The 72089-nt window shown below is 34.9% G+C and overlaps 1 pseudogene; it reads left to right on the top strand.

Moving 5' to 3' along the window:
- The first annotated feature begins 21697 nt into the window (after window positions 1-21697).
- LOC106990063 (dysbindin-like) lies at window positions 21698-69681 on the top strand (annotated as a pseudogene).
- The last annotated feature ends 2408 nt before the right edge of the window (window positions 69682-72089 follow it).

The following is a 72089-nucleotide window of genomic DNA, read 5'->3' as shown; positions in this document are numbered from 1 at the left end:
GTAGTTAAGAGTCTAAGCTGAGCTCCAGTAGAGGGAAAGATCAATGTGTTGAGGACACCTCAGGAAGTCTGCAAAGGCCAATGCAGAGAATAAGAATGCTATGGATATTTCATGGGGATATATATAAAAATAGTAAGTAGAGCATAGGAATGGTTGATGACTATGCCAAAGTGGCATGGATTTTTATACTAGTTAAATTATTAAGTCCCTGCAGTATATGTGAAGCCTTGACCAAACACAACTAATTGGAGAGGTAACCAGTTTATTAATCTAGATACAAAGTCCTGCCTGGAGGCCTCTCATCAATTGGGAAAGAAAAGAAATCACACTGAGTGATTTTGTTCAGAACTCAAAGCAACTAAACATTACAATAGTTATCAATGAACATGTTAACTTAATTCTTTAAGCAAATAAACTTTTTACTCTTATTTTTATAAGAATAAACTTCATATGTACATCTTGGAGTGAACATAAAAATAATCACTGGAAATAGTATAAGTTCTACCAATACCAATATTAAAGTTTTATATTATTTTCCTCTGTTTCCTTATAAGGAAAGAGATACAGAAAATAATTTTCATCTCTAATTTAGAGTAGTTTTGATCAACTAACATCCATTAGAGTGTATCACTTTTTAGAAATAATACTAATATATTTTTTAATCAATCATAAATGCACTGCAGTTGTATGTGACAAAAAAATTGCAAAGTACAAAGTAGTTGCATGTGTTTAGAATTAAGTGGATATATAACATAAATATTATAAAGGATATTAAATGAGGTATATATATAATATATATAAAGACAAAGCTATCTATTTCTAACATATTGTTACAACTGCAAGAAAGAAGAAAATATTATGCATTAACTTCTAAATGGATTGATATATCAGGACAGATAAGGATTTATAATATTATGTTAACCTTTCCTTATTATATTTGATTATGTTCTGTCCAGGGGGTGAAAAATATTTTAGTAATAATATTTTGTGAGGTTTTTTTTTTATTGCAGTTTTGTTTTGTCTTATTATTTCTTATGTTGCTTTCTCTGGCAGACAGAAATGCCAATGAAGCCACTGGGGCTGATGACTTTTCATAACTACAAGTCATGGTTCATTACAGGTAGGTTATTATGATAGCAGAAAACAAGGACTTTCCAAGAATAGTTAATTGCACTTTAAAACTGCTTGTAGTACGTCAGTGCAATGGAACTGCAAAAATCAAATGGTAGTTTGAAACAGTTGCTTGGTCCCCAGGCAGAGAAACATTTTTAAACACCTGTGGTATAAGAAATATTCTCATCCAAATTATGAGAAATATACCTTTCACTTATAACTTCAGTGTTTGGTGTGAAAGTTTGTTAAAGCATTGAGAGTGCTCTGTGGACAAATGGGGAATAGGCAAAGGGATCTAGTACAAATTAATGAAGGTGGAAATTTGTAAAGATCAGAGTCAGTAATGGAAGACTTGACTGTGGGCACATCACAATTGTCAGCACTTGTTCTAACTTTCCGGCATATAAATGCAGTATAAACCCAATACTCCTTATAAAGGTCATCCATGAGAATTCTGTAGTTCAGTTCTGTCATCAGCTCTTACTTATAAGATTAAAGTTTCTGCATGAATAGCTTAAACATAGAAAATTATATGATTTATCATTATGTCCCTGTATCACTTATCACTCCTTCCTCATAGTGATTACTTGATGATGATGATTAATGATAAAGCTAATCACAATGGTTGCATTTATTTGATCATATATTGAGTGGCAGAAATTTTGAAAACATTATTTTATATAATTCCAAGAATACACATCTTAAGCGGATACTGTTATCTTCTTTTTGTAGACGAGAATAGTGAGGCACAGATAAGTTGAGGAGCATAGCCAAAGTCAAATAATTATCATGTTGAAATTACCATATTTAAAAAGAAACTGTCTCTAAACCCAAGCACTTTAGGCAGGTGGATGAATGAATGCTATGAGTTAAGCCTCCTGTAAGTGCAGGGTGAGGGGTGTGCACATTTCCACACATACTCAAAATGTTACAATTTAATACTTAGTAAATGTCCATAAGAAGGAGAGGGATTAATTTATGCACTTAGTGGAAAAGTATTAGTTCTTTTCCAGGTATTTTCACACTGCAATATTTTGATGTGTTCATCTCCACTTGATCACTTATGGCTTTTATATTGAATTCCAGAACACACAGTAGTCCATTCCACACAGACTCTATCAGAGTATGTAAGTAACTATTTATGTAGCCCATCAAGTAACTATCAAGGGAAAAGATTAAGATATCATCACATGAACTCTTGTTCATCTTGTCTCTTCTGGTCTACACCTGGTCAATTGGAAATAGGCCATGTACCCATTCTCCCCTCATCTTGGAAGTAATTTATATTTTAGTTTGCTCTGATAATTTCCTGGAAAAAAATTGAAAACAGTGATTGTTTCAATTATTATTTTTTTTAAATTCTGTTTCTTTATTTTGAGAGAGAGCGCGTGCACACAAGTGGGGGAGGGGCAGAGAGAGGGGGAGAGAGAGAGAAAGAATCTCAAGCAGGCATCAAGCTGTCAGCACAGGGCCTGATGTGGGGTTCGAAATCACAAACTATGAGATCATGACCTGAGCTGAAACTGAGTCAGATGCCGAACCAACTGAGCCACCCAGGCACCCCTGTTTTAATTTTATTTTAAAGGAATTTGGCTTTAATTTTAGTTTTAAGTAGAGATGAATATCACAATGAATCCTTTGCTAGTCCAGGCTATTCCACATATTTATCTTTAATCACCTATATCATTTTAGAAATATCATTATCCAGACCATCTTAGAAATAATTCTATCGACTCCTTTCCAAGGTAACATCTAAAAGAAGATTAGTGCTACTCAGACTCAACATTATCAAGTTATGGCACAGTTGATATTTGGATGCCAAACAGTCCAGCTTGGGTGAGATTATTTTTTTCCCTAAAAGAGAAATATACTCTTCGATTGTAGAAATATACTCTTTGGTTCAGGGATTATACCCTCTCTGAGGCCAGTTTCTTAAATGTAGGAGGGTAAGGCTTGGTCATATTAATTGAACTGTTTTACCAATGAAACTAGGGGATTGAAAACATTTTAATAAGGATGGCTGGGATTTATTGAAAACACCAGGGAAGACAGGGAAATGAGGGAAAAAAGGAGAAAGTGAAAAAACACACAACATTTAACTTACTAGTTGCATTTCACTGCTATTGTCTATTCCAGGCCCTTGATTCCTCTTTTCTCTTCATAGTTAGGCCTTTAAACTAATCTAAATATATTTCCAACTGAGGACACAGTATGAGAGAAAATACTTGGAAAAAGAAATAGAGCATTTTCTAGTTGCTAAAGTTACATATTAAAACATATGAAATGTAAACACAATGAATTAGAATTTTACAAAATAATGTAAATGTTTCAACATGTATCCTGGAAGATTATTTAAAGTTTTTTTACATTTTAATATGTAACTAATAATTTCCATAAGAGTCATAATCATCTATGCATATTAAATTCAGTATTAAACTAAATATATGTGTTAAGTTTAAGAATACACAGAGTCTCCATCCTCTAAATAACACCAGAAAATGATGTAGTTAAATAATTAAAGGAGTGTATTTCTGCTGCTGAAGATCTCAGAATAAGACTGGAAGAAAGTGTCAGCTTCATTAAACTGGGATTATTTTTTATAATATACTCTTCCCATTTGCTTTCAAATTTACAGATGAACTTTCAGAAACCTCTAAAAGACATATACCATCATAATCAAACTTATAGAAAACATTAGATCACAACACAAACTAAGTTTATTGCAATATAATTAAAAATTTGGTGATGGAAAAAGAAACATAAATTTGTAAGTAGTATTTAACATAATCAGTATGTAGTGAGAAGTAGTTATTTTATCACTTATAGCTGTAGAGGAATTTAAAGAGGAAATATATCTTAAGTGATAATTTGCTGAGCTAAGGAGCTGTGAGAATGACCCTGGTTTACAAGATATTTCTCTGTTCAATTTTAATTTACTTTTACTTTTCTTCATACATAAAATGAAGCTATGATGAATTCAGTATTTGAAAGGATTTTTAGCTCTCAACAACATTGGTTCGTAACCCTCCCTGGAGCCTCCTTGTAATCTGAAACTGTCCCCTGTACTCAGAAGGCAGAAACCAAAGAAACCAAAGAAAGAAGTAAGCCACTCCAATTTGGTAAGTGGCACTTTTAATGAGCAAAGGAAATTACACAGGAGGCTGGTCTTGGGCAGCAGCAAGACGAATGGATCCCCGCTCCTGCCTACCAAATCTTAAAAGTTATGAAGAGAACTTAACTGGGCTCAGTCATGTATACCATGCAGGTTCTCAGGATTATGTTCCTGGAGCAGCCCCTGGGAGTGGAAAAGATCAGCAGAACCCATATTCCAAGGACAGGGGAGAGGGTGAGGAGCCTCTGAGTGCCTGGGTCCAGTTGGCAGGTCAATTGGTGGTCATGTCTTTTCCATGACATTCCCCAACAAGCAAACCCTAAATTCTAATAAAGTATTTCTCTTTCCAAATTTCCCTGTATGCTCCAACACAATTACGTTATTGTTCCTATGTAGTTTATTTTAAACATTTCCTTAATAGTAGTTTCAATGTTTAATAATCACTGTTTTGTTAGTAAAAACATCTTTGACTCTTTTTTTTTTTTTGCCAACCCACAAAACTTTTGTTTCCTTGCTTTCTCCTGTCTTTCCCTAATGTGAGTAAATTGGAACTCAAGTTTTCTATTGCTCTGATTTAAAACTATGGTGTCATCTTTGATACATCTCTCTCTCTCTCTCTCACTTTCTCTCTCTCTGTTTCTCTTTCTCTCTCACTCACTCACTTATGCAACCTTTTGAGGCTTTCTTTGAAATATAGCCAAAATGCAACTGCCTCTTAAAATCACATTTGCTTCCATGCTAGTCCCTTATAATCTTTTTTTCTTCTACTTATTAGCCCTTAAAATGCAACCTTCCATTTTCAGTTAAAAATGTAAAGAACTTGAAAATCATCACTGTTTTTAAGTTTATTTACTTATTTATTTAATTAAAAAATTTCTAAATGTTTATTTATTTTTGAGAGAGACAGAGACAGAGTGTGAACAGCGGTGGGGCAGAGAGAAGGGAGACACAGAATCTGAAGCAGGCCCCAGGCTCTGAACGGCCAGGACAGAGCCCGATGTGGGGCTCAAACTCACAATCCATGAGATCATGACCTCAGCTGAAGTTGGATGCTTAACTGACTGAGCCACCCAGGAGCCTCCTTATTATTGATTTTTGAGAGAGAAAGATGTAATTAAAATAATAGGTAACATGTGAAAATAAATGTATAAGAAAGACTAAAACTTAAGAATCAAAAGGAACAACTAGAAATAAAAAATGTTGTAACATATGTGAAGAGTTCCTTCAGTGCAGTCATCAGTAGACTCAAGGCAGCCAAAGTAAGAATCAGTGACCTTAAAGACAGATCAAGAGAAATGTTACAAACTGAAATGAAAAGAGAAAATATATATTTTTACAAAAAACTATGTGATAATTTTTAACAGTAAATATACACATACTTGGAATACCAGAAGGAAAAATATAGAGAATAGAGCAAAAGAAAAATGTCAAGAAGAACACTATAGTTTATCATAAGAGAAATAAAGATGCAAATTAAAATACACTAGTAGGAAACTATGAAACTAAAAATAAACTAGAGTGAAATATTTGATGTTAAAAAAATCCGAAAGTTCTATGTTCAGAGAAATTATCCTTTAAATGTGAAAGATAAATGAAGAGCTTTTCAGACAAACAAAAAATTATCATCAAGGAATTTGTCACCAGCAGACTTTCTCTGAAAAAAATGGTTAAAGAAGTTCTTGGGGAGAATAAAAATGATATGCATCAGAAACTCAGATCTACAAAAAGAAAAAAAAAAGAATCAGAGAAGGAATAATTGAAGATAAAATTAAATATTTTAACTATTTTATTCATAATTACCTAATATGTAAATATTCGAAGTAACAATAATAGCAACGTGATGACAGCATATGGCAAAATAAGATGAATCACAGCAATGCCACAAGGAATAGCAGGAAATGGGAGTATTCTCTCATATGATACATGCACTAAATATGAAATGGTATAAGGTTATGTGAAGGTGGATTTAGATTAAAAACATATTATAAATTTAAGGAAACCATTAAAGAAAAAAATTTTAAGGAATACTGTGCTGAGAAAGGAGAAAGAATGGAATCATAGAAATGCACAATTAAAACAAGAGGAAGCAGAAAAATAAAAGAAAAAAGAAACAAAATGCAATAGATAGAATAATAGCCACACATGTAGCAAATATTAATCTAACCATATTGATAGTCAGTTTTAAGGTTAATAGTCTAGATACAATTAAAAGATGAAGTTTCCGATTGGATTAGAAAAACAAACCCACCCAACTCAAATTGTTATTTATAAAAAAACAACTTTAACTTTTTAAAAAAATTTAATTCCAGTGCAACTAACATATAGGGTAATATTAGTTTCAGGGGTACAATATAGTGATTCAGCAGTTCCATATATTACTCAGTGCTCATCAAGGTAAGTGTACTCTTTTCTTCTTTCAATTTTTTAATGTTTATTTTTGAGACATAGAGTGAAAGCGGGGAGGGGCAGAGAGAGAGGGAGACACAGAATCTGAAGGAGGCTCCAGGCTCTGAGCTGTCAGCATAGAGCTGGACTCAGGGTTCGAACCCACGGACTGTGAGATCAGCACAGAGCCGGACGCGGGGCTTGAACCCACAGACCGTGAGATCATGACCTGAGCTGAAGTCAGATGCTCAATCGACCAAGCCGCCCAGGTGCCCCAAGGTGAGTGTACTATTAATACCCTTTACCTATTTCACCCATCCCTCCACCCACTTCCCCTCTGATAACCATCTGTTTATTCTCTAGAGGTAAGTGTTTTTTGGGAAGAAAAACTTTATCAACTGTAAGATAGTTTTTTTTTTCTAATGTTTACTTATTTTTGAGAGAGAGAAAGAGAAAGACAGCACAAGCAGGGGAGGGGCAGAGGGAGGGAGACACAGAATCTGAAGCAGGCTCCAGGCTCTGAGCTGTCAGCACAGAGCCCAACACAAGGCTAGAACCCACGAACCTCAAGATCATGATCTGAGCCAAAGTTGGACACTTAACCTACTGAGCCACCCAGGCACCCCCAACTCTAAGATAGTTTAAAACTGACATGATAGGAAAATATATTCCATGGTAACGCTAAGTGAAAAAAGTTAGCTTTAGGAGGCTACATAATCCATGATTCCATTTATATGACATTCTGGAAAAGGGAAAACTAAACATATGAGAAATTTATCAGGTTTTCCAGGGGTGAGTGGGGAGGAAGTGTTGATTGGATGAAGCTCAGGGAATTTTTAGGGGATGAAACTCTCCTGTATAATTCTGTAATGAGACACATATTATCCTATGTTTTTGTCAAAACTCATAGAATTTTGTTGAACGGAGAGGGAACATAGTGTATGAAAATATTTAAGAAATCATTTAGTAGACCAGGAGGTCTCAGAATATGCTTAATGTGACAAAAGAAATTAACTTTATTATAAATGTATGAAACAATCTCACTGAAGAGAATGGGAAGAACTATTGCTGGTCCAAATGCTATTGGGAGTGAGTCGGAACCTTAAGAATAAAGGCAAAGTAACTGTGTACAACACTGTACTCTAGTTAATAAAGTTGTTTCCTATCAGTTAATATCTGAAACCACTGTACGTGTATACTGGAATTGAACAGTTAAGTACATGAAGATGGATGATTGCAGCCAGCTTTTTTATAGTTGGAGTAGGAGGTTACAGATGAGCAAAGAGAGTAGGCCACACTATTCTATGTGGTAATAGTTTGGCTTGAAAACATCAGTATGAACTTATATTACCCTAATACAAATACATATGGGTACATATAGAACTATTCATGGATATACATATATTGTACCTTACCCCGCTGAGAGGGCCTAGAAGCATTGACACCCAGTAGCTGGGAACTCACCTATCTTCCAGATCTAAGCTTCTAATACTTCTCTCCAATTAAATATCTATATCTAAATGTCTATATCTATATCTAATCTATCTTATCTTCTCACAATATTTCAAAAGCATCCTATCTTTTTCAGAATTAAAGCAAATCTTACCACTGCTGACAAGCCCTAGCTCTCTACTATCTGGAGGATCTACCAACTGATTCCATACTGGCCTATTGGTTGTTCCTTAGATATGCTTAGTATATTACTGCTTCAAGGCCCTTCCATTTGCTTTTCATTCTTATTTGAAAACTACCCTAAGAACTGCCAGATATCACTTATCAGAGAGATACTTCTTGTGTTCCTGATACAAAATAGACCTCATTGTTATTCCCATAATTTTACTTTATTTCTTTTCCTAATACTTATTTCCACCTGCTATGTATGTATGTATGTGTATGCATATGTGTTTGTGTGTGTTTAATATCTGTCTCTCCCACCAGCACATGTAATTCATGAGAGAATTCTTTTCTCTGTGTGCACTACTTTGACTCTAGGGTCTAGAGCGGTTCTTGTATAAGATAATGCTTAGGAATAGTTGTTGAGGGGCGTCTGGGTGGCTCAGTTGGATGAGCATCCGACTTCAGCTCAGGTCATGATCTCACAGTTTGTGAGTTTGAGCCCCACGTCAGGGTCTAACAGCTCAGAATCTAGAGCCTGCTTCAGATTCTGCGTCTCCTCCTCTCTCTGCCCTTCCCATGCTCGTGCTCTGTCTCTCTCTATCTCTCAATAATAAATAAACATTAAAAAAACTTTTTTTAAAAAAGAATAGTTGTTGAATTGGGACGCCTTGGTGGCTCAGTCGGTTAAGCATCCAACTCTTGATTCTGATTCAGGTCATGATCTCACAGTTTGAGTTTGAGCCCCACATCTGGCTCTGTGCTCATAGCTGCAGAGCCTGCTGGGGATTCTCTGTCTCCCTCTCTCTCTCTCTCTCTCTGCCCCTCCCCTGCTTGCTCTCTATCTCACCCACCAACATGGGCGTTAAAGGTAACAGAAGTAAATATGTAAATGAAATAGTACTCGAAAGTAACAACCAAATATGTACAACAAAATATATAGAATGTATATAGTTATTTCAATTCATAAAAGTATAGACTATAAAGAATCCCATTTATATATACGCAGGCTAGAAATTAAAAAGAAAAGCTAATTTTATTAGTTTTACCTTTCGTCTCATACTAACCCACTACTAAGCTTTTTCAACTTTGTCATGACATGATCCATAAAGCACTCACCATTTAAAAAAAAAGTAGGGGGGGAGGGGAAGGTGGGTGATGGGTATTGAGAAGGGCACCTTTTGGGATGAGCACTGGGTGTTGTATGGAAACCAATTTGACAATAAATTTCATATATTGGAAAAAAATAAAATAAAATACATTGAGACAAAAAAATTAAAAAAAAAGTGGGGAGGGGGACACCTGAGTGGCTCAGTCGGTTGAGCCTCCGACTTTGGCTCAGGTCATGATCTCACAGTTCATGGGTTCGAGCCCTGCATCAGGCTCTGTGCTGACTGCTTGCTCAGAGCCTGGAGCCTGCTGCAGATTCTGTGTCTCCTTCTCTCTCTGCCCCTCCCCCGCTCACGCTTTGTCTCACTCTGTTTCTCAAAAATAAATAAATGTAAAAAAAAAAAAATTTAAAAAAGGATCATATATTTCCTTCTTCAATATACACAACTACAAAGGGATTTTTCTGATATTTAAAGAGATTTCTGACAGAAATGCTAGCACTGACATACAAAGTATATAATTTCAGATTCTACTGTGATTTATACTGACTTTCATCCAACTTTATTTTGATCTATATTTAAAATGTTAGAAATGAAATTCAATGATTTTCCTCAGATACGAAGTTTATTAACTATCTTCAAACTCGGGGTAAGTTATTTCGTGGACGTAAATGCTGCTAGCCACAATCTTTTTGAATTATTATGACCTGTGACCAGGAACTACATCATGGCTAATACAGCCAAAGTGAACTTAAAAGTAAAAGCATGATTAAAGAAATTAAAGATACTGTTATGTATTCACATTTTATATTGAATAAGGACCCATAATATGCTAGTTAAAAGATTTGTTTACTGTTAATATTAGAGTTCAGTTTATCATGGTATTCAAACCCCACTGATAACAGGAGTTTGCTAAAACTCATGTTCTATCCAGAAGACCACTAATCCTCCAGGTAGCATTGTAAATCTTTCTTTAAGGTTTGTATTATCAAATTAAAAATATTTTACCAGTTTTTCTTCTAGCATGTATTACTTCAGTTGAGTAATAAAACTACTGTTTTCCATTTAACTACTACAAATTATATCTCATTCCAGGCATGATTTGAACTGCTAGTTCATAGAAAGAATTCTCAAGTGCTATTTGGAGGAATACTTAAATTCCAGAGTAATAATTTGTTGCCTTGCCATTTAGTGTCCAGAGAAAATTATTCATATGGAATCTTTGAGATATATTCCTTTATAATTTTATAAAATTTAATTAATATGTATCACCTTACAAGCTGAGCTATAAAACCACCAAATGCTCATAGTTTTGACTTATCAAATTTTTTTTGTTTTTTTTGTTTGTTTTTTTTGTTTGTTTTTTTGTTTTTTAGGAAGAAGTAATTACATTTTGAAAATAACAAGTTACTTTGAGTGAATGCTCCTGATTTATCTTTGGAGACCTCACCCTCAATAATAAATTAAAAATTAATGCTATATCACCAGTTATCTAGTCTGCCCCTTCCACAGTCGCACATTTCTTTAGTGGCCCATTAAAAAACAAATTTAAAAAAATGAATCTACAACTTGCTTCACCTCTGAGAGTTGAAGAGTTTACAAAATTGTTTCTCACCATGTAGTTCTGGAAGTTCCCAAGAGATATTTACATATCCTGCAAATATGTCCTGATTTCCCCTTGTCACCTTACCCAGTCATCTAACCTTAGACAATCACTAGCTTTTACTGCAGATCACATTTTGCCAACTCATAACTGTCTCCACAAACTGATGTTTCTTTAGAAAGGCCATTGTGTCAAAGTAGCAATAAGATCAAAGATATTACCAAAGATTATGGTATAATTAGAAAAAAATTAGAAAATTAAAAACTTAAAATAAATTAGATATTTTTTAATCAAGCCATTGTATGTCCTTATTCCAGAAAACAATCCTCATTTTGCCTTCAAATCAGTGAAGGTCTAATTAAGAATTTATTTCCCACCACCACCAATCATTTCCAAAAATACAAATTAAACATAACATGACTTCAGAGGAGAATTTGGACCTCAGAAAAAAATCAACCAATCTCTGGCAAATGTCAGACATGCACAAAAATATCCACAAAAATCTCTATCCATTACCCTGTTTCAGCAATGATCTCATCATAGTCAGTCTTGTTTCCTCTGAATCCAGACTTAACTCCCAACTTCAACCACCAGCAAGGTTATTTGAACCTGATAGACACAATATGACTTCATCCATTAATATTTTAGTGTCTCTCTAAACAACAAAGAATCAATTGGAGAAATAGGACAACATACTTGATTTTGTTGGTATTTGTAATTACTGAAAAATTTTAGGCATGATTGATTGTGTTGTGATTCTTTGTGACAAGCTTTTTTACAGTATTTTTTTTTGAGTTAGGATACAAAAAAGTCCACACATTGTAATTTAGTATTGTCTGAGAACTCTTATTAATGTGAAGTCTTTGAAATGTATTTAAAACTTAGAAAATATAATTAATGAATATTTTTAATTTATAGGTTTATGTACTATATTACTTAAAATTATTTATTGAAGAAACAGTTGTTTATACTATACAATTTTCCCCAAATAAAATTTGCTTATTTCATCCAAGTGGTAAGGTTGCACATGTTATTCTGTAACGTGTATTTTTTTATTAGTTACATCTAGAGGTTTGATCCAATTAAGTGTGATTTTTTTTAAATTAATATGCCTTCCAGGAGGAGGCACAATAATGTTTGGTCATCTTTCTTTTGGTTATGTTAGTAGATATTGGTGATCATGTGACCTTGATTCATTAATCACATAAAGATTGTAATATGATCAAAAGATACTTCTCTCATTCCTATTTCACTTATAAGCTGGAATACCTCTATAAATTAGAAATTTGCACTAATCAACATTAGGGTTACCCTGAAGCATAATATTAGATAAAATGAGATAATTAATTATAATTATATAATTATAGTTATTGAATGCAATTGATACATAGCTCAGATTATAAGATAAAAAGGTGAGTAAAAGGTATTTGCACATTTATTCCTTTTTGACACAAAGTATTCTATTGCTGTCTTAGCCACTGAATCTAAGGTAGGTACTCTTAGATGTTTACATGTTAATTTTTCCTTTCCTCTTTGTCAACACATTCTGATTTCTTTTTATTAGGGGATGTGTGTGTGTGTGTGTGTGTGTGTGTGTGTGTGTGTAATGGATATTATATATGTATATATACACAGATTTTTTCCTTCACAATATAAACACATAGCCTCCCTCACCATCAATATCCTAAGCCAGAGCGATATGTTTATTACAATTGATGAGTCAACATTTGCACATCATTATCACCCCAAATCCATAGTTTGCATTAGAGTTTGCTCTTGGTATTGTACATTCAATGGGTTTTTGCCAAATGTATAATGGCATACCTCCACCATTATAGTGTCACACCAAGTTTTTTACTGTCCTAAAAATCCTCTGTGCTCCACCAATTTATTCCTTTCTCTCCCACAAACCACTGGCAATGACTGATCTTTTTTACTATCTCTATAGTTTTACTTATCCCAGAATGTCTTATATTTGGAACTTATATGATTGTTCAGATTGTCTTTTTTCAGTTAGTAATAGATATTTAAGTTTCTTCCATGTCTTTTCATGGTGTATTAGCTCATTCATTTTTTCTACTGAATAATGCTTCATTTTATGTATGTACCACAGTATATTTGTCTATTAATTTTTCATTTGTCAACCAAGAAAGACATCTTAGTTGCTTCCAAGTTTTGGCAATTATGAAGAAAGCAGGTTTTTGTACAGACATGTTTTCAACTCCTTTGGATAAATACCAAAGATCACAGTTGGCTGGATCATATGCTTAGTTTTGCAAGAAACTACCAAACTGTCTTCCCAAGTAGCTGTACATTATGTATTCCCACCAGCAATGAATGAGAGTTCCTATATCTCTACATCCTTACCAGTATTTGGTGTTTTAGGTGTTTGGGATTTTGGCCATTCTAAAAGGTGTGTAGTGGTATCTGTTTTAATTTGCAATTTCCAAATAACATCTGATATTGGTCATTCTTTCACATGCTTATTTGCTATCTGTGTGTCATCTCTTAAAGTATTCAGATATGTTGTCCATTTTTAAATTGTGTTTCTCTTATTATAGAGTTTTAAGAGTTCTTTGTATATTTGGGATAATAGTCTTTTCTCAGATATGTCTTTTGCAGATGTTTTCTCCTAGTTTATTTCTTCTCATTCTATTGACTGTGTCCTTCATGGATAAGTTTTGTTTTTGTTTTTAATGAAGTCCGGCTTATCAATTTTTTCCTTCATGAATAATACCTTTGGAGTTGTATAAAGAAAGTCATCATGAAACCACATTCATCTATCTTTTCTCCAATACTGTCTTCTTGGAGTTTTTAGTTTTGCATTTTACATTTAGTCTGTGATTCATTTTGGATTAATTGTTGTGAAAATATGTAAGATTTGTGTTGAGGTTTATTTTTGCACATGGATACAAAGCTGTTCAACACCATTTGCTGAAAAGACTATCCTTTCTCCATTGTATTCCCTTTGCTTCTTTCTCAAAAATCTGTTACCTATATTTGTGTGGGCATATTTCTGGGTTCTCTTCTGTTCTATTGATGTATTTAATTATTCTTTCACCAATAATTTGCATACTTGATAACTGGAACTTTATAGTAAATCCTGAAGTTGCATGGTGTCTGTCCTTTGACTTTATTTTTTCCTTCAACAGTTGTGTTATTGACTATTCTTAATCTTTTGCTTTTATATATAAGCTTTAGAATCAGGTTTCTACATACATAAAATAACTTGCTATGATTTCTTGCCTTACTGCATTAGGTAGGACTTCCCAAACAATGTTGAAAATGAATTGTAAGAGGGGACATTCTTGCTTTCTTCCTGATCTTAGTGGAAAATTTTTCTAATATCTTACATTAAATATAACATTATCTTTAGGGTATTTTTGTAGATGTTCTTTATCAATTTGATGAAGTTCCCCCCATTCCTCTTTTTTTTAGTTTTTATCATTAATGGGTGAATTTTATTAAATGCCTTTTCTGCATCAATATAATCATTTGATATTTCTTCTTTAATCTGTTAATGTTATGGATTATACTAATTGATTTTCAAATATTAAACCAGCTTTGAACACCTGGAATAAGTCCCACTTGGCCATCGTGTATAATTCTTCTTATATGTTGTTTGACTTCATTTGTCAATATTATATTGAGAATTTTTAAATCTATATTCATGAGAGATATAGATCTGTAACACATTCTGTTTTGAAGCAATAATGGGGCCAACTCCAAGCCATGGTGTGTGATTGGTCCAAATTAACTGTAACATTGCATAACTTATTGTCCTCTTTTGCAGATAAATGTGGTCAAGTAATTAAATTCTTGCCAGTGAGACAAAACCTGATGAGAGGAAAGGGTTTCTTTTTTGGTGATAAAGGGGATAGACGTGGTTTTCCTCAGTCCTTTATCCTTCCTACTTTCACATTCTTCATCACTGAATGTAGGTATGGTGGTTTGAAATGAAATAGCCATCTTGTGATCATGAGAAAAAGGCCCAGAGAATTATAAATATGTGTGATATTTAAGTCACTGATAAAATTCCAAAAGAAAGGATTAATTATAGATTTTGTTATATTAGCAAAATAAAGCTTTATTTTTAAGTTATTATTAGTCATCTGTTTACTTGCAATGAAAACATTTCCAATGATATGGTTTCCTAAAAATATTGGTCTATTTTATTTTCAAGGGACTAATGGTTTTGAATTATGTCTGTTTGTGTGTTTCTAAGTATGTTTTATAATAGGAGACCAAGAGGTAATAGTTTTCTATCAGTCATTATTTTAACTATTTTCTATTATTTGATAAGAATTTACTGAGTACATACTCTACATAATAATAGCACAGGTAAACAGATGACCAAAGGGTTAATGGGACTAATAAGCACAGCTGCAACTTTTGGCCCAGGCTTTTTTATTTGCCTTTAAATTTCCCTGACTCTCCTCCTCTGAGTAGGTGGATTTAAGGCTTGCTCTCCCACTTCCTTATTTGGCTGCCTCTCAAGTATACCCTTCTCTTGTTGCATACTTGATGTCTCAGTAACTGGCTTTGCTGGACATCTGGCAGACAAACTTGGGTTTGGTTACAGATTTGGCCAGCCAACCAGGAGATCTTCGCCCATGATTTGTTAGGCCCCAGCCAGTAACCAGAGACTGGTGACAAGTCCAAGCAGCTGCCTAGGCTCTTTGTTCTGGGGCCATCCTGCCCCCCCACCTCCAGCTGGGAGCTCTAGCCTCAGTGCTTAACTTAAATCTTGTGACAAGGAAAGTTTTTGGGTTTGGTTTGGACAGACATCTCTTGGTGAGTATTTCGTGTGTAATAGCACGTGAACTTATTCCTCCCATTTGGTTTGACTTAGAATTTTTCCATTCAGTTGCCTCCAAATAGAGGATTTGTGTTCTTTTCCTGCTTAAGAAAAGACTGACTAGGAAGCTGTTTAGTTCAGCGAAACACTGACTTTTAGGGAGAAACTAGAAATTGGGAAGCCATTTGCTTCAGTTACTAAAGCCCTGACTTTTGGGGAGGAACCAATGCTCACAGCGGCACTCAGGACTTCATTTGGTTGGTTTGTTGATGCAGATTTTAGTATCTTTGAATAAAACCAGCCATGTTCTAATTGAAAAATGGAAAATGAGAATTTGATCCCCACATGCACGCCTTCAGACTGTATTCTCCAAAGTTGTCAATTTTTTGCAACACTGCTTGCCCACAATATTAGACACCAGAGAAAAACGACCAGTTAATGCATCCATAAATTACAATACCATCTTGCAATTAGATTAGTGTTGTAAAATAGAGACACCTGGAAACTGTGTCTTTAAGATTTGTTTTCATTTTGTTTGTATATTTGTATGAGTGTCCATGTATGTTTGTAAATGTGAAAGATTTTCTCTACCCCTGGATGGTACTGATAAAATTAATTTGTAAAAAGGCTTTATTTAGTTGGTTTAAAGGTAAGTGCTTGTAAGAATTGCGTACTTTAAATCTCAGAAAGATAGACACTAACTCAAATGATTGACAAGTCAACACGATCTGGGAAAAATAGTTGGTATTAAAGGTAAATTAAGGTTATCTTAATTAAGATAGGCTTGTCTCAAGAATCATCAGTATTACATATAAAACTTTTATTCTGCCTATGGTTACTGAAAGTCAAGTAAGTTCATGTTATCTCTACTGCAAAGTTTGTAAGGAAAAAAAAAACCTTGAACTTTGTCTAATGCCTTATTTAGTTCCATGGGCAAGCTTTATGGGCAATCTAAGAACAGAAGCAGAGGTAAGTGATTTTAATAAGTGTAATAAAGACTACTGAAAATAAGGGAAACAATATGCAAGGAAAGAGACCAGTTGTTTAAGAGGGAAAACTTAGGACAAAATCTGAATGAATGTAAAAATGTATGTTGTAGAGGTTTGTGAGAAGGAAACATTTAGAAAAGAATTTTGGGCATAGTCAACAGTAAGATTAAGGAGAATTAGTATATAAAAAAGCTTATTAGGGACTGATCAACACATGGAGAAGAGAAGGGAGAATAAAGAAGCAAGTTTAGGCAGAAAGTTGAGAGGTGATACAATATTAACAGAACACTTAGTTGATTTTCTAAGAAGTTCTAAAAGTTGGATTGCCCTTGAGAACCATCTTAAATTGGAGCAAAGGGCTACACTTTTATAATGGTCATTGGATGTGACTACCTGGGGAAAGGAGATAGCCTTAGTAACACAGCTGTCTTTCATCAAGGCAATCCCCAATAACATCTGAGAGTTGAGAGTTTTCGTGGCCTCCCTACAGCTGGAGGCCCTTCATTCCTGTTGGAGACTCTGAACACTTCAGCATTTACCACAAGAACTCAGATCCACACAGTGCTCTGAATGTCCTAGTCCCAATAAGTATATATCAACATGGGAGTGACAGGACGAAAAAGGAGGGATTACATAAAGTGTTTAAAAAATCCATCTAGTAGAAATGAATGAGTTTTAATTCGGAAGTACATAAGTATAAGATTGCCATTTGGTTTTTCTCCTTGCTAAAATGACAGTGTTAATACTATTGGTCTAAATTGTAAACAAGTGTTTTTATTTATCTTTAATAAGTCTAAAAATCAGTCTAATCAGTCTAGAAAACGAAATCTCTGTTTTGTCGTTATAGGTCTTTGATTACTTCAGAAAGTTGAATCTTCTCAATATCAAAAAAGCTGTTTGGGGGCACCTGGGTGGCTCAGTCGATTAAGCGTCCGACTTTGGCTCAGGTCATGATCTTGTGTTTGTGAGTTTGAGCCCCGCATTGGGCTCTGTGCTGACAGCTCAGAGCCTGCGGCCTGCTTCAGATTCTGTGTCTCCCTCTTTCTCTGCCCCTCCCCTGCTCACGCTCTGTGTCCCGCTGTCTCAAAAATAAATAAAACATTAAAAAAATTTTTTTAATAAAAAGTAAATAAAAAATCTATTTTGTTAACAACTATATAACCCTCTGCATTTGCCTTTAGAATCTCTTATAGCCACCTTCTCTAAATACATAATTAAGTTTTCTAATGATCTATAATCCTATTTAGGTATGTGTTTTAAAACCTGATATTTCAGACAAAATTCTCAAAATTCAACTTATGTTTTTAATTTTTTAAGTTTATATTACTTATTTGGAGAAAGAGTGAGAGCACAAGAGGGGCAGAGAGAGGGGAGAGAGAGAGAATGTCTAGCAGGCTACACTGTCAGCACAGAGCCCAATGTGGGCTCAAACTCCCAAACCATGAGATCATGACAGCCAAATTCAAGAGTCAGTTGCTTACCCAACTGAGCCACCCAAGAACCTCTCAAAATTCGACTTCTAAATAAAGTCTTTTTGAGTAATTAGGCTTGTTGATCTGGTATATCAAATTACAAGGGAAGCATTGTCAAATAAATGATGGTAAATCTTCTTAGGTTATATTGTATGGGTGAATGTGATCACTGTTCCAGAAACTTTCCTAAAGTTTTGATATGTGCTAGTATAATCACAGAAATAATCAAATCTTCTTGTCAATTGCATTGATAAACCACGGCCCTCTTTGAGTCTTGCCATTTACAGTTATAGTTTTACTCTCATGCTCTTGCAAATGTATTTCTTCTTTAAGGAAATTCATAAAAATCTTCATAGAAAGATTTTGACAACTACAGGTCTGTGATAATTTCTAGAATTGGAAAACAGCATTCAAACAGACATGGGATTGAATGAATTGAAGAAGAGTTGTCAGTCTCAGATACTATAGAGTCCTTTTGTACATTGAAGCAAATTCTGTCAGCAATAGCAAAGGACAGAAAAAAAAGGCTTCCAAGTATGCATGTAAGTATGAAACACTGATAGATTTATCATTTTATGCTATCTAAGAGATCCAAGATGAATAAAACCTGTTTAGACTCATTGTCAACTTGTCCTATCATTTTTTATCCTGAATTTGTTAGGGCTGATTTGGCATCAGCACTCTTTGAAGGAAGCCAAAAATATGCAGGGGACAACCCAAATAAGGATCATGACTTATTCTCTGAACATGTGATTGCAATAAGAGCAGGAAGGCAAAGAACTGTTAGCAATGCCTTAGTAACTGTCCAGATTCAAATATTTATGTACTTGAAGTGGTTTCTGAAATCATTATCAGAAAGATTAAAGGTGGTTCCTGGAGAAACAATAGATCAAATTTCCCCCCAGCTATTGAGAAAGTACACTGTTATGTTCAGCAATATGTCTATCCAAGGCTATCCACAGAAGCTTCCCAGATTCCTAAAGATCTTTCCCTTCAGCTCTGGAAACAAAGCCAATGGTTAAATAGCTCACCAATCACTGCTAGGGAGCTGGATTATCTGATTTATCTAATGAAGGCAGGAGCAAGGTTAGAAATGAGAGCAAAAACAGCCAAAGATTCTAAAGATTTCAATTTTGTCAACTTTGGAAGACTGCCAAAGAGCTATACTTTCAGGTTCCTGATTTAAAAGAACTACCAACTCAATACCTCCAGGGATTACTAGAGAACATGAAAAAAAAAATACTATGACTCTCATTAAAAAAAATGCTGATTGTCTGTTTACTCTTCCAGATTTAAGGAAACTGTTTCTTGTAAGCTATGTATAACTTAAAGAAATTTGGTAACAAATACACTTTTCCTCCCTCCAGAATTCAGAAACTGAGTATTCTTATATTTTCGTGGCACTGCATTTATTTGCAGAAGTTCTATAAGAATCTGTTCTCCTTATGATAGGACACCATTGGAAATGTTGGTCATATAACCAAAGATTTGACTGGAATGTCATATTTAGGGAGATATGCATAGACTCAGATACGACCTTATAGCTTTAAGGAACTAAGGTTGGTATTATGGAGCCAATCAATGAAATCCCTTGGAAAAATCAGCCTGTTACCTTGTTTATTACATGGTTTCCAACAGCCTTGCCAGGTGAGTAAAGAGGGTCACTTCCTGGCAGATGCCAGATCCTCAGGATGTTTTGAGGACCTTGAGAAGAGAGGAATCCACCAAAATGTATAGGTATTACAGGCAAAACTCTGATGGCAAATATTTGCTTTGGCTTTTTAGCCCCAAAATGCTCTTAAAAGTAATTTGAAATTCCTTTTCAAGGAATGAAAAGTTGTAACAAAACAAATTAAACAACTATGTGGCCAATCATTATTCTTTCTGTACTTAGGCCAAGTTTGTTAAAAGTGGACTTATTTTATTTTGTTTTTATTTTTCATTATATGAAATTTATTGTCAAATTGGTTTCCATACAACACCCAGTGCTCATCCCAAAAGGTGCCCTCCTCAATACCCATCACCCACCCTCCCCTCCCTCCCACCCCCCCATCAACCTTCAGTTTGTTCTCAGTTTTTCAGAGTCTCTTATGCTTTGGCTCTCTCCTACTCTAACCTCTTTTTTATCCCCCTTTCCCTCCCCCATGGGTTTCTGTTAAGTTTCTCAGGATCCACCTAAGAGTGAAAACATATGGTATCTGTCTTTCTCTGTATGGCTTATTTCACTTAGCATCACACCCTCCAGTTCCATCCACGTTGCTACAAAGGGCCATATTTCATTCTTTCTCATTGCCACGTAGTACTCTATTGTGTATATAAACCACAATTTCTTTATCCATTCAACAGTTGATGGATTTTTAGGCTCTTTCCATAATTTGGCTATTGTTGAGAGTGCTGCTATAAACATTGGGGTACAAGTGCCCCTATGCATCAGTGCTCCTGTATCCCTTGGATAAATTCCTGGCAGTGCTATTGCTGGGTCATAGGGTAGGTCTATATTTAATTTTTTGAGGAACCTCCACACTGTTTTCCAGAGTGGCTGCACCAATTTGCATTCCCACCAACAGTGCAAGAGGGTTCCCGTTTCTCCACATCCTCGCCAGCATCTATAGTCTCCTGATTTGTTCATGTTGGCCACTCTGGCGTGAGGTGATATCTGAGTATGGTTTTGATTTGTATTTCCCTGATGAGGAGCGACGTTGAGCATCTTTTCATGTGCCTGTTGGCCATCCGGATGTCTTCTTTAGAGAAGTGTTTATTCATGTTTTCTGCCCATTTCTTCACTGGGTTATTTGATTTTCTGGGTGTGGAGTTTGGTGAGCTCTTTATAGATTTTGGATACTAGCCCTTTGTCTGATATGTCATTTGCAAATATCTTTTCCCATTCCGTTGGTTGCCTTTTAGTTTTGTTGGTTGTTTCCTTTGCTGTGTAGAAGCTTTTTATCTTCATAAGGTCCCAGTAATTCATTTTTGCTTTTAATTCCCTTGCCTTTGGGGATGTGTCGAGTAAGAGATTGCTACAGCTGAGGTCAGAGACATCTTTTCCTGCTTTCTCCTCTAGGGTTTTTGATGGTTTCCTGTCTCACATTCAGGTCCTTTATCCATTTTGAGTTTATTTTTGTGAATGGTGTGAGAAAGTGGTCTAGTTTCAACCTTCTGCATGTTGCTGAAAAGTGGACTTATTTTAAAAATTAGTCTTAATTTGACTATCTTTGGTGGAAATGAAGCTGATTTTAGAGAACCACCTTTCAATAACACACCTTTGTGTATGTTAGATCCTATTTCTTATTAACTGTCTTTGAATGTTTGCCTATAAAACTGGACTGGATCCTAAATTCTGATTTCCTCTAAGGTCTGGATATGACTATACAAACTAAGGTTTCCAATTTTCTCCCATTCTCTTTATTTATAATCATTGAGAACTAAAAGTACTATTTTTTCCTGTAGCCCTGCCACCTGAAGCTAGGCAACTTGAGGTAATATTCAGAGAAAAATTGCCACAATGGCCCTAGACAATCTTCATGCCTGCAGCTGTATGGGCTATTCAGAAAGATCACCAGATACCTACAGGTAATTGAACACGTTTATTCCAGCTGTCCTGATTTGTAGATCAGCAATTGTAACATCTGAGATGTTCATGGTAGGGAACAGTTTCAAGGACAATGAAGAGCTAGATACAGTGATGACTCAGCTCTTGTCCATTGCAGAGGACCCCAGAACAATTGGGCAGATTAAGCTGCCGAGATGGCAGCCTATACAAGACTCCAAAACTCTATAATGACTTCAGTACCAGACACAGACTTCACTAAATAGCAACTCTAGTATTCCCTGGAGGTCCTGAGATGAGCAAATAATGGGACTTAGACACCATGTTGGCACTAAAGATGGCTAGAAATATAATAAATCCTTATCCCAGAACTTTTTATGGAAGAAATAATTAACCATATTCACCAAAGAACCCATTATGGGTGAGGTGCTACTCCAGTAGATCCAGAAATATATAGAGGTCCCAAACTTCAGAGACCTGTTTTAAAAATGTGACATTTTTGCTAAAAACAATCTTAAACAGGAGCCCCAGCAGTTCTAAAGGCTATACAACTTAGAGGCATCTTTACCTGGCAGACTTTACCATGGTGCCGAAAACAGGTAATTTTCAATATTTGCTGATCTATTTTTTAACATTTTTAATCGGAGTACAGTTGACATGTAATGTTATATGAGTTTAAGTGTACAACATAGTGATTCAACATCTCTATACCTTATGCTTATGACTAGTGTAGCTACATTCTGTCACCATACAATGCTATTACAATATTATTGACTGTATTTCCCATGCTATACCTTTTATCCCCATAACTTACTCATTATACATCTGGAAGCCTCTACTTTCTACTTTCTTTCAACCATTTTTCCCATCCTCCCACTACCCCTTCCCTCTGGCAACAGTTATCTGTATATTTTTGTCTGATTCTATTTTGTCTTATGTTTTTTGTCTGTTTTGTTCACCATAAAAAAAGTATGGGATTTTGCCACTTGTGACAACATGGATGGAATTAGAGGGTATTATAGCAAGTGAAGTAAGTCAGAATGAGAAAGATAAATACCATATGATCTCACTCAGATATTTGCTGGTATTTGTGGGCACCTTTACAAGCTGAGTTGAAGCTTTTCCATACTATTCAGAGAAAACTTTAGAAGTTGTAAAATTTTTAAGCAAAATCATTTTTAGGTTTGGATTGCCTCTAACCATGCAGAGAAACAATGGAGCAGTATTTATGGCAAAAATCACACAAGTAGTGTCCAATGCCTTGAGCGTTCAATGGAAGTTACCCTTCCTGGATGCCCTCAACAATCTGGAAAAAAAAAACCAGAAAAAATGAAGTTTGGCAAAGATATGCCAAGAAACCAACTTAACTTGGGAAAAAGCCTTACTAATTACCCTGAGGTAAGGTAAGGGTAGCCTCTAGAAGTAGACTTGGTTTAAGCCCCTATGAAATGTTATATGGAAGACTTTTTTGACACTCTTTTCATGACTTGATGGGGTTCACATTAGAGAATTAGATACTATCAGGTACATTAAGTACATAAATTTACTTCATCAGGTTTATGTACCCCACAGATGTGCTTTTATACCACCTGAATCTTGGAGACTTATTAAAGACTTGGAAGAGCAAGCACCCAGAGAACCAAATCCAACTTTGTTGGACAATACTTTTATGAGGTGCTGTTAACTACCAATTCTTCAGTGAAATCATAAGGGATTTAAGCTGTGGATTCATCACACTGAAGTTACAAAGAATCCACAGGTTCCCTATACCCTGTCAGCAAGGAGAACATCCACAAGAACACTGGTTGGACCAACAAGCCTCTGAGGGACCTAGAACTATTTGGGAGAATTGATCCAAAGAAATCCATCCGTGAGTACAACAAGCTATTTAGTTGCAACAAATCTCCGCTAAGGCTCTAGATAAAACATAGTATAAGCACTATTAACCAAAGTACAAAAATCTTGTTAATTTGGAATGTTGGGATTCAACCTTGAACTAAAGAATATGTATAAATGAGTGAAGAAGGGTTCAATTCCTATAATCGTGATCTTCACCCCATTTCAGCAGGAAGTAACTAGAGAGGCCATCATCCCAATTGCCTCAAGAATGAGAAATGATGAAAAGAAAGTGGGGGTTGGAAGCCTAACCAAAGGGGTATTTGGATTAAGAAGGGCAACTGCAACTTTTTACCCAGACCTTTTTTTGTTTGCCTTCCAATTGCCCTCACTCTCCTCCTTTCTGGGATGTGGTTTTAGGCTTGCCTTGTCTTTCTCCTGTTTGGCTGCCTCTCAAATAACCCCTTTCCTTGTTGCATACTTATGCCTCAGTAATTGGCTTTTCTGGACACTGGGCAGATAAACTTGGGTTCCGTTACAAATACCTTGAACCTGGTGTAAGGAATAAGATTGTTTAATATTGTTAGTACTGATATTGTTAGTATATTTTTGAGTGACAATTTTATTTGCTTTAAAATGTCTTTTAAATGTAATAATGTTTAAAGATGACTCACAGTCATGGTTTTGAAGCTAGTCATTTCTATTTCAGTAATTAGAATGCATTTCAAAAAAATTTCAATAAACCACTGAAGCTATTTATTGAAAAATATGTATTAAGTGTCAACAGTATCCAGTATTCTACATTCTTGAGTTACTGCAACAAACAAAGCACACAAGTTCTTGCTTTTATGAAATCTATAGTATACTTAGTGGCAAGAGACAAGAACAAAGTAAAACAATCGATAGATAATTTTAAAGAGTATTGTGATCAGAAAAACATTAAGACAAAGTTTTAGAACTGGTAAAGTGAAGTTACTTAGAGTGATACAATATAAAATTACATCACAGGAGTAATTTAGAACTGTCTTTAATGTCTCAAAAGAAATCTAACATTTGAAAAGATGAATAACTTCAATAATAGTTTCAGCTTAATGAGCCTTGTCAAACTGCTTGCTCAGAAATGAAATAACTTACACTCTTACTTTAAAACTCTGATTTGGACTAAAAATTCTATGGCATTCTTTTGGATAACTTCACTAAGGTACCTGGCCATTTAGATCTCAGGATGGGGGAATCAGCAGATCTGGGTTCTAGTCCCAGCCCTATACTAACAAGCTACCTGTCTTTGGAAAATCGTACCATTCAGTTGTAGGGATTTAGTTCCTCTGAATTCAGGTTTTCTCATCTGCCTACTGAAGGGCTAAGCCTAATGATATTTAATGCCTGTTAACATCGAAGGGTTGGGCTTCATCAGCGTAAGATGTTGGGGAAAAAGTTTTTGGTGAGAAATACAGTACACGAATATCAAAGCACATTGTACAAATTTAGATACAGAGGATTGAATACTTTTTTTGCAGTTTCTTTTTTTTCCTGTATTGTATCTTTTATTTAAAAAAAAGTTTTTGATATAATTTATTGTCAAATTGGGTTACACACAACACCCAGTGTTCATCCCAACCAGTGCCCTCTCAATGCCCATCACCCATTCCCCCCTCCCATACTCCCCATCAGCCCTCATTTTTTTCTCTGTATTTAATAATCTCTTACGGTTTGTTTCCCTCTGTCTCTAACTATTTTTTCCCCTTCTCCCCCCCCATCCCCGGTCTTCTGTTAAGTTTATCAAGATCCACATATGAGTGAAAACATAGGATATCTGTCTTTCTCTGACTGACTTATTTCACTTAGCATAATATCCTCTAGTTCCATCTATGTTGCTGCAAATGGCATGATTTCATTCTTTCTCATTGTCAAGTGGTATTCTATTGTATATATAAACCACCACTTCTTTATCCATTCATCAGTTGATGGACATTTAGGCTCCTTCCATAATTTGGCTACTGTTGATAGCGCTGCTATAAACATTGGGGTACATGTGCCCCTATGCATCAGCAATCCTGTATCCCTTGAGTAAATTCCTACTAGTGCTATTGTTGTGTTGTAGGGTAGTTCTATTTCTAACTTTTTGAGGAACCTCCACACTGTTTTCCAGAGCGACTGCACCCGTTTGCATTCCCACCAATAGTGCAAGAAGGTTCCTGTTTCTCCATATGCTCGCCAGCATCTGTAGTTTCCTCAGTTATTCATTTTAGCCACTCTGACTTGTGTGAGGTAATATCTCAGTGTGGCTTTGATTTGTATTTCCTTGATGATGAGTGACGTTGAGCATCATTGCATGTGTCAGTTGGCCATCTGGATGTCTTCTTTGGAGAAGTGCCTATTCGTGTCTTCTGCCCATTTCTTCACTGGATTATTTGTTTTTTGGGTATGGAGGTTGGTGAGTTACCAGTTTTGGTAACTAGCCCTGTACCAATTTTGGATACTAGCCCTTTATCCGATATGTCATTTGCAAATATCTTTTCCCATGCCATCGGTTGCCTTTTACTTTTGTTGATTGTTCCCTTTGCAGTGCAGAAACTTTTTATCTTGATAAGGTCCCAATATTTCATTTATGCTTTTAATTCCCTTGACTTTGGAGATGTTTTGAGTAAGAAATTGCCACAGCTGAGGTCAAAGAGGTTGTTGCCTGCTTTCTCCTCTAAGGTTTTGATGGTTTTGTGTCTCACGTTTAGGTCCTTCATCCATTTTGAGTTTATATTTGTGAATGGTGTAAGAAAGTTGTCTAGTTTCATTCTTCTGCACGTTGCTGTCCAGCTCTCCCAGCACCACTTGATAAAGAGACTGTCTTTTTTCCATTGGATACTCTTTCCAGCTTTGTCAAAGATTAGTTGGCCATACATTTGTGGGTCCAATTCTGGGTTCTCTATTCTATTCCATTGGTCTATGTGTTTTTGTACCAATACCATACTGTATTGATGATTACAGCTTTGTAGTAGAGGCTAAAGTCTGGGAATGTGATACCTCCTGCTTTGGTTTTCTTCTTCACTATTACATTGGCTATTTGGGGTCTTTTTGTGGTTCCATACAAATTTTAGGATTGTTTGTTCTAGCTTTGAGAAGAATGCCAGTGCAATTTTGATTGGGGTTGCACTGAATGTGTAGATTGCTTCAGGTAGTATTGACATTTTAACAATATTTATTCTTCTAATCCATGAGCATGGAATGTTTTTCCATTTCTTTGTGTCTTCTTCAATTTCCTTCATGAGATTTCTATAGTTTTCAGCATACAGATCTTTTACATCTTTGGTTAGGTTTATTCCTAGGTATTTTATGGTGCTTGCTGCAATTGTAAATGGGATATTTCTTGCTTTCTCTTCCTGTTGCTTCATTATTGGTGTATAAAAATGCAACCAATTTCTGTGCATTGATATTGTATCCTGTTACCATGCTGAATTCATGTTATCAGTGCTAGCAGTCTTCTGGTGGAGTCTTTTGGGTTTTCTATGTAGAGTATCATGATGTCTGCGAAAAGTGAAAGTTTGACTTCTTTGCCAATTTTGATGCCTTTTATTTCATTATGTCTGATTTCTGATTCTAGGACTTCCAACACTATGTTAAACAACAGTAGTGAGAGTGGACATCACTGTCATGTTTCTGATCTCAGGGGGAAAGCTCAGTTTTTCCCCATTGAGGATGATATTAGCTATGGGCTTTTCATATGTGGCTTTTATGTTTAAGTATGTTCTTTCTATCCTACCTTGAGGATTTAATTAACAGAGGATGTTGTATTTTGTCAAATGCTTTTTCTGCATCTATTGACAGGATAATATGGTTCTTATTCTTTTTTATTAATGTGATGTAACACATTGATTGATTTGTGAATATTGAACCAGTCCTGCAGCCCAGGAATGAATCCCACTTGATCACGATGAATAATTCATTTTACATGATGTTGAATTCGATTTACTAGTATCTTGTTGAGAACTTCTGCAGCCATGTTCATCAGGGATATTGGCCTGAAATCCTCCTTTATAGTGGGGTCTCTGGTTTGGGAATCTAAGTAATGTAGGCTTCAATAGAATGAGACCGGAAGTTTTCCTTCCATTTCTATTTTTTTGGAACAGCTCGAGAAGAATAGGTATTAACTCTGCTTTAAATGTCTGGTATAATTCCCCAGGGAAGCCATCTGGTCCAGGACTCTTATTTGTTGGGAGATTTTTGATAACTGATTCAATTTCTTCACTAGTTATGGGTCTGTTCAAATTTTCTATTTCTTCCTGCTTGAGTTTTGGTAGTGTGTAGGTGTTTAGGAATTTTTCCATTTCTTTCAGGTTGTCCAGTTTTTTCGCATAGAATTTTTCATAGTGTTCTCAGATAACTGCTTGTATTATAAGGGATTGGTTGTGATAAATCCATTTTTATCGTGATCTTACCTATTGGGGTCCTCTCTGTTTTCTTTTTGAGAAGCCTGGCTAGAGGTTTATCATTTTTTTTTCAAAAAACTCTTAGTTTCATTAATCTGTTCTACTTTTTTTTGAGTCTATATTGTTTATTTCTGCTCTGATATTAATTATTTCTCTTCTGCTGGGTTTCAGTTTTTTGTTATTTTGTTCTGCTTCTAGTTCTTTTAGGTGTGCTGTTAGATTTTGTATTGGGGATTTTTCTTGTTTCTTGAGATAGGCCTGGATTACAATGTATTGTATTACATTGTATTTTCCTCTTAGGACTGCCTTTGCTGCATCCCAAAGGGTTTGTATTGTTGCATTTTCATTTTCATTTGTATCCATATATTTTTTAATTTCTTTTTTAATTTCCTGGCTGACCCATTCATTCCTTAGTAGGATGTTCTTTAACATCCATGAATTTGGAGGTTTTCCAAACATTTTCCCGTGGTTGATTTCAAGTTTCATAGCATTGTGATCTGAAAGTGTGCATGGTATGATCTCAATTCTTTTATATTTATTGAGGGTTGTTTTGTGACTCAGTATGTGATCTATCTTGGAGAATGTCTCAGGTACACTAGAGAAGAATGTATATTCTGCTGCTTTAGGATGAAAAGTTCTAAATATATCTGGTCCAGGGTATCATTCAGGGCCATTGTTTCTTTACTGATTTTCTGTCTATATGATATGTCCATTGTTGTAAGTGGAGTATTAAAGCCCCCTGCAATTACCACATTCTTACCAATAAGATTGCTTATGTTTGTGATTGTTTTATATATTTGGGTGCTCCTGAATTCAATGTATACACATTTATAATTTTTAGCTCTTTTTGATGGATAGACCCCATAACTATGATGCCCTTCTTCATCTCTTGTTACAGCCTTTAGTTAAAAGTCTAGTTCGCCTGATGTAAGTATGGCTACTCCAGCTTTCTTTTATCTATCCATTAGCATGATAGATAGTTCTCCATCCCCTCAATTTCAATCTGAAGGTGTCCTCAGGTCTAAAACGGGTCTCTTATAGACAGCAAATAGATGGTTCTTGTTTTTTAATCCATTCTTATACCTTATGTCTTTTGATTGGAGCATTTAGTCCATTTACATTCGGTGTTATTATTGAAAGATATGGGTTTAGAGCCATTGTGCTACCTGTAGGTTTCATGTTTGTAGTGATGTCTCTGATCCTTGAAACATTTCACTCACAGAGTCCCCCTTAGGATCTCTTATAGATATGGTTTAGTGGTGATTAATTCCTTAAGTTGTTTTGTTTGTTTTTTGGGAAAACCTTTATTTCTCTTTCTATTCTGGATGACAGGCTTGCTGGATAAAGGGTTTTTGGCTGCATATTTTTCCTGTTCATCACATTGAAGATCTTGCCAGTCCTTTCTGGCCTGCCAAGTTTCAGTAGATAGGTCTCCTACACTTATGTGTCTGCCCTTATATGTTAAGCCCTGTTTATCCCTAGCTATTTTCAGAATTCTCTCTTTGTTTTTGCATCTTTATCTTTGTATCTTTTGCCAGTTTCACTATGATACGTCATGCAGGAGATTGATTCAAGTTATATCTGAAGGGAGTTCTCTGTGCCTCCTGGATTTCAATGTCTGTTTCCTTCACCAGATTGGAGAAGTTCTCAGCTATGATTTGTTCAAGTACACCTTCAGCCCCTTTATCTCTCTTCTTCTTCTTCTGGAACTCCTATGGTACAGATATTTTTCCATTTCACTGAATCATTTAGTTCTCTAATCTCCCCTCATGATCCAGAATTTTTTCTTTTTCTCAGCTTCCTATTTTTCCATAATTTTATCTTCTATTTCACTTATTCTCCCCTCTGCCTTTTCAATCCTTGCTGTGACCGCCTCTGTTTTATTTTGCACCTCATTGATAGCATTTTTTAATTCATCATTACTATTTTTAGTTCCTTTATCTCTGCAGCAATAGACTCTCTGCTGTCTTCTATTCTTTTTCTCAAGCACAGCAATTATTATGACTATTATTCCAAATTCTTGTTCAGTTATATTGTTTATAACTGTTTTGAGCAATTCTTTAGCTGTCATTTCTTCCTGGAATCTTTCTTGAGGAGAATTCTTTTTCATCATTTTGGCTAGTTTTCTGTCCCTTCTGTGTTTTAAAAGCTTGTTATGTGCCCTGCACCTGCAAGCACTATTATTGTAAAGAGGGATCATACACTGTCCAGGGCCTGACCCTTCAGGAGGTTTTTGGAGAATGTTACTTGCTGTCTCTTGTGAGTTTGGTTACTTTATCTCCCTACTTGTAGTGATGTTTTGGACCCTGCACCAGGTGAGCTTTGATTTGTTTGTTGAGGTAGCCCATGTTAGCAATTCCACCTTGAGGAAGGGGGAGTTTGAGCAGCCACATTTCAGAGAACCATAAGAAATCTGGGCTGAGAGATGTGGAATCATGAGAAAATCCTAGCCAAGAACAGGGCATTGCTACAGGCAGAGAGAGGCAGAGCCCACAGCCACCAATCACCATGCCGCTTTTCCTTTTCTTTCTTTTGCAGTTTCAAGTTTTTACTTAGATTCCAGTTGATTAACATACAGTGTGATAGTTCAGAAGTAGAGTTTTGATCTTTCACTTACTTATAACACCTAGCACTCATTACAAGTGCCCTCCTTGATGCCCATCACCCATTTAACCCACCCCACTGCCCACCTTTTCTCCAGCAACCCTGTTTATTCTCTATAGTTGAGAATCTGTTTTTACAGTTTGCTTCTCTCTCCCCCTGCCCATGTTCATTGCTTAAATTCCATATACGAGTGAAATCATATGGTATTTTCTTTCTCTGACTTATGTTGCTTAGCATAATAGACTCTAGCTCCATCCATGTCATTACAAATGGCAAGATTTCATTCTTTTTGATGGCTGAGTAATAGTCCATTATATATGTGTATGTGTGTGTGTGTGTGTGTGTGTGTGTGTGTGTATATATATATATTTGATGAATGGATATAGAAGATGTGTATGTACACATACATATCCATTCATCAATGAGGCTTTGGCCCCTTTGCATAATTTGGTTATTGTTGATAATGTTGCTATAAATATTGAGGTGCATGTTCCCCTTCAAATGAGTATTTTTGTATCCTTTGTGTAAATACCGAGTAGTGCAAGTGCTGGGTTGTAGGATAGTTCTATTTTTAACTTAAAATTTTTTAAAGTTTATTTATTTTAAGAGAGAGCATATACATATGAGGGAGGGGCAGAGATGGAAAGAGAGCATCCCGAGCAGTCTCTGCACTTCCAGATGAACCCAGGGCTCAAACTCACAAAACCACAACAACATTACCTGAGCCAAAAACTGAGACAGACTTTAACCGACTGAACCACCCAGTTGCCCCTATTTTTAACTTTTTGAGGAACCTCCATACTGTTTTCCAGAGTGACTATACCAGCTTGCATTCCTACCAGCAGTGCAAAAGTGTTCCCCTTTCTCTGCATCTTCACCAACATCTATTTCCTGAGTTGTTAATTTTAGCCATTACAAGTGTGAAGTGATATCTCATTGTAGTTTTGACTTGTATTTCCCTGATGAGTGATGCTGAACATCTATTCATGTGTCTCTTAGCCATCTGGATGTCTTCTTTGGAAAAATGTCTATTCATGTCTTCTGCCCATTTCTTAACTGAATTATTTGATTTTGGTTGTTGAGTTTGGTAAGTTCTTTATAGATTTTGGATACTAACCCTTTTTTCCAATATGTCATTTTCAAATATCTTCTTACATTCCATGGGCTGCCTTTCAGTTTTGTTGATTATTTCCTTTACTGTGAAGAAGTTTTTATTTGATTCAGTCCCAATAGTTCATTTTTGCTTCTGTTTCCCTTGCCTCAGGAGATACACCTAGTAAGAAGTTGCTATGCCTGAGGTCAGAAAGCACAGGTTGCTGCCTGTGTTCTCCTCTAGGATTTTGATGGTTTCCTGTCTCACATTTAGTTCTTTCATACATTTTGAATTTATTTTTGTGTATGGTGTAAGAAAGTGGCCTAGTTTTCCCTACACCATTTGTTGAATAGACTGTGTTCTATTGGATATTTTTCCTACTTTGTCAAAGATGAGTTCACCATATAACTGTGGGTCCACTTCTGGGTTTTCCATTCTGTTCCACTGATCTACATGTCTATTTTTGTGGCAGTACCATACTGTCTTGATCACTACAATGTTGTAATATAACTTGAAAAAGGAAAGCAAAGCTGGAGGCATCACAATTTTGGACTTCAAGATTGCTTTGGCTATTTGGGGTCTTGTGTGATTCCTACAAGTTTTAGTATTGTTTGTTCTAGCTCTATGAAAAATGCTGGTGACAATTTGATAATGATTTCATTAAATGTGCAGATTGCTTTGGGTAGTATAGACATTTTAACAACATTTGTCCTTCCAATCCATGATCATGGAATGTTTTCCCATTTCTTTGTGTTGTCTTCAATTTCTGAACAAAGTCCAAGAAAATGGGCCTGGTAAGGATAAGTTGTACTTGAAACACTTTTCTGAGGTATAATCAACAGGATTTTCAGTCAGTCGGTCATAAAGAGGGAAAGGGTTGAGATAATTTTCAATTACTGAGCTTTCTACCTTGGAAAATGGAACAGTAAATGAATTTAAGAAAATTGAAATCCTACTATGCATCTTTACCAATCACAGTAGTATGAAACTAGAAATCACAAGAAAAAGCCTGGAAATAATACACACACTTGGAGGCTAAACAATGGGATACTAAACAACCAATGTGTCAACAAAGCAATCAAAGAGGAGACTAGTTCCTTTAGGTATAAGGTTACATGGTTTATTTGAGCTTTTTCTTGTTCCTTGAGGTAGGCCTGTATTACTATGTTTTTTCGCTTAGAATGGCTTTTGCTGCCTCCCAAAGATTTTGGACTGGTTTGATTTTCATTTGTCTCCATATATTTTTTTTAATTTCCTCTTTTAAATTTATTCAGGCTTGTTTTGTGGCCTAACACGTAATCTATTCTGGAGAATGTTCCATGTATACCTGAAAAGAATGTGTATAGGGGCACCTGGGTGGCTCAGTTGAGCATCTATCTGACTCTTGATTTTGGCTGAGGTCATGATTTCACGGTTCATGAGATTGAGCCCTGTGTTGAGCCCTTCACTGGTAGCATGGAGCCTCCTTGGGTAGACTATTCTCATTGGTAGGTGTATGTTTCCTACCCCCACCCCCTTCTCTACATGTTAAATTAATCATGTCCTTCCCTTGTGGCTTACAAGGTTTCTGCTGAAAAATCAGGTTTTCCCATGTAGGTCACTTTTTGCTTCTTTTTTTGTGATTTTACAATTTCTTTGTCTTTGATGTTTTAATTATGATGTGATGTGCCGTGGACCTCCTTGCATATATCTTGTTTGGAACTCTCAGTACTTCTTGGACCTTGAGGTAGGTTAGTGAAGTTTTCAGCTGTTATTTCTTCAAATCAATGTTTGTTCACTTGATGTTATCTAAGAGATGTCTTGACTTATTCTAATTTAGGCAGAATGGTTCCTCTTAAACTTGCTGCAGTGTTCTTATGTATCCTTTCTTTGGTATCTGGCAGGAGCTATGTTTTTATGTTAGTTATTCTTTTAAATTCCGGCTTTTTCCTGAATGAAGAAAATAAGAAATAAGATGACAAAAAAAATAGAAAGTACAAAAATGAAAACCACAAAGTAATCCACAAAGTAAAACCACAAAGTAAAAAAACCAAAATTTATAATTTTTAATTCATACATAATACAAAAGATAAAACAACCCATGGTTTATTTTCTATGTTCCAGTACCACAAAGGATGGTGTGGGCTTGAGAACTCTGGGCTCACAGTGTTTGCCAACTCACACTGAGCACCAGATCTGTTGATAATGGCATCTGGACCCCACTCTAGTCTAGGCTTTTAAGGTGGGGTAGTAACAGTTTCCCACCCCCTCCACTCCCTGATACCTGGAGCGTGTTCTTGTAGCACTTTGCATTGCTTGGTGTAGTTCTAGTTTTGTCTTTCTTGTGCTAGTTGCTCTTTTAAACTGTGGCTATTTTCCTATTTCCAGAGACAAAGGAATCTATGCCTGGTTGCTCAATGCTATCCCTCCCTATGACCATTCCACTGCTTTGGAGTTTCCTTTGTTACAGTGTCTCTTGTTCTCTTTTGCTATTCTATCTTTAGTTGTGTAGAAGATGTTTAATGTGCCCTCAATTCTTCTTCAGGAGGAATTATTGTATAGTTATAATGTGGTGTGTTTCATCCAGGAGGTGAGTTCAGGGCCTTCCTATGTTGCCATGTTAGACTGGAAACTGTTCAACTCCATGAATGGCTGTTCACTGAAAAACAAAAGTATCTCTAAACAAGGTTTTAAAAGATGGGAATTACTAGTTTTACTGAGCTTAGTTGCCATAGTCACTTGCTATTACATGAACAGGCTTTGTCAGAGCATTTCTCTTAATATCATTTTCACATGGAACTATACTTGTAGAAAATGTTTGATGTTAGTATGTTTTAATGATACCATTGGCCAATTACATCTGATATTGAACAGAGAAGTGATTTCTATGCAACATAAGGTTGTTTTTCTTTTGGAAATTAAATGGAGAAATATATTCTTTGTCATATGATCTATTTTGGTTTACAAACAGAATATGTATAATTATTTAAAATTTACTGTTAATACTTCAAAGTTGTACTTTTTCTCTTAAAGTCCTGTATTCCCATTTTTAATATACATTTTTATACTTAAATATTATGAATGCCTTGATGGAATAACCATACCTGCTGTGTGTGTGTGTATGCATATCTATATATCATTTTATGGAACACATACAAAGTTTGATTATAATGTAAAAAATGATACTTTGAAAATTAAGGTCAGAAGTGGTGAGATATTGGTGAAAGGGTACAAATTTCTGTTGTAAGATGAATAAGTTCTGGTGATATAATGTATAGCATGGTGATACAATAGTGTTAAGAAGAAGATCTTAAATGGCACCACTACATATGCAAAATAGGAAATTATGTGAGGTAGTGAAGGTGTTACCTGTCAAAGTTTATATATGCTTTATCAAGTGCTTAAACTTACACAATGTTGTATATCATTTACATCTCAAAAAGGAAAAAAGAAAACGTTATGGTATATGAATGAAGTCCATAACAAATACCACAAACTACCCCATTTATATGAAAGGTCCAGAATAGGGAAATTCATAGAGAATAAAAATAAAATAGTGTTGGTCTAGAGCTAGGAGGGTAGAGGGATGTGGGTAATAAGTGCTTATGTGTACAGGGTTTCCTTTTGGGGTGTTATAAGTGTTTTATAATAGTGGTGATAGTAGTGCAATTCTGAATAAACTAAAATATACTGTACATGTACTTTTTTTTATTTAAAAAAAATTTATAATGTTCATTTTTGAGACACAGGGAGACACAGAATCTGAAGCAGGCTCCGAGGCTGTCAGCACAGAGTCCGGCGCGGGGCTCAAATTCATGGACCGTGAGATCATGACGTGAGCCAGTCAGACGCTTAACCAACTGAGCCACCCAGGTGCCCCAAATATAGTGTACATTTTAAACGGTGATTTTATTGCATGTATATCCTACCACAATATAGCTATTTCTTTAAAAGGAAAATCAGTGGAAGGATAGTTTCTATATATAATAATTTAAGAAAATTAAACTTGAATTTTATTTTAATGTAACTTACACTAATCTACCCGTGGCAAAAAGAAAATAGGAAAAAGAGAATGTAACTATTTTAATTACAGTAAACGTCACAGAGTTATCAATAATAATGAGGCTTCTAAAAAAAAGAGAATACCAAATGTGTATCCAGTAAGAACATTTAGCTAAATATGGCACATGAAAATGCATTTATTCTCCCTGTTAAAATGAAGGTAATGTATTGTAATGCATATAGTTCCAAGCAAAGTGTTTGACATAAAAATCATCATTTATTCTGATAGACCTGAATTGGATTGGTAAAAGGGATCAGATAAGTGCAATGGAGAGTAGCAGTGGGCCAAAGGAAAAAATATAAGGTATTAGAAGATTCTCCATATGGACTGGCTATCCAATTCCTCTTATCCAAATTCTTCAGTTCAGCATATTCCCTTAAGCAGAAATTTTTGCAGTATATTTATTTAAAAAGCTGAACTATCCCAGACACAAAATCTTAAGCTATCTATATCAGGTCCCTTGTTCAATCACCCTAGAATAAAGCCTTACAGTGAACAAATCTTCTGATTGAAATACACTTTCCAAGGTTTTTCTTAATGACTTATTTTGAAATTTGAAAGGATGACCATGAATTTTATTCCACTTGAGGAAATTTCTAATGGAAATATCAGAAAGCACAGTAGGCAGATAAAGGTGTCTGGAGAAACACTGACAATTCAGAGCATACAAGAAAATTTAAATCAAGAAAAACAATGCAACATATTGCATGTATTACATCCATGCAGAGAAGAGCAGTATTTTTCTGAATAATATATAGTCAAAGAACAAAATACTTTAGGGCAAAAGACCAGACAGCAGGCAATGAAAGATAATTAAAGGAAACTTCAAATAGATACACACTCTGTCAAAGAAAAAATGAACATGGACAGTTGATAGAGGGACTTATCAACGAAGTCCTGAAAAGGATAGGAATTATCAGTTTGAAAGCATAATCCAAATACCTAAATTTAAAACATTTAGAGAAGTCCTAAAAACTTGGAGTAAGACACAGGATTTAGGAATACCAAGAATTACAATCATAGTATCGTTGGTCTCCCAAATACTAGTTGTTAGAATACACAGAATAATTTAAAAACATTTTTCTATCAGGGAGTGAAGGAAAAAAAACCTGTTATATTTTCTAGCAGATATATATGTAATTTATATAAATTTATTTATCAGATTATAAGAAAGATAATAAGAAAAGTATTTTCTTATAAATGATTAAGTGATTAATATTCCATTTTAGTTTTGTTGATTATTTCCTTTGCTGTGCAGAAGATTTTAATTTTTATGAAGTCCCAATAGTTTATTTTTGCTTTTTTCTCCTTCCTCAGAAGACATACCTATTAAGAAGGTGCTATGGCCGATGTCAAAGAGGTTACTGCCTGTGTTCTCCCCTACGATTTTAATGGTTTCATGTCTCATATTTAGGTCTTTAATCCATTTTGGATTTTTGTGTATGGTATAAGAAAGTCGTCCAATTTTCCCAACACTATTTGTTGAAGTGACTGTCTTTCCCACTTTGTCAAAGATTAATTGATCATATAATTGTGGGTCCTGCACAGCGAAGGAAAAAAATCAGCACAACTAAAAGGCAACCTATGGAATGGGAGAAACTATTTGGAAATGATACATCTGGTAAAGGGTTAGTGTCTAAAACATATAAAGAACTTCTACAAAACACAGCATCTAGTGAAACATAATACAAGTAAAAATGGGCTGAAGACATGAATAGACATTTTTCCAAAGAAGACCTACAGATGGCCAACAGGAACATAAAAAAATGCTCCTCGTCCTTCATAAGCAAAATACAAATCAAAACTAAATGAGATATTACCTCACACCTGTCAGAATAGCTAAAATCAACAAAAGAAACAACAGATGTGGAGAAAGGGGACTCTCTTGCACTGTTGTAGGGAATGCAAACTGGCGCAGCCACCATGGCAAATGGTGTGGAGAGTCCTTAAAAAGTTAAAAATAGAACTATCCTATGACCCATCAATTGTACTACTAGGTATTTACTGAAAGAATACAAAAATACTAATTCAAAGGGCTACATGCACCCCTATGTTTATAGCAGCAGTATCTACAATAGCCAAATTATGGAAACAGTCCAAATGTCCATCAGCTGGTGAACAAAAGATGTGGTGCTTATATGCATGGTGGAGTATTACTCATCCATAAAAAGAATGAAATCTTGCCATTTGCAAGGATATGGATGGAGCTAGAGAGTCTAATGCTATGCGAAGTTTAAGTCAGAGAAAGACATTTGCCATATGGTTTCACTCATATGTGAAATTAAAGGAACAAAGCAAATGAGTATAGGGGGAAAAAGAGAGGGTGAACCAGGAAACAGACTGTTCACTCTAGAGAACTGATGGTTACCAGAGGGGAAGTGAGTGGCATAATGGGTGAAATAGGTGATGGGGATTGAGGAGTACTCTCGTGATGAACACCGGGTGTTGTATGTAAGTATCAAATCACTAAGCTGTACAATGAAACTAATTTAACACTGTATGTTAACTGCAATTAAAAAAAAAAGGTTTAATATTCCTAGCACCTTTTCTTCATAAGCTCCTGGAAGAGTGCAACCAGACCCAAGTGAAACAGTGAGACTGAGAAACAAAATAGTAAGTCTGCCTTTTGGGCAAATAAGACAAACAAAAAGTATATGTATTTAAACTATGACAGTACTAATAGGTCAAAATAAGAATTGGTGTTTGCAGATTTATAGGTGAAACATAAAGCAGTATTATCACCAAACCTTGCAACATTGCACACAAGAAAAAAGAATCATAGTGAACTACATAGATAACACACCCATGAAATTACTGATTCACTCAGAAAGTGGGATATAACTAAGGAGTAAACAGAGACAGAAGTGTATTGTGTTGGGGTAAAAAAGCTAAATGTTCATCTCTAATTGATCAAAATAGAGATATAAAATTATCTGGAAATATCAAGGTAAGTACCAGGATAAATGGATTACACCATTAGAAATTTTACCTTGTCATAGAACTGATAACATAGAAGGATGAGATAAGATTGTTAAGACTTATACTGCTAATTGTATATCTCTAAATAATAATTACATATGTATATATAATAATTACATAATTACTATGTATATTTATATATCTATATCTATTTGCTATTTTAATAAACATAAAATTTGTATGCATTTACCTTGTTATTTCCCAGCACAGTTGCTAACATAAGAAAGCTGTTCAATTTGATGTTAGCAGCATTTTTTGGATTCAATGACTTTCTTTGGCTGATGACTTCTAGGTCCAACTGTGACTTGCTTTCTTAGCACACCTGTCAATCTTAACATTATCAATTTTGGTAGTCTATTTCTTTCTATTTCATAAGAAACTGTTAAACAGAAAAGGATATAACATTTCTCAAGTACGGTAATTGAACAATGTTAAAGAATAACTGCAGTAAAATGCTATTAATGTCAAAACAACCTTGGAAAAATATGGATTATTTCTTAAGTGACGCTCCATGCAATTTAAATAACTAAAGGAAAAAAATGTGACAATTGCTATCATTAAAAAGTGACATCATCTGAATGTTTTTGAATATACATATGTTGCTAAAATACTATTAGGTTTTATTTCATAATCATACTAGGAAAACATCAATACTAGATACAGCTTTGTATCAGGAATATTCCATTCATACTAATGATCAGAAATATAAATTAGTCTATATTTATGAAATACAGATATAAATCAATCTAGATTAAGGATTGTGATTACATTGCAAATTTTTTTCTCTGATTTGGTGTCTATTCTTTTGGCAAATAACAGGAACTTGAAGTTGTAATATAACTGGAATTGATACGCACATTTCAAAGTTAAGAACAATTTGATAATTACTGCTAAATAAACAAAATGAAAGGGACTTCAACGATTTTGCTGCAAATCATTACCAAAATCTTACATTAAAGCAAGGGATAAGTAAGTACTTATTTGTATTAGTTGAATAGAGAAGAAAATTGATCCCTTACATGTAAAGTAAATAATGAAAGAAAAAATACCTCAGAGGACACACAGAGAGAATGTATTCTATTTGTTGATGATTATAAATTTTGCCAGGTTGAGTAAACTTATCTAGTGATAAAACACAGGGGATATGATGCATTTGAGTAATGCACTTAGGTTCCTTAGTTCAGGCCTCCTGAGATTGTTTTGTAATTGGTATTTTCAAATAAGTAGTTCACTATTTTCTGCAAAGACCAAAGTGCTAAAGATTGTGTCAAAACATAGGAGGAACATACAAATATGTAGATCCTTTGGCCTTCTATAAGGAGATGATCATTAAATTTTAATGTTTCATAGGCTTTCTTTAGAATCAGTTGTCAGATACTGAATCCAAAGTAAAATCATGACATTTAAAGGAAATAAAATACTTCCAAAAGTTTAAAAATAATTTAAAAAGAGAAGAGGCAATTTTGTTGATGGAAAAGATCAACATTTTGGCACTAAAACTGAAGATTTATCCACATTAGCATCCAAAATGAAGCATTTTTCCCACTGTCCCAGTAAACAAATACCCTTGTGATATTCTACACATATAAATAGGGGTTATAAGGCTTCCACACTTCAGCCACCATAGGCACAAGGACATTAGGGCCATATCCTCTGATTAAAGATAAAAGTCTGCCAAACATTTCTTTTATAGGTGAGTATCTCAGACATTTGAATTTCCATGTAAAAGACTTCATTAGGACACTGCTTATAGACAGAGAAGATGTTGTTAAAAGATGTTAAAGTTTTGATCTGTGGACTGTTAAAGTGTCCTTCATAGAAAATTGAAAGTACTCACTGTGTTAAAAGATTGGCAATATCTCTAACTTTGCCTTAGCCCACGGGAATGACTAGAACAAGGCCTTTCCTGGGCCTCTAGAAGATTTGGAGATTGTCAAGAATTTCTGAGAATAGGAGTCCATATCTGCAAAGATACAAGAACTTGCCTGAGAAAACAAACTCCGTATATGTGAACTTGAAGAAATGGAGGTGTGGATTAGGATTTTTCAACATTCACATATACCTTTATGTAGGTAGAGAGATTGGAGAATAGAAATTTATGAGTGTGGTTATTAAGCAACTAAATGTAATAGAAAATCTGTACAGTGGGAAATTTTGAAAATGTTATTCAGTTGTAGATTTTATACATATTTTGCTGTTGTTTCCTTTGTGTAGCTGAGTTTATAAGACTTAACTTTATAAACTTGAACTAAATATATTCTAATACAACCACAATTTTGTGTGTGTGGGTAGTGAAGACAATATGAATGACAGATATTACGCAGTGATATAAAAGCTTATAATCTGCAGAATTTATAATTTTTCAATTATATTTTAGGAAATATTTAAATATGATTTATGCATTTTTCCATGTTAAATATGTTTTATGGTTATTTGTAAAGAAAATATGTGCCAGTTTACACATACAAGGACACTGGCAGAAACTACCTTGAACACTCTCCACCTAACTTGCTAATAGCATGCTTCATCCCTGTGCTCTTCTGTGGGTCCATCCCTTCTAACCAGCTCTCAGCTGTTTTCCAAAGATGGTACAGGCATCCTCCAAGCATATCAGTCCAAACTTTACTAACACCATGACCGGCTACCACAAACATGACCTTGGCAAGAGTCCATCAAAAGCCATACCACAGACATGACAGTGTACAAGCAGCCCAGAGGCAAATATGACTTTGAAGTAACCCTTTCCCTGGGGATTAGGGAAGATACCCACCTAAACCACTCTTACTGTGGCCCCAGCACTGGACAGGAAGTAGACATCTGTTCTGAGAGCAGGCCCTGCCTACAAAAAAAAAAAAAAAAAAAGATTCTCAGAGGACAACATAGGGATTATGTCCTACAGTTCTATACAATGGTAGCTTTGGCAAATGCCTTGTCTGAATCAACTCTGGCCCGAGGTTACTCTAGACTACTAGTCATTAACAATAAAGGGACTAGGGGTGCCTGAGTGGCTCAGGTGATTAAGCATCTGACTGTCGATTTCAGCCCAGGCCATGATCTCATGGTTCATGAGTGAGCCCAGCATCAGGCTCCATGCTGATGGTGTGGAGCCTGCTTGTGATTCTCTCTCTCCCTCCCTCCCCCTTCAGCAGCCCCTCTCAAAATAAATAAACTTAAAAATTGTTTTAAAAATACAGAGACTAAAACCTTCCCCACAACAGGCAACAAGCACAATTGTACATGACTGGACTAAAGACAAACAGCTCAGCCACAAAGCACACAACACACATCGGAGATAACTCTGAAGTGCCAGGTTCTGGTTGATAGGAAACATTTTACTACGGGGCATTATAGGACATCATACTCAAAAGGACACTACTTACAAGAATAGGAGACTTAGCTGACTTTCTTAAAACATTCCTCTGTCTCATCATTTTGTCTGTTCTATATGTCCCAAATGAAAGACAGGACAAAATCATAGCAGGAGAGGTAAACAAAGATAAGTGATACATATGAGAGAGAACTTAATTGTCTTAAAGATACTCACTGGACTTGAGAAAAGAGTGGAGGATCTCTGTGAGACCCACAATAAAGAGAAAATATAAAAAAAAGAACCAATCAGAGATGAAGAATTCAATAATTGAAATTACAAATACACTAGAGGGAATAAATAGCAGATTAGAGGAAGCAGAAGATACATGAGTGACTTGAAGGACAGAGTAATGAAAAAGAATGAACCTGAAGAAGGAGAAAGAAATAAAGAATAAAAAAATGAGAATAGATTAAGGGAACTCAGCAACACCACCAACCATAATAACATTTGCATTATAGGAATTGCATAAGGAGAAGAGAGAAAAGTGGGCAGAAAATGTATTTAAAGAAATAATAGCTGGCAACTTCCTGAGTCTGGGAAAGGAAACAGAAATCCAGATCCAGGAGGCACAGAGTGCCCCTAACAAAATCAACTACAGGAGGTCCACACCGATGTATAGTAATTAAAATGGCTAAAAGACTGACAAAGGGAGAATTTTAAAAGGGGCAAGGAAAACAGTTACATAGAAGCAGAACCCCATAAGGCCTATCAGCTATTTTTCATCATCAACATTGCAGACCAGAAGGGAGTGTCATGATGTATTCAAAGTGATTAAAGAAAAAACCTGCAACCAAGAATACTCTAACAAGTAAGGCTATCATTCAGAATAAAAGAACTAGTTTCCTAGACAAAGATTAAAGGAATCATCACCAATAAAGCAGCCTTAGAAGAAATGCAAAAGAGGATTCTTTGGGAAGGAAAGACCATAAACAGGAGTAAGAAAAGTAGGAAACACAAAAGCAGTAAAATTAAGTATATCTATAAAAATCAGTCAAGGGATTCACAAAATAAAAGGATGTAAATTATGATACCATATACCTAAAATATGGCAGGGAAAGGAGTAAAAATTTAGTGCTTTTAGAATGGGTTCAAACTTAAGTGACCATCAACTTAATATGCTCAAGATGTTATATACAAACTTAATGGTAACCGTAAATCAAAAATTAATATTTGCAAAAAAATGAAGAGAAAGGAATTCAAGTATATCAATAAACAAAGCCAGCAAACTGTGAGAGAAGGGAGCAAGAGAAGAACTACAGAAACAACTATAAAACAAGTAGCAAAATGGCAATGAGCATCTACCTATCAATGATTACTTTGAACATAAATGGACTAAACGCTCCAATCAAAAGGCATAGGGTGATGAAATGGATAAAAACGTAAGACCCATCTAGATGTTGCCTACAAGAGACTCATTTCAAATCTAAAGACACATGCAGAATGAAAATAAAGTGATGGGAAAGCATTCATCATGAAAATGGAAGTGAAAAATAAAAGCCAGGATGGCAATAATTACATTGGCGAAAATAGACTTTAAAACAAAGACTATAACAAAAGATAAAGGACTATATAATCATAAAAGGAACAATCCAACAAGAAGATATAACATTTATAAATATTTATGCACCCAACAGTGAAAGAACCCAAATACATAAAGCAGCTATTAACAAACATAAACAAAGTAATCAATAGTACAATAGTAGGGGACTTTAAAATCCTACTTAAATCATTGTATAGATGATCCAAACAGAAATCAACAAAACAGTGCCTTGGAATGACATATTGGAACAGATGGATCTAACACATGTATTTAGAACATTCAATGCTAAAACAGTGTAATACACATTGTCTTCAAGTGCACATGGAATATACTTCATAATTGATCACATGTTAGGTAACAAGCCTCAACAGATTAAAAACGATTAAAGTCATACAATGCATCATTTCTGACAACAATGCTATAAAACTAGAAATCAACCACAAGAAAAAATCTGGAAAGAACACAAATACATGGAGACTACATAACATGCTACCAAACAATGAATGAGTCAACCAAGAAATCAAAGAGAAAGTTAGACATACACAGAGACAAATGTAAATAGAAACACAATCATCCAAAATCTTTGGTATGCAACAAAAGGTGTTCTAAGAGGGAAATTTATAACACAGGCCTATGTCAAGGAGCAAGAAAGATCTCAAACAACCTAACCTTACATTTAAAGAAACTAGAAAAAGAAAAAACAAAACACAAAAGCAGTGAAAGGAAGGAAATAATGAAGATTAGAGCAGAACTAAATGACATCTAAACTAAAACACCACCACCACACAGGAGAACAGATCAATGAAAGCAGGAGCTAGTTCTTTGAAAAGTTTGACAAAATTCATAACCCTTTGCCAGGCTTATCAAAAAGAGACAGAGAGAGGACAAAAACAAACAAAATCAGAAAAGAAAGAAGAGAAATAAAAACCAACATAACATAAATACAAAGAGAATATTATGAAAAATCATATGGCAACAAACTGGACAACTTAGAAGAAATGGACAAATTCTTAGAATCATACAACTTCCAAAAATAAATCAGGAAGAAATAGAAAATTGGAACAGATTGTTTACCACCAATAAAATTGAATCAGAAATAGAAAACTGGCAACAAACAAAAGTCCAGGACCAGATGGCTTCACAAGTGAATTGTATCAGGTTTTTTGTTTTTTTGTTTTTTGTTTGTGTTTGTTTTTTAAAGAGAGAGAGAGTGTGAGTGGGGAGTGGGAGAGAGAGTGAATCTTAAGTAGGCTCTGTGCTCAGTGTAGAGCCCAATGCAGGGCTTGATCCCTCAACTCTGGGATCATGACTATTACTTTTTTCTTCCTAAACTATCTCCAAAAATAGAAGAGGAAAGGGACTTCCAAATTCATTCTATGAGGCTAGAATTACCTTGATACCAAAAGCAGATTAAGACATTACAAAGAAACAAAAAGGTGGGGGGGGGGGGACTACAGACCAATATATCTGATATGTATAGATGGAAAACTCTCAACAAAATATTAGCAAATTGAATCCAATAATACAGTAAAAAGTCATTCACCATAATGAAGTGGGATTTATTCCTGGGTTGCAAGGGTGGCTCAATATTTGCAAATCAATGTGATATATCAACAAGAGAAAGGATAAAACTACATGATCATTTTAATACATGCAGAAAAAGCATTTGACAAAGTAAAACATCCATTATGATAAAAAAAAACTGTAACAAGGTAAGTTTAGAGGGAATATACTCAACATAATAAAGGCTGTATATGAAAAACCCAACAGCTAACATCATTTCAATGGTGAAAAACTGAGAGCTTTTCCCCTAAGTTCAGGCACAAGGCAAAGATATCCACTGACAACTTAAAAAATTAATTTATTTATTTTGAGACAGAGAGAGAGTGAGCATAAGCAGGGGAAGGGCAGAGAGAGACAGAGAGAGAGAATCCCAAGCAGGCTCCATCCTGTCAGCACAGAGACCAACACGGGGCTTGATTTCATCAACCACGAAATAGTGACCTGAGCCAAAATCCAGAGTAGTGTTGCTTAACTGATTAAGCCACCCAGGTACCTGTACTATCAATGCTTTTATTCAACATAGCATTGGACATCCTAGCCAAAACAGACAAGAAAAAAAATAAAAAGCATCCAAATTGGTAAGGAAGAATTTAAACTTTCACTATTTGCAGCTGACATGATACTACTATACATAGAAAATCCTAAAGATTCCACTGAAATCTCCTAGAATTTAAACATGAATTTAGTAAGGTTGCAGGACACAAAATCAATATTCAGAAATCTGTGGCATTTCTACACACTAATACTGACATAGCAGGAAAAGAAATTAAGAAAGCAAGCCTATTTACAACTGCACCTAAAATAATAAAATACCTAGTGATAAACTTAACAAAGGAAGTGAAAGACCTGTATTCTGAAAAGTATAAAACAGTGAGGAAGGAAATTAAAGATGACAAATGGACAGATATTCCTTGCTCATGGATTGGGAGAACAAATATTATTTAAATGGTCATACTACCCAAAGCAATCTACAGGTTATATGTAATCCCTGTCAAAATACCAACAGCACTTTTTATAGAACTAGAACAAATAATCCTAAAACTTGTATGGAATTGCAAAAAAAAAAAAAAACACCGAATAGCTAAAGCAATCTTGAAAAAAGAACGAAACTGGAGATATCACAATCTCGGATTTGAAGTTATACTACAAAGCTGGAGTAATCAAAAGTAAGATAATGACACAAAAGCAGACACATAGATCAACGAAACAGAATAGAGCCCCCAGAAATAAACCCACAATTACATGGTCAATTAATCTATGACAAAGAAGGCAAGAATATGCATTGGGAAAAAGGCAGTCTCTTCAACAAATGATGCTGGGAAAACTGAACACCTACATGCAAAGAAGGAAACCGGACCCCTTTGTTACACCATACACACACACACACACACACACACACACACACACACACACACACACAAACTCAAAATGGATTATGAACCTAAATGAGAGATCTGAAACCATAAAAATCCTAGAAGAGATAGCACAGGCAATAATTTCTCTGACATGGGCCATAGCAACTTTTTTCTGAATATGTCCCCTCAAGCAAGGGGAATAAAAAAACAAAAGCAAAAATAAACTATTGAGACTATATCAAAATAAAAAGCTTCTGCATAGCAGTCAAAAAAAGGCAATGTACTAAAATGATATTTGCAAATGATATATTTGAAATACAAAATATATAAAGAACTTATACAACTGAATACCAAAAACCAGATAATCCAATTAATAAATGTGAAGATGTGAACAGACATTTCTCCAAAGAAGACAAACAGATAGCCAAAAGATACATGAAAAGACGACCAACATCAATCATCAGGGAAATGCAAATCAAAACTATAATTGGATATCATCTCACACCTGTCAGAATTAAAACAAAACACAGGGCATGACAAATATTGGCGAGGATGTGGAGAAAAAGGAACCCTCATGCATTGTTGTAAATATTATTTAAAAAACCCCTTTATTTAACAAATTTGAGTGGTTAAAATGGTCAAATTCTTCAAAAATAACCTATATCTTCACCATATTTTATACACATGAAAAGTAAATGTAAATATTATTTTTTAAAAAAACCTTTATTTTAACAAACTTGAATGGTCAAAATGGTCAAATTCTTTAAAAAAAAAAAAAACCCTACATCTTCACCCCATTCTGACACAAGGTGAAATAAAATATTTATAATAGGTTGATATCTATTTAAAGAAACTGAGTATGAAAACTCTCACATAAGAAATAAAATTCACAGATCACTATTTTGTCAAATTCAATTTCAATTAAACCTTAATGAAAAAAAAACATACATACACACAAAACAACAATCTTATACAAACTCTTCCAGAATAGAGGACACTTTCCAACTTCTTTTGTGAGGCTTAAGAAGCCAATTTTGTATTTTCACCTTTCCATGTCGCTAAGGTAGTAATACTTTCATCATCCTAGCCTCCCTGAGTTATTACAATGGACAGAATTCCTTCTCTGAACCATGCTGTGTATGTAGTGTGAATAAGAAATAGATATTTGTAGTGTATGTTTAGTCATTCAGATTTTGAGATTTTTGTTATTTCAGCATAATTTATCTCATCCTGGTACCGATTCTGAATGTGGAGAGAAAATTAAAGAGATTGGTAGTATAATATTCCATAGTGGAATCTGCATGGATTAAAGACATAAATGTTAAAGATAAAATGAAAAAAATATATATAAAACAATCTATTGTTCTAGAGAAAATAATTTCTTTTTTTAAAATGTGTTTATTTTGAGAGAGAGACAACATGAGAGGGAGAGGGAGAGGGAGAGGGAGAGGGAGAGGGAGAGAATCCCAAGTAGGGTTGCCACTGTCAGCACAAAGCCCGATGTGGGCTCAAATCCACAAACCTCATGACCTCATGACCTGTGCCAAAGTCAAGAGTCAGACGTTTAAACAACTGAGCCACCCAGGCACCCTAGAGAGAAGAATTTCTGAAGCTAAGTCACAAGTGCAATAAACCACACAAAAGATCATAATAGTTATATCATGATTTTCACATTTCATTGAAGATAGATAATCGACAATTTGCAGAATATGACAATATGTTTACATCTAAAACAGACAGGAAACTAATATCTAAAATATAAAGAGAGAAAATACAATAAAGAAATGGGCGAAATATACCAACAATTTACAGAAGAGGAAATCCAATAAATACCACAAAAAAGTGATGTTCAAATGGACTGGTAACTAGAAAAATGCAAATTATATCACGAAAAATAAATCTTTGTTCACTCACCTGACTAGTAGTATAGAAATTAGAAATAATAATATTTTGTTCATGCCTAGCAACTGAAAGAGTGATTGGAACTAGATATGTAGGTGTTGAATAATTAAAGCTGAATAATGCAAAATTTGGCAGGTAATGTGATTCAGAAACACACACTATTGATAAGGGTTTGGTGCAGTTGTCTGAAGACAAACCTGTGAGTGCTTACTCAAATTAAATACAACTGATGATCCCAAAGTCCTATCTGAGAGAAAGGCATGCATATGTTCATAAGGGGGCATATGTGAAGCTGTTCCTTCTAGCACTGCTGTGGTTAGGAGGAGTTGGAAGCCATCTAGAAACATTTAATAGCTATCTTGAAAGATCAACACATTTTAGTTTTTCTTGTTACTTATTTTTCTTCTTTTTAAAAATCAGTGTAAAAGGAATAATGTGTAGCCTGTAACGCATTCTAGGAATTTGTCATTTTCCCCAAAAACATTATTGTATTTAACTGTATATATACTTCTGTATTTAAAAGTATTTTCTCCTATGTGTATATATGTGTATAAAAGGCAGAGATCAGAGAAATACATTCCAATAATATTTTGAGAAATTAAAGAGGGTAAGTAGACAACTGCTTTCCTCTTCTCACTGCATATTTACTATATTATTAAATGTTATTTGTGGACTTGAGTTTGTAAATGTTTTTATTCTCCTCAACTGTTCTCCACTAATAACTTAAATTTCTCCTTTTCTTCCTTCACATACCTCTCTTGCTTCATTTCTTCACTTTCATCTCTCTTACCAATCTGGCACGTTGCATTCTTTAAAATTACCTCCTTCATATGGAGATCAAAATCACATACAATTCAGAAGTTATTCAATGCCTTTATTGAAGTTACTGAAAATCAAAAGTGAGTCAGTTACATAATAGATGTTGGATTACTAGTCAAGAGGATTTCTGCCAAGATACAGGCAAAGAACACAATTTGTTTATAAAATCTTCCCAGTACATCACATTCACTAGCACTTTCTGAATAAATATTTCACAATAAATCAATTGTGAACTAGAATCCAATTAGTAAAATCTATTCACATAAATGTATGAATTAAATAGAAGTTGCCCTACACATAGGGTAACAGCACAAGCATTTCCCAAGAGAAATAAAAATACCTTGCAAACATCTAGTTAATATAAAAGTTATTTTTTCCATTAAAAAACTATAGAAAGCATCTAATACCTGATGAAGTGTACTGTAATTTCAGTATCACCTAGGGGAGTAATTATTTGTCAGGGATTTCTAATAGTAACTAATCAAAGCAGCTTTTGAAAATAACATAAGAGGACTTCTGGGGAAGATGATAGAGTAGAAAGATCCTAGGCTCACCTCATCCCAGGGACACACCTACATAACACTCACATCGGTGTAAATAACCTGGAAAATGACCTAAAGACTGGCAGAACAGATTCTCCACAGCAAAATGTAGAGAAGAGGCCAAATCAAAAATGGAAGGAATGGGAGGGACGTGACCAGGAACCAAGCTGGCCCAGGAGACTATTGAGAGAGAGACAGGGACACTACAGGCAAAGAGAAGGGTGCCCACATGAGGCAACCCAGGCACAGAAACCCCACACAGGGAAGATGAAGCCCTATAATATTTGGGCTTGACAACCAGAGGAGCTTAACTTCTTGAGTTCTTACAATCAGTGGTGCTAAATATCTGGAATTTAAAAAATCAGGGATGATTAAAAAAAAAAAAAAAAAAAGGACTCCCTGTCCTTAAAGAGATGACATAACAAACAGCCCTCCTAAGATACGACATTCAGGCAGTAATTGGAAAACCACCTAGAATATAAACAAAGGAAATGCATTTACTAATCTCAGAAAGTGTGCGGGAAGAGCAGTGATCTTTAAGAGACTTATCCAGGAACAAAAGAGATGGCAGGCATGATATCTCCCCTGCCCCAGCCTAAACACATGGATACCTGCGGAAACCAGAAGATCATGAACATTCTCCATCTAACTGCTAACAGTGCATCCAATCTGGATACTCACCTGTGTACCTACCCCCTCTAACAGTTCTACCCCCTCAGCAGTTCTCTAAAACAGCTCCAATTCCCCTCTAATAGCAGTTCTGTCTCTGCATTCTCCTGTGGCCAACCCTTGGTGGTTCTCCAAAGCTACTCCAGGTCCCCTCCTACAGCAAACCTGTGCCAACTTTGCTAATACCACTCACCCTTCCCCTGTATTATCTTGCAGTCTGCTCCTCCCAACACAGACTTGGCGGGAGTCCATACAAAGCATGGCAGTATGCAAACAGCCCTGACAGTGGCTGGCACCTCTCCAAAGTGACTCTTGTCCTGAAAGGATAATGACACACACCAGTCTGACTGCAGCCCCAGCACTGCACTGGGGAAAGACATCTTGTCTGACTGAAGTCACTGCCCAACAGAAAAATCTTAGAGGACCTCATAGGGAGAGTGCCCTGCAGTTGGGTGTGACTGCAGCTCTGGTAAACACCCGGTCTAACCAAACTCAAGCCCAAGTCAGCCCCAGACTGGCACATTGACACAGGGACCAAACCCTTCACAAAACTGGCAAAGAGAGCCATTGCAAATGACTGAAATGAAGGCAAAAACAACTCAGCTGCAAGAGTAGGGTGCACACACAAACATAAGAGAAATCCCTGTAGGTCCAGGTTCTGATGAACAGGAATACTGCATTTCAGGATACCACAGGACCTCTTCAAAAGGCCACTACTTGCCAGAGCAAGTACTTACATAAGTGTACATATGAGGAGACAGAGGATATGCCCCAAATTAAAGAAAAGGACAAAATCATAGCAAGAGAGCTAAATGCAACCAAGAGAAGCAACATGCCTGTTGTAGAACTTCAGGCAATGGTCATAAAGATACTGGAATTGAGAAAAGAGTGGAAGACCTCCGTGAGATCCTCAACAAAGAGAAAACAAAAAGAATGAACGAGAGAAGAAGAATTCAATAACTGAAAATAAAAATATACTAGTCCCTTTAGACTACATAGATTAGAGGAAGCAAAAGAACTATAGATATGCAGAAGGAGAAGAGAGAGAAGAGGTGGCAGAAAATGTATCTGAAGAAATAATAGCTAGAAACTTCCCAAATCTGGGGAAAACAAAAACAAAAACAAACAAACAAACAAAAACAGAAGTCTGGATCAAGGAGGCACAGAAAAGCACCACACTCCACCCTGCCAAATCAACCTAGAGAGGTCCACACCAAGACACACACTAACTAAAATGACAAAACGAATTATAGAGAATTATAAAAGCAGCCAGAAAAAAAAAATTACACACAAGGGAAATTCCATAAGGCTATCAGCTGTTTTTCAGCAGAAACTCTGCAGGCCAGAAGGGAGTGACATTATGTATTCAAGATGATTAGAGGGGAAAAAAAAAATCTGTAATCAAGAATACTCTATCCAGAAAAGCAATCATTCAGAATAGAAGGAAAGATAGAGTTTCCTAGACAAAGATTAAAGGCATCATCACTAGTAGACCAGACTTAGAAGAAATGTTAAAGGGGATTCTTTGCATGGAAAGGAAAGACCATAAGAAGTAAGAAAAGTAGGAAGCACAAAAGCAGTAAAATTAAAAATATCTATTAAAATCAGTCAAGGGATACACAAAATAAAAGAATGTAAAGTCTGACCCCATATACCTAAGACATAATGGGGGGGGGGAAGTAAAATGTAGTGTTTTTAGAACGGGATTTGAATTTAAGTGACCATCAACTTCACACAGACTGCTAAATGCTTAAAATGTTATGTACAAACATAATGTAACCACAGATCACAAACCACTAATAAATATGCAAAAAAGTAAAGATAAAGGAATCAAAGTATATCACTAAAGAAATTCAGCAAACCCTGAGAGAAAAGAGTAAGATAGGAAAAGAGAACTACAAAAACAACCACAAAACAATAAGTACATACCCATCAATAATTACTTTGAATGCAAATGGACTAATGCTCCAATCAAAATACATAGGGTAGTGAAATGGATAAAAATGCAGACCCATCTGTATTCTGCCTACAAGAGACTTATCTCAGATCTAACGACACAAGCAGAATGAAAATAAAGTGATGGAAAAGCATTTATCACACAAATGAAGAAAAAAAAAAAGCTGGGCAGGATAATTACATTGGAGAAAACATAGATTTTAAAACAAAAACTGTAACAAAAAATAAAGGACACTACATAATCATAAAAGGAATAGTCTAAGAAAATATGATATTTGTAAATATTTATGCACCCAACATGAAACACCCAAATGCATACAGCAGCTATTAACAAACATAAGCAAAGTAATCAATAGTAATGAAATAATAGTAGGGGACTTTAACACCCCACTTAAATTACTGGATAGATCATCTAAACAGAAAATCAACAAAAAAAACCCCAGTGCCTTTGAACGACACATTGGAACAGATGGACTCGACACATATATTCAGAACATTCAATGCCAAAACAGTGGAACACACATTGTCTTCAAGTTCACATGAAATACATTCCAGAATAGATCACATGTTAGGCAACAAAAAAGCCTCAACAAATTAAAAAAGATTGAAGTCATATGACACATGCTTCCTTTCCAACCACAATGCTATAAAACTAGAAATCAACCACCAGAAAAATATCTGGAAGGAACACAAATATAGAGAGGTTAAATAACATACTAGTAAACAATGAATGAATCAAACAATAAATCAAGGGAGAATTAAAAAAATACACACAAATGGAAATGAAAACACAATGGTACAAAATCATTGGGATTCATTAAAAGTTATTCTAAGAGGGAAGTTTAAAGCAACATAGACCTATCTCAAAAAGCAAGAAGATGTCAAATAAACAATTTAACTTACATTTATAGGAACTAGAGAGGTGCTTGGGTGGCTCAGTTGGTTAAGCATCTGGCTTCGGCTCAGGTCATAATCTTGCGGTTTGTGGGTTCAAGCCCCACGTCAGGCTTTTTGCTGACAGTTCAGAGCCTGGAGCTTGCTTCGGATTCTGTGTCACCCTCTTTCTCTGCCCCTCCCCCCCTCTCAAAAAATGAATAAACATTGGAAAAAGAAATTTTGAAGGAACTAAAAAAAGAACAGAACCCAAAAGTAGTAAAAGGAAGGAAATAATACAGACTAGATCAGAAATAAACAGAAACTAAAAAGAAAAATAAAATAGAATGGGTCAATGAGAGCAGGAGCTGGCACTTTGAAAATATCAACAAAATTAATAATCCTTGGCCAGACTCATAAAAAACGAGAGGGTATGCAAACAAACAAAATGCAAAAGAAAGAGGAGAATTAAAAACAATGCAACAGAAATACAAAGAATTATAAGAGAATATTATGAAGAATTGTATGCTAACAAACTGGACAACCAGAAGAAAGGATAAATTCCTAGAAACATATTTTCTCCTAAAACATAATTAAGAAGAAACAGAAACTTCGGACAGATGGACCTCCAGCAATAAAACTGAATCAGTAATCAAAACACTCCCAACAACCAAAACTCCAGGACCAGATGGCTTCACAGGTGAATTCTACCAAACGTTTAATACCTATTCTTCTCAAACTATTCCAAAAAAAATAAAAGAGTAAGGAAAGCTTCCAAATTCCCTCTATGAGGCCTGCATTACCATGATACCAAAGTCAGGTCATGATCTCACTGTTCATGGGATCAAGCTCCACATCAGGCTCTGTGCTGACAGTGCAGAGACTGCTTGAGATTCTCTCTCTTTCTCTCTCTGCCCCTCCCCTGCTCTCTCCTTCTCTCTCAAAAATAAATAAATAAACTTTAAAAAAAAAGATAGTTCATAAAGTTTTATTTTCCACAATCTACCAATTAGGTCATGCCATGAAACCAATCATATTGATAATGCAATTTTGAATATGTTTCTAATCACTCTGTTTTATGCTTAATGTTTATTATTAGTTTTAGTCATACAACCTTTAAATGGGGTTATATTTTGTCCCCATTTTACAGATAGGTGAAGTGGGATGAAGACCTTGTCTCACTCATTGTTATGGAGATGATTTCAGTAAATTAAAATTTGAATCCTGGACATTTAAAAATACCATCTTGTGGCAAAGACAATCTCTTCAACAAATGGTGCTGGCAAAAACTAGACTTTATACCATACACAAAAATAAACTCAAAATGGATTAAAGACCTAAATGCGAGCCTTCAAAATAATAAAAACCTAGAAGAGAACAAAGGTGATCATTTCTTTGACACTGGCCATAGAAACATTTTTTCTAGCTATGTCTCCTCTGGCAAGGGAAGCAAAAACAAAAGTAAACTATTGGGACTATACTAAAATAAAAAGCTTTTGCACAGTGAAGCAAACTATTAACAAAACACAAAAGGAACGCACTAAATGGGAGAAGATATTTGTAAATGATATATCTGATAAAGGGTTAGTATCCAAAATATATAAAGAGCATATAACTTAACACAAAAAAAGGAAACAATCCAATTAAAAACAGGCAGAGAATATGAAAAGACATTTTCCAAGGAAGACATACAGATGGTCAACAGACTCATGAAAATATACCCAATGTCTCTAATCATTAGGAAAATACAAATCAAAGCCACAATGAGATATTATCTCATGCCTGTTAAATGGTTAAAGTAAAAAACAAAAAAAACAAAAACAAGAAATAAAGGAAAAATTGTGCACGGTTAGCTGGAATGCAAACTGACACAACCACTATAGAAAACAGTATAAAGGTGTCTCAAAAAAAAAAATAGAATTACCATATGACTTATTAATTCCACTACTGGCTATTTACCCAAAGAAAATCAAAACACTAATTTGAAAAGATATATGCTTCTCCATGTTTCTTGCAGCATTATTTACAATAGCCAATACATGGAAACAACTCAAGAGTCCACTGATAGATGAATAAAGAAGAGTGGTATGCACAAACATACACACACACACACACACACACACACACACACACACACACAAAATGAAATATGATTCAGTCATAAAAAAGAATGAGATCTTGCAATTTGCAACAACATGGACCTAGAGGTTATAATGCTAAGTAAAATAAGTCAGTCAAGAAAAGACAAATGCCATATTATCTCACTCATATGTGGAATTAAAAAAAAAACAAAACAAATGAAGCAAAAAAAAAAGGGGAAACTAAAAAACAACTTAAAAATGGAGAACTGATGGCTGTCAGAGGTGAGGTGGGTGAGGGGAATGGGTGAAATAAAGGATATTAAGAGTATCTTTATCTTAAAAATAAAGTATTCTTATCTTGACGAGCACTGAGAAACATAGAATTGTTGAATCATTATATTGCACACCTGAAACTAATACAACACTGTATGTTGATTATCCTTGAATTTAAAAAAATTCTAATAAATTAAAATTAAAACATAAAAAGACCACTTTGTAATGTAACACATAAGCCAATATACATCATAAGCCAATCTGGAAACAAGTTTGGTAACTCACTACCATGAGAAATTAAAACATGTTTAAGAGACTTGTATGTGCACATACAGAGAAACTATGTATAATAACTAAACATCATCAGTAGGAAAATGGAAAAACAAGTTATGGTATATCTCTACAATTGAATCTATACAATCTATACAATGGAATACTACTCATCAGTAATAGGAACAAACTATTGCTATATACAACATGAAAAAATGTCAAAATCCTTTTCTAGAATAAAAGAGGACATAAAGAAAAGATTGCATATGTTATTATATTTTTATAAAATTTTGGAATATGTCATCAATTCAATGGTGGCACAAATCTGATCAGTTTTGGCTTGAGAATGGGATAGTGAAGGGTGTGTATTAATAGGGCCACAAGAATATGTAGGATTTGATAGAAATATTTAGTACCTTGAATATGATGATGGCTTAAAATGTTATATCAAAAATGCAGAATTTAAATATATGGAGTTTATTGTACATAAACTAAACCTCATTAAAGCTTTAAAAGCATTAAAGAACTTAGGTAAACCTGAAATCTGACATCTGTGACCTACATTACAAGCCTGAAGTTTTCTATTTTCTTGAAACTTTTCACTTAGCAAAACAAGAGGTAACGGAGGACACCATGCATCTCATTGAGAATCTCACTGTTATTGCGATGAAATAACTAGGTCTTTGACCCAAAAGACTCAATTTAAGTGCTTAATTATAAGTGCTGTGTTTTCCCAACAAAAGGATTGCACAAATCCACTGGCAATTTATCTTGCTGCAGCACCACATATGCTATGAAAACGGCTCACAGTAAAGATCAGTAATGTTCTCTGCAATGTGGCTAAGAGCCTAGGCTGCTTATGCAAGGAATTATGTAACCTGAGAATAGATGAATATAGACACTGAATAAGTGTCATCTTATTCAAGGAAAAGCAGAGTGAAAACAATGTCTGTAACCAAATGCAAACGGCATGCCTAGAATGAGAAATGAGAATTAGGTCTAACTGGTAAGAAGAAAAGGGTTACTTCAATGGAGTTAGCAGCAAAGAATAATCGCAAAATAAGTAAAGGGCATCTAAACCATGACTGCATGTGGACCTGGCAAAAACAAAAACAAAATAGAATCTGATTGATGAAAAAATTATGTGAGAAAATCCTAGGTTAGTTATAGAATGAACATTTTACTTTAGAATGATATTTTAACTAAACCTTGGTACACGGGTAGGATATACAGGATGTACCATTTCAGGAATTATACTCATCTTCAGGTGAGTATAGATCTGAAGGCAAACCACATTATAGTATGTTCTGGAAGTAGATGTAGCCAATCACTATACATCTGACCCTTGAACAATGCAAGCATTAGGAACAGTGACCCCTCTTACGGTGGAAAATCTGCATATAACTTTTGACTCCCCCCAAATTTACAAATAACCTACTGTTCACCAGAGTCTTATTGATAACTTAAATAGTCAATTAACACACATGTTGTATGTTATATGTATTACATGCTGTATTCTTACAATAAACTAAGCTAGAGAAAAGAAAGTGTTATTAAGAAAATTACAAGAAAAAAATCATGAGGAGGAAAAACTACATTTACAGTAGTGTATGTACATTTCTTGAAAAAAAAAAACACATATAAATTGAACCAGAAAGTTTAAATACGTGTTAAGACTCAACAGTAGTTTAAGTGAGAAAGAAAATAACAGGTTAAAGATTGCAAAGATAAGAAGTATATCATAAAAAGTCTCTCAGTCCATTTTTTTGAAGTTTGAGATCTATTTTGTACATGACAGAGGTCATTAAATATTTTTAAACAGGAAAATAACTCAATTATGACTTTAGTACAAGTATATAGTTTGCAGTTGCGAAGGGACATTTGATGGGGCACTCCAGACTGTGTGATTTTATATTATAATGCTAGACATTACAACATTAGATAACAATATCCAAGATACTATGAGACCAAAAACTGCAGAGGTGGAGACAGTCATATTAAGTTCAATATACAGAATCTAATGACAGCTCTGAAAAAGGGATAAAATGTTTTAAGTAGTCTAAACTGCTTCCATAATTCTGGCTTTAGCCACTTGTTAGTTACTATAGGAAATAGTAAGAAAGAGCATGTTTCACATTTGGCTTGCTTGTTTTACATACCTATGGGAGCACTAGGAGAAAATGTATATTTAGTTATATATTTTTCTGGAACCCAGGGTAGTTACCTGGACTAGAGATACAGAATTAGAAGCCTTCTGAGTACGACTAACCAATCAGGAAATGGATGAAACAATCAAGGGAGGAGTGTCAGATTGCAGGGGAAGGAAAGAAAACAGACGTATGGATTGAGAAGAAATGTTCATAAGTGAGCAAAATGGCTTTGTAGAAGCAAAATAGTAAAAAATTTCAAGAAAAAAAAGGTTATGAATAGTTTCAAATGTTCAAAGAACAAATGAAAAAGACTGAACTAAATCGCTAGAATAGACAATTTTCAGTGGCGAAAGATGCCAGATTAAAGTAGGCTGGATGCTAATTAGAAAGTATGTGACCAAGGGGCGCCTGGGTGGTGCAGTCGGTTAAGCATCCGACTTCAGCTCAGGTCACAATCTCGCGGTCCGTGAGTTCGAGCCCCGTGTCGGGCTCTGGGCTGATGGCTCAGAGCCTGGAGCCTGCTTCCGATTCTGTGTCTCCCTCTCTCTCTGCCCCTCCCCCGTTCATGCTCTGTCTCTCTCTGTCTCAAAAATAAAATAAACGTTAAAAAAATTAAAAAAAAAAAGTATGTGACCAAGATATTTAGTTTGCCTTAATCCTGTTTGATGCTGAGATACAAAGAAGAAAAGAGGGGAGGGGGAAATAAATCATAGTAAGAAACTGGTCCAGAGGACAGACCAGAAATTTTACTTATCTGGTAGCTTAATTTTAAGTTCATAAACATCCAATATTTATTCAGCACTAGGTATTTATCTTCACTAAGTACACAAATCAAATGACCACATTTTTCATTCTATTTAGTAGGAACTGCTTGAATGGAATCGGAGTCAGTTTATCTGGTTTCAGGATCAGGTCTCCACTCAGGGAGGTAGTGAAGGATGACAAAACAACAATAAACACAAGAACTGAATTGGAAATAAGCAGGTAGGTTAAAAACAAGTCCCAGAAAATAGGTTTCATAAAAAGTGGAAAAGATAACCATATACAAAGCCCCTAACATTTGGTAAGAATTTATTATATGATTCACATGGATTTACTGTTTTTATATTTCAATACTTTTTTGACATTTTACATAGCTGTCCTTATATACTATTTCATTTGATCCTAATGACAACTAAGTAGTTAGAATATCACTTTGTTTTGCTTTATTTTGTTTTAGGTGAAGAAATTAAGGTTTCAGAGACTCCAGGGAGTTGATTAAGATTATTATTCTAGAGTTCAATGTTTGAAGATTACATAAGAACAATAAGGCTATAGACATTACTAATATAGACTCCCAATTAATTCAAGTTTAAGGAGAAGAGTAAGCAAAAGATAGATTAGTATTCAGCTTCTCATGAATTTCCCAGTACATATTCCTATTAGCTTAATGATTCTTTAAAAATTGGGCATTTAAAGCAGGAAACACAAAAGATATGCAGGAAAGAAGACTATGAAGGAGTTACATATGGATGTGGGCATGGATGATGAATCATGTTCACCATGGATAAAGGTGCTTGCTGAGTCTTTGAAATATGCTGTGCAGTTTATTAGAGGCATTTGCACATCATTCTTTGCCTTGCTCTTGTGTCTGTATTCCTGCTTGTGCCCTCCCAGTTATGATTTAACATTAAACATATTCTGATATATATTTAGTCTTAGGAAAAAAAGTGAATTTAAGTTTAGAATCATTCTTTCAGTATACCCCACTTTTCTACAGATGTATTCTAGCCTTTTAATTTAGGATGATGTAGTTGAAAGAGGACCGGAATTATATTTAGATTTTCCCTTTCCAGATGCCACTTGTACCTCTTGTTGCATAAGCTTGCGCAAGACGCTTGAATTATTTTTATTTGTAATTTTGAGCTTGATTATTTTTATCCATAATTTGAGAATACAATAGCTATCCTGACTACTTCACTGGTTTATGCTAAAATTCAGATGAGATAACAGATGTGTCATTAATAGAATATATATTAGGAGCAACATGGTATAATGGTTAAAGAGTGCAGACTGAAGAACCAACTCTGATTTTGCCACCTTCCAGCTATGTACCGTTAGCAAGTAACTGAGTCTCTTTGTGCCTTAGTTTAGTTATCTGCAAAATAAGTCCGACAATACTAGTTTGATCTTATGGGTAAGAGGAAATACTCTACCTAACACTCTTTGAACTGTGCCTAACATACAGTGAGAATTATCCAAATGTTTCATGACGATCATAAGGATGTGCCAGACACTGATAGTGCTGAAGATCTCACAATCATTTATTTCAGTAAGTAACTTGGAGAGAGATAAAAGCTCAAAATTGCAATGCTGAAATTCTGTTAATGAAACCCATGGTATTTCTGAAATTTAATTTATAAAGTCTACAAATCAACTTAAGCTTCCTTTAGTGACTTGCAGGCTAAATCAAAATGGAAGCAGAGCCAATTTTAGTTGCTTTCTTGTGACAGAATCCCCCCATATCCACACTCTAAATCCCTAGAAGGCAATGAGATGTACTGAGGAGGTCCAGGATCTGCCTTAAGCAATATTATATTGAGATATCATCTGTAAACAAACTCACTGAATAACCTGTTTCTTGGGTCTATACAGGCTGAAATTTAATGCTTTAGTGATTCTTTTACGTGTAATTCTACAACTGAAAGTGCAAACTTTGGGACTTTAAGGATATGACCAAATGTAGTAACAGTAGGTGTGAATTAACAATTCAACATTTGAAGTGCTGACCATTAGCACATATATTTTCAAAAGATCATCCTACAAAAAATTTAAAAAGTTGTTCACTTAGCCTAATTGTTTCCTACTATTGAGAACTCTAATTTATTCATTATGAGTGGGTTGACTGGTATGCTAGGAGAGTCCCACATTTTTCCTCTTGTTCTGACACATTTATTTTCACCGTCCATTTCATTCTCAAAATTGTTTCAGTTCACATGTAAAATATGCAGCCACCTAATTTACAATTTTAATGTAACTTTTAAAGAAATCCAAATCAGATCAAAGCAACTACCTATGTCTTGATATGGTGCATTTTTAGACCTAAAAATTGAATTCAACAAAACTGGATCAAATAGAGTGCAGTTTAATCACAAAATAAAAATGAATGGAATTTTGAGGATATGGAAGTTATCCGATGCACTTGCAACAGTGCCTAGATATAGTAAGCATTATTTAAATGTTTAATGAGGAAGGGGAGGAGGGGGAATAGAAAGAAACTAGGATACAATGGTTAAGAATTCACAATTTCAATAGGTAAAATGTAGGTGTAAACTGAAGATACATGAATAAGGAGAATACTAATAGTTCTAATTACATATTTCACATAGCAATCATGATTCATCAAGACCCTACGTCTCATAGTAGTACATTTTTCTTGAAGTCAGACACTTTCATTTGAATCCTGGATCATACTTCAGAACTTAAGTTTTTATTTCTTACTTCCTTATCTTGGGAAAATTAACTAACCTTTTGAGACCTCAATTTGATTATCTTTAAACATAGACAATAACAAAACTCTTAGGAGTGTTATCAAGATGAAATGGCATAAAAGAGACAGATATACTACAGGTACTCAGAATTATTAGCTATTGTGATTACCAATTCTATGAAGATATCATTACTTTGAAATTTTCTACTTTCATTGCAAACATTATTTATAATATAGGATAGCAAAAGGAAGTACCATCTAAAATTGCGTTCAATCAAAATTAGCATATATTTCTTTTTAAAAAAATTTTTTTTAACGTTTATTTATCTTTGAGACAGAGACAGAGCATGAACACGGGAGGGGCAGAGAGAGAGGGAGACACAGAATCCGAAACAGGCTCCAGGCTCTGAGCGGTCAGCACAGAGTCCTACGCAGGGCTCGAACCCACGGACTGTGAGATCATGACCTGAGCCGAAGTCGGACGCTTAACCGACCAAGCCACCCAGGCGCCCCTTTTTAAAAATTTTTTAATGTTTATTTACTTTTGAGACAGAGAGAGACAGAGCTTGAGGGAGGGATGGACACAGAGAGAGAGAGGAGACACAATCCTAACAGGCTCCAGGCCCCCGGAGCTGTCAGCACAGAGCCCAACGATGGGCTGGAACTCGTGAACCGTGAGATGATGACCTGAGCCGAAGTCGGCCGCTTAACTGACTGAGCCACCCAGGTGCCCCAGTGTATATTTCTTTTTTAAATAATTATTCTTGAAGAAGTTAGTAACAGGTTCCATAATTCCCAAATTAAAATTTTGGGATTATCTGTACCCACAAATTCCAAGAGGCAAGTAAATTCTCAAGGACCATTATTTTTTTTTTTTTAATTTTCTAGATTTATTTTTGAGAGAGACAGAGCCAGCATGAGTGGGGGAGGGGCAGAGAGAGACAGGGAGACAGAATCCAAAGCAGGATGCAGGCCCTAAGCTGTCAGCACAGAGCCCAATGTGGGGCTCGGACCCACCAGCCAGGAGATCCTGACTTGAGCTGAAGTCGGACGCTTAACTGAGAGAGTCACCCAGGCGCCCCTCAAGGACCGTTACTGAATGTTTATAATATATTTTAAAAAAGAAAGGAATAGAAGTAAAACAACATTTAGCAAACAGTATTCCAAAAAAAGAGAAATCATGTGTGGATTATGATATTATAAAAAAGCAAAATGAAAAAAGTTAACTGCATTTCTGCTCGGATATGTGAGACTCCTGAGTTATTAAAAATTATACAAACCAGGGGCACCTGGGTGGCTCAGTCAGTTGAGTGTCCAACTTCAGCTCAGGTCATGATCTCACAAGTTCATGAGTTACAGCCCCCCATTGGGCTCTTGGCTGTCAGTGCAAGCCCGCTTCAGATCTTCTCTCTCTCTCTCTGCTCCTCCCCCTCGCCCGCTTGCTCTCTCCCCCCCCTCAAAAATAAACATTAAAAAAACTTTACAGAATACTCCATTTTTGTCAAAAAACCATCACAACACTCTCAAAGCTATGTAGTATTCCAGTGACATATATTCTCACAGTTCACAAATTTATTTCTGTAAACATTTCCTTGCACCCTCTCAAGAACCCTGTGATTTAGGCAACATTAAGTCTCTCAATCTCTGGAGCAACATTCTATCTATAGTCCTACATCTTCTCTAGATAGATAATCTGATAATAGTATCACTCCAACATCAGAAAAATAAACACATGGGGCTACTTTGTGTTGAACCTAAAGAATGGCTTAATTGTAATACTGTGGGTCAAAGACTGACTTATTCCTTTGTCCATAGAAAGCAGTGTTGGCTCTGCCACATATTTATAGACTAGAACTTAGTTTCAGCATCTGCAAAATGTGACTACAAGTAATTACTTCAAGATTGTTGTAAAAATTCAATCACATGCTTAAAAGTTTGCACATCATAATCTGCAGATAATGAATGCTTCTCCCGCTACTGTGTTGTTTGTCTTCCAAAACACACTAAGATTTCAGTTGTACATTAAGAATGGCTTCATTATCAGGAAGTTGAAATTTATATTCTACCAAAGGCTACCAGAAGAGGTTATTGCGTTTTTATGGCAGATAAAATTCAAATGATAACTACCTTCAGTATTACTAACACTAGCAGTAGTTGGTAGTATAGTATTGTCAGCAAAGATGATAACAATTATAATAATAGTCATGACTAAATTTTATATAGTGCTTTTTCGTGTCTGATACTAATCATTTTTATTTTCATAATAACCTTATTTTAAAGATGAAGAAACTAATGAATACGACTTTCTCCAAATCACATTTCTGATTACTAGTGGAACCAGAATTTGAATCGAGAAATTTTCACCTCTAGGGCTCATGCTTTTTATAATTATTTTATAGATTATAATTTATAGAAGCTCTGTAATACAGTTATTATGGTATTGTGGGAAAAAAATGCCTATTGTATTCTTGCTTGACTAAACAGATGAAATCACTTGACTGTTTAAACATTTTTTCAGACAGGCACAATGTGGAGTAAACACATATGTTAAATAACATGTATCATCATCCCTTTTTCGTTGTTAATTTGTTTCCCATGTCCACTGTAGTAAAATGTAAGGATTTCTTGACAAAATGTTAAAATTGACAAATAATTTGTAATGGATCATAATGTGCTTCCTGAGTGCCTTAATTGTGTAATGAACATTTGCTGCTTTTGATATTCTACTTTACCATTTGATAAACAAGTCACTAGATATAAATCATTTAATAACTGTGAGGAATCTGCTTTTCCAGATTCTATAACATAAATTTCCTATGTATTTTAGGACAAGGAGAGTTAATTTTTCTTTCTTTCCTTTTTTGTTTAAAAAGTTTGTTATTTAAATTCCAGTTAGTTAGTATACAATGTAATATTAGTTTCAGGTGTATAATATAGTGATTCGACACTTCCATACAACACCCAGTGCTCATCGCGACAGGTGCGTTCCCTAATCCCATCACCTGTTTCACCCATACCACCCACCTCCCTGTGGTAACCATTAGTGTGCTCTCTGTGGTTAAGAGTTTCTCGATTTGTCTCTTATACACTGGAATATTACTCAGCCATCAAAAGGAATGAAATATTGCCATTTGCAACAATGTGGAAGGAACTGGAGGGTATTATGCTAAGTGAAATGAGTTAATTTTTCTTAAAGATATTAATAAGTTAGGCAACTATAAAGAAATATTCAACTGATCTTAAGGCTTATCTCTCCCTAGTCATTCTTTTTTTTTTTAATGTTTATTTATTTATTTTTGAGAGAGAAAGAGCACAAGCGGGGAAGGAGCAGAGAGAGAGGAAGACACAGAAGCCAAAGCAGGCTCCAGCTCCAAGCTCTGAGCTGTCAGCACAGAGCCCAACTGAACTTGAACTCATGAACTGTGAGATTATGATCTGAGGTCAGATGCTTAACTGACTGAGCCACCTGGGCACCCCTATCCCTAGTCATTCTTGCAATGATGGTTCTAGCTTGCAGCAGAAGGTAATAAGATCTTTTGAATTATTAAAACATACATTCATTTACTCTTACCATTGATGAAAACTTCAAAGGTATGTCTTACTACAACAATAATTGTGAGGAAAAATAAGTATTTTTTGATATGCGCTTTGTATTTTTATACGGTAATAAATGTAGCATTAACATCAACAATATAGCATTATAAATATTGGAATTGTTGTTTATTTGGATCTTGGCAATATTCCATATTTTTATAGAAATACACTTTTTTTGAGAAAAATAACATGAAGCAAAACAACATTAAAAAGTATTCTAACTATGTGGCTATTATCCCAAAACACGAGATAAAATAATCAATTTTAGTGATTTTTTTTTCTTTTCCCTAATTGTTCAATATTTTCTAAAATATTTGTATTAATTTTATATGTTGAATATCAACATTTATGTCTCTCTAGAAGTATATTTTAAGTTATAAAATTAGAATTTATGAATTTTAAGTTAATTTTCATTTTACTTAATTTTGTAATACCTTTCCATAAAGGTAATTATTCCTAAAAATGAAATTGATATTTCTATTTTTCCCCAAATATGAGTGCCATAATTGCCCTCTAGATATTTTAACTAATTTTCACACCCAACTGCAGTTTTTAAGGTGTCTCTTTACCCTTGCTAACAGTGTGCTTTATCATCAATATAATAACTTCAGTTTTGAAAAAAAATACGATGTATACACCCCACTTCATAATCCTTTCTGAATCATCATACAAAGTATAAATTATAGCATAATGGTGATTACATTTTAGGGGAAAAACATTTTAATGTATATTTATAAAGTATACTGCCTGCATTAATAACAAATATTGTAATTAATTTTAATACTAAGGGTATTATAAACAAAACATGTAAGTATATGTGTGCATATGCATTTGCACATATGTATAGAATATACAAACTATAATGTTTATTGCTGCTTGCATTTGAGGTGAACTCTTCTTGAATTTCATTAAAGTTATATACAGATTTTTGTATGGATTTCTTTTTACTGGGATTTAACTTTGGTAAACTATTGGAAAACTCAAATAACTTGTTCAAGCGGAAATCTTGCTTTTTGTTGTGAAAATGGCCTTTATCAAATATCATTATTTTATCAACAAGACAATTCTGTTACATCAAATAGGAGTTCCTCCTCTTCATGTGGTATTGCTGAAGATCAGAAAGATAGGAGTCTCATCTTAGTTCACACCTAACATGCACTGGAACTTTCACTGGATTATAAAACCCAAAATTTCATTTGCCCTGTTCCACCACAGTGAGAGTAGAGCCATTGTTTTCTTCACCACTGTATTGTAGGTCACTAGAAAAGTAAACTCTGAAGCTTTTATATATGTAGATATACAGATATATATCTATATCTGTAGCATATGATCTATAGAGAGTATATACTATATACCTAAGTAGATCTGTACCCCATCACTTTTTTCATTTATTAACTAGAACATTTCTATAAAACTTCATCTAATTTGCTATATACCTTAGATCTTTATACATACACACATACACATTTCTTTTCACTTTTGCCTTTTTAAATATTGTTCTTTCCTTTTTTTTCACTTTTATTGTCTAAATCCCCTTTATGCTTTTGACTGTATCTATTCTTTGTTGGAGACCTTGCAATTTAGTCTTCATCTCAGAGACTATTGTCTTTTATATAATTTCTTCAGTCAGCTCTTATTTTATATGCTTTCACGTGTCCATTTGTAGCCAGACTCTTTGTATTTCTGAGTTTTAGTGCTATTTTGATTCCGAAAATGCTTGTTGAATTACATTTAATTCATATCAGAATGGTGTTACAGTTTTTGTTTTTTAATTTAGAGAACTTTTTGGTTAAGAAATAGAATGCTCATGTTTTCTTTTATTCTTACGGTAACTTTAATGGGTTCAGGGTTCACATTTTGCTGTTTTGATTAGTGTGTTGAATTTTCTGGGACTAACAGCACAAAGCGTCTATAAAGGTGAGGTTTGGTGACTTCCTTCACTTCTTAGCTCAATACCAAGCTATCCCGTTGCTACAGTGATGTCTCTAACAAATGGAAATTAACGGAATCTCTTCTGGTCCAACATTTTATATTTTTTGCTATTTTCTAATTCCAACAAGGTTTTAATTTTCAGGCACTTCTTTATATCTCTTCACCATCAGGCCTCCAAGGAGTCCCTTTATAAAGATTTTCCATTGTCCGCAGACTTGATGCCTGCATGACACCACCATCTTCGGTAGCACACATTTTGAAGTGCAATTAATGTTCTCTGTTAATGTTTTCTGTGCTTTCTTACCTGGTTCTACTTTTTCTTTCATTCTTTTTTTTTTTTTATTTAATGTTAATTTATTTTTGAGAGAGAGAGACAGGGCATTATCAGCGGAGGCGCAGAGAGAGAGGGAGACAGAGAATCCCAAGTGGACACCAGGCTCTGTGCTGTCAGTACAGACAGAGCCCGATGGGGGACTTGAACCCACTAACCATGAGATCATGACCCGAAATGAAGTCGGACGCTTAACCAACTAAGCCACCCAGGCCCCCTGCCCTGGTTCTACTTTTCTACTATAGAAAATGAATATTATTAGGTGTTATCTGTAGTCATTCCCAATAGGACCCAACAGCAGTCCCTTATGTTCATCACAAGGGATGTGATGACTCATCAGTGACTCTGATGAGTCACTGCCAGTGACTCTCCATTCAGGTACTGACTCCATTTAAGTACAGGCATTAAACACAATCTGTGGTCTTAGGTAGTTATTTACCATTAGGTAAATTAAAATGTATGGCATTATTTTTGTCCTAGTTATGCTGTTGGTATTAACTATGGATGATTTTATTATCTAACTTTACTGATCTGTAATTTTTTCCCTTGAAGGACGTGCAGAAATTCAAAATTTAAAAGTTCTCATTATCCTTGACGTACTTTGAAATTCTACATTAATATTTTGAATGGAACAAAGATACCATAGTTTAGAAAGAATTCTAAATCACAAACTCCTCCAGAGAAGGAAGACAATTATAATTTACAAAGCAAAGCTTTATTGCTAGAATAACTTTCACTCATTCAAAGGTATTTGAATAGGAAGGGTATGAAAATAAGAATGTTCTAAGTGATATAGGCAATACTGCACTGAAGTGTAAGCATGGTGAAACTAAAGAGGACAAAGAACTGGGAATGTTTCATTTTCTCAAAAGGCAGAACTCATATGAATTAAAATGTCTCATTGCTTTAAAAAAACAATTTAAAATGTACTACTGAAAAGAGATACTATTCAAGGATTAAAGAAATCAGATAAAAATATTTAGAGTTAGGTTATGAGTCTTTATATAATTCCCCTAGCTAATAAAATTCAGAAAGCTTTTCAGCAACTGGAAAAATTGACCCCAAAGTATTCCATATTTGCCAAAGTACTCTGTTAGACTAGAACCACTTAGCAGATATGAAGATACATGAGCTACATGTCACAGAAGAGCCAAGCAATGTGCACGTGCTGGAGGGTTGGTGGATAGTGAGGTGGCTACGCTTTAACACACTGGGAGAAAAAGAAGATAAGCCCTAATCGAATTACAGGAGTAACTTCAACAGCTTCCAGCGTTCATAACAGACTTAGAACCCATGACAGCAAATCAGACTTTTATTTAGAGGCTAGTTTTGAGAAGATAGAGAACTGCCTGCCGAATCTGGAGGATTTATGTGGGCAGTGTGAATTACAACGATACATAAGTATAAGAAAAATAAAAGGAAGGAACTTTAAAGCTTCAGAGCTGAACTAGATGCAGAGCATATCAAGAAGGTCCCGGAATGCAGCAAACCTAGCAAAAGTTGTTTAAGAAGCTTTTTGAGGAAGACTTCCAACAGATCATGGAATAGTATCTTTCCACAGGTCACCTTCAGAAAGCTGAGAGGTGAGGCTAGTTGGGGAGAGAGTCCACTGGCATCCAAAACTCTTCCAGGGTGTGCAGAGATAGTGTTTTGTGCTATCCCATGCCCAGATTGGGGCATGGGATAAAGTCCTCAGAAGTCCCTTTCTATTATTAGTGGATGCATCATGCCATATTTGTCTTGTCATTGCTTTTCCTCTTCCTACAGTTCTAGACTTTAGTTGAAAATAATTAGAATACATGGAAAATGTTGAAGCAAAAAAATAAAAAAGACAAAAGAGGCATTACTCATAATTCTACAGCACAGTATAATCCCTACTACTATTTTGGTGTGGTTCTTTCCAGTCTGTGTGTGTGAGACAGCATTTATCAGTGTAATTGGAATCAAACAATACATAGATCTGGACTTGTATCTAACTTTTCTTAATATTGTTTGGCAGTCTTGCCTTCTAAGTAATACTATCATATCATTTTAATTTTTCTATAAACTTTTTATTTTTTCATTTTGTATTTTTTTCTATAATTTTGGATGGATTTCATCTGCTAAGAAGTATGTTAGAATAACTGCATGTGTTCAACATTTATATTTAGATTATTCTTTATTTGGTATTTATGTTCCTAATTTTTGAAATATTTAAATATTTAGCTTTATTTAAATTAGTTTATAATTAATTTATTTTAGGAACTCTGAATATTTGCAGTGTAACAGTTATTAATTTTGTATTCCAAAAAATATATAAAAACTTGTGTTATTATTTTCTTCCAACATTCAAATCAGTAAATCAGAGATATAAGTTTTAACTTTAAATATTACATAACAAAGAAAATTCAATTAATCCAATACAATTTAGAAAAGAAAAATTAGAATGCATTGTAAGTTTCAAACATAAAATAGAATAAATATAATGCCATAAAACTCACAAAACATGTGAATATGTTAAATTACAAGATTCAAAGTAGAAAGTCCTATCTTTCTATATAAAGCACATAAATGATGAATAATTAAAATATTTATGTATATCTACTTAAATTATACATACTTAAAGCTATCACAAAAAGAGGAAAAATAATAGAATTCACAGAAAGGCACCAGATAAAAGCTATTCAAAAGCAAGCAACTGTAGTCAAAAATAATGTAAGTTTAAAATTTATAATATATCTAATATGCAGAAAATGTAACTTTCTTCCCAGGTGTATAATAAAGTTAACTTAGTTAACAAGCTTCCATTTCTACTTATGGTGGAAAAATCAATCTTGTCCACTTCATTCTAGTTGTAAGGAGAGAATGGAAAATCATCTCTTTTAGAAATACAGGACAGGAAATAAAAAGAAATGTATTGCAAACCTTTACCTCAAATTCCACAATTGTACAAAATGTATAATGCTCTGCAAAAAAAAAAAAAAAAAGACAAGGACATTGGAATAAAATAAGAGAGGAGGGCCACCTGGGTGGCTCAGTCAGTTGAGCTTCTGATTTTGGCTCAGCTCATGATTTCAAAGTTTGCGACTTCGAGCCCCACGTGGGCTGACAGCTCAGAGCCTGGAGCCTGCTTCAGATTCTGTCTCCCTCTTTCTCTGCCCCTCCCCAGCTGTGCGCTGTTTCTCTCTCTCTCTCTCTCTCTCTCTCTCTCTCTCTCTCTCTCTCTCTCTCAAAAATAAATAAGCATTTAAAAAATTTTTTTTTAAATGAGAGGAATTAAATATCTCAAATACCTACACCTTATAACAATAGGATTTTGTAAGTGATAAAAAAAAAGGTTTCAATTTTTTTCAAAAGCAAGTAAACCTTAAGATAATTAATTAAATTAATTCTCTGATGTTCCAAAGTACAACTTATATTGGTTGTTCCCATGGATGTTATTAGTCAAGAAAAATAACACTAGTTGCTATAATTAAAAAAAACAAAAAAAGCCTAAACACGATGGCTTATTACTGCAAAGCTTTTTTGTGTCTCTAATAAACATTCCATGAGGGTCAGAGATTATATGTGTATATTTGCAGGACATGTATCTCCATGCAACCATTCAGTGACTAAATACTATTACCTAGGGAACTGGAGATTTTTGTGTATCCTCTTTATAAGATATACAAATGGATAAAGAAAGGAAATATAGAATGTTGTGAGAGAAGTACATATAGCCCCATCACAAAAGTATTTGTATATCATTTCCATCTACGTCCCATTGGTTATAACTTAGGACTGTGGCTCAATGAGCACAGAGTGCTCTTTAAAAAATCTAACATTTTGGTTACCAAATGTATGTTTTACTGCCACTCTTTTACTTAGGATGTTTGTTAATGAAGACACCACACAATTTCATCCAATTCCTTCATCTAATTCAAATTCATAGATACCAATATCCTTGAGATGGCAATATGGATCTTTTTAAGAAATCAATGTAAGACCTAGAAAGTTTTCTATGCACCAACCCTAAACAATCAAATTATAGTAATGGAGCGGGGAGAGACAGTCACAGAAAAATAACCAGAATATACGAGTAAAACTAGGAGATGAGAGGAGTGCCCTGCTAAGGTGCCCTTAGCAGGGCACTGACAATTCTTAAATCTTGCCATCATTGTGCAATGGTCATTTTACACACTGATTCTACTCTCTGAAAGGAACTGCTGTTTCTGTTTTCCCTGATGTTCTTGATTCTAGTCTTTTGGAGGCTGCTACTCATGTATTAACTTCTCTGGTTATATCTGAAATGAACGGTGGTGGGTATTCCCTCATTGCTTGCTGGGCAGCCTCTACAGGCTATTCAGCAATTGTTTTAAGATGAATTGAGGAATCACAGAACATTTTAGACAAGGCTTACATTCTCCTTGGTAATAGGATTTCCTGCAAATTTAAGTCTTAAATAAAGAAAACAAACTAATCTAATTATTGCTATAGGGCATTAAATTTTTAGTGAGTTTCTACCACTCAAAAACTTCTTCAAGCTTATCTCTTACAATTTTAGTTCTAGAAATGTCAAAATTTCCAAACATTTTATGCCCAAATTGTGGGTCTCCCTGTATTCCCTTTCCTTTGCTAAATGACCAATTGTTTGCTGAATTTACACCATTTTTTTGGTAATACCTTATGAATGGCAATCACTAGTAACTAATACACAATTCATTG

This window comes from Acinonyx jubatus, chromosome C2 (assembly GCF_027475565.1).
Source record: "Acinonyx jubatus isolate Ajub_Pintada_27869175 chromosome C2, VMU_Ajub_asm_v1.0, whole genome shotgun sequence".
Lineage (NCBI taxonomy): Eukaryota > Metazoa > Chordata > Mammalia > Carnivora > Felidae > Acinonyx > Acinonyx jubatus.
The sequence above is the reverse complement of the archived record's forward strand: the minus strand, read 5'-3'. Positions and strand labels throughout refer to the sequence as shown.